The sequence below is a fragment of the Nicotiana tomentosiformis genome, chromosome 10 (assembly GCF_000390325.3).
Source record: "Nicotiana tomentosiformis chromosome 10, ASM39032v3, whole genome shotgun sequence".
In the NCBI taxonomy this organism is placed as follows: domain Eukaryota; kingdom Viridiplantae; phylum Streptophyta; class Magnoliopsida; order Solanales; family Solanaceae; genus Nicotiana; species Nicotiana tomentosiformis.
In genome coordinates this window covers 34,120,953-34,193,041 of record NC_090821.1, presented here as the reverse complement: position 1 = coordinate 34,193,041, position 72,089 = coordinate 34,120,953, and the positions used below count along the sequence as shown (strand labels likewise).

Genomic DNA, 72,089 nt, shown 5'->3' with positions numbered 1-72,089 from the left:
ATGCTATCATAAGAAAATACGAGAATCTTAATATCAACTCTGAATGACAAGTAGGATAAACACTCCATCAACTAGAAACATTTCACTTAACTCAATCTAGGAGAAAATCACAACACACAACAAACTTCTGATGCATGTAGAAGACATCAACCGCAAGTTGTGGTCCAAATCTATTACAACTCTTCGGAACCCATTTGTACATAACCAAATCATCAGAATTGATTCTCTCTTACTTAAGCGAGTCACGCTGGTTGCTAAACCCAAAAGTATTGCCATGAACACTTGTAAAGCTATATCGACCCGACCGGTCGTTTCGAGAGTTATAGCCTCGTTTCCCCCATTTCTACTTCTTTTTGTGTTATTAAGCTATATTATGTTGTATCGAGTTAGTTGGTTCGGGACCGGAGTGGTTTCAGAGTGAATTGAGACACTTAGTCTCTTAAGTAGAAACTTAAGTTGGAAAGTCAACTGGATGTTGACCTATGTATAAATGATCTCGGATTTAAATTCTGATGGTTCCGTTAGCTCTGTTAGGTGATTTTGGACTAAGGAGTGCATCTGAATGTGATTTAGAGGTCCGTGGTAGAATTAGGCTTGAATTGGCGAAATTGGAAATTTGGCAATTTCCGGTCGCCAGTGAAAAATTTGATATCGGGGTCGGAATGGAATTTTGGAAATTGGAGTAGGTTCGTAGTGTCATTTTTGATGTGTGTGCAAAATTTGAGGTCATTCGGACGTGGTTTGGTTGGTTTCGGCATCGGTTGCCGAATTTAGAAATTTAGAAGTTCTTAGGCTTGAATCCGAGGGTAATTTGATGATTTGATGTTGTTTTGAGTGATTCGAAGGTTTGACTAAGTTGGTATGTTGATATATGACTTGTTGGAATTTTTGGTTGAGGTCCTGAGGGCCTCGGGGTGATTCCGGGTGGTTAACGGATTTGTCGAAGTTGGAAAATGCGTCTAGAGCTGCTACTACTGCTATTTTCGCACCTGCGGAAGAAAGCCTCGTAGGTGCGAGGCCGCTGGTGCGCGTGGGGAGTGCGCTGGTGCGGGCAACACTGGGCTAGGCAAGATGCGCAGGTACGAGTTGAAGGTCGCATCTGCGAGCCCGCAGGTGCGAAACCTGGGGCGCATATGCGGAGAAGGGAAATACTGTAGGCTTCGTAGAAGCGGAGGAAACGCGCAGGTGCGCCTTCGCAGGTTTAATGGGTTTGCCGCAGATGCGGAGTCTGGGCGCATAAGTGAGTTGCACAGGTGCGGCTCCTTGGACCGCTGGTGCGGTCGCGCGGGTGCGAGAAAATGGCCGCAAGTGCGAGGAGCCTGGGAGAGGGTACATATTGTACACTTCGCGAATTTTGGTGCATTCTTCACCATTTCTATTTGGTTTTTGGAGCTTTTGGGAGAGATTTGAAGAGGGAATCAAGGGAATGTCATTGAGGTAAGTTACTTGAGCCCTAATACTTGTATATATGGTGATTTTCCGTTGTTTAATCATTATAATTAGTGAAAATGAGGGGTTAGGGCATGGAATATTTGAAGAGTAATTTAAGGATTTGAAGGATCAAACGATGTCGGATTTTGATGAATTTGGTATGGTTAGACTCGTGAGTGAATGAGCTTGCTAGTTTTGTAAATTTTGTCAGATTTCGAGACGTGGGCCCGGGGACCGGGTTTGAGCCAATTTCGGGTTTTGGTCTAATTTTGTAGCTTTTCTTGTGGAATTCATTCCATTAGCGCGTATTGATGGTATTGTACTGATTGTGAATAGATTCGGAGAATTTGGAGGCCGAGTCTAGAGGCAAGAGCATTGCGGGGTAGAGATTTGACCGGTTTGAGGTAAGTAACGATTGTAAATCGAGTCCTGAGGGTACGAAACCCCAGATTTTGTATCATTCTACTATTTTTAGTGACACACATACTAGGTGACGGGCGTGTGGGCGTGTACTGTTGGGGATTGTGACTTGGTCCATCCCGTAGCAACTGTAAAGTTGCATATTTTGTTGAAACTATATGATACTTATATGTTTTAGAAAAAGTTTCTGTAAATTGGGCTGAATGCCATGTTCGGGCCTTGCGCCAGTGCTGTTTGGACCCTTAGGGGCTTTTTCTTACCATCCTCTCATTGTTTTCGATTGAAATTCCATACTCAGTCATGTTCATACTTGTTTACCGCATAACTCAATTTTATGACTCTATTTTGATGCACATAAATATTTTGGGCCGAATGCCCTGTTTTACTGAAATGCCCGAGTGGCTTGAGAGGTTTATGACTGAGTGAGACCGAGGGCCTGATTTGTGAGGATGAGTGTGGATCGGGGCTGCCCGCTTGCAGCAGACTTTATTATTATAGCACGTGAGTTGTCCGTGCAGCACGTGAGTTATCAGTGCAGATTGTAGCGCTTGGGCTGAAGGAGTCCCTCCGGAGTCTGTACACACCCCCAGTGAGCGTAGGTACCTACTGAGTGCGAGTGCCGAGTGCTGAGTGACTGGGAGGCATAAGTGATTGTGAGGTATGCCCGAGTGGCAAGAGTGATTGTGAGGTATGTCCGAGTGGCATGAGTGACTGTGAGGTTTGCCCGAGGGGCTGTATATGAGTGATGTTTTGCCCGAGGGGCTGTTTATGATTTCACCATTTTGCTCACCTTTGCATTTTTCCTCTGTTTGAAACTATTGAAAAATATCTTTAAATGATTTTTACTGGAACTGGGTTTAAACGAGATGTTTTTATTCAAATCCTGAATTTAAAAGCATGTGGTATTTTTCTGAGTTTTCCTGATATGAATGTTGTATGCTTTATTGCTCGTCACTGCTGCTCAGTCTTTATTTATTGTTATTACTTACTGAGTTGGCGTACTCACGTTACTCCCTGCACCTTGTGTGCAGATTCAGGTGTAGCTGGACACGATAGCAGTTATTGATTGTTCTAGTTGTAGATTTTCTTGGAGACAACAAGGTAGCTGTATGGTGATCGCAGCCCCTGCTCTTCTCCCTCTTATCTTCCTCTAGTTGTATTTAGCTATTTTTCAGGCTGATTTAGCCTTGATATTGTTAGACAGATTGTAGTAGATGCTCATGACTAGTGACACCCCGATGTCGGGCTTTTCCTTCCGCACTTTTATTTTGAATTGAACTCCTTCACGAAGGTTTTTATGTTAAATAACATTGAAATTATCTTTGAAATGAAAACATCGATTTGTTTTGGAAATGAGTCGGCTTGCCTAGTTCCACGATAGGCGCCATCACGACAGGGGTTAGTTTGGGTCGTGACAAAAGCCCTATCACACCTAAAGGGACCGATCATTTCTATTACTATGTTGATCCAATCCACTGCTAAGTTGACCCAACTTCTTTAGATTCCTCATATCTTGCCTTCAAGATGACACTTCTCTTTCTCAACACACTATGGACTTCAATCAAAACTTATCCCAAGTGGTCTCAATATGAAGTCACGTCATCCCAAGACTGATAAACCACTTTATTCCCTCTCATGCACCCAATAGTACCTCAAATCGAAATGCCCGCTCTGAAGAGACCTTCTGTGAATTCAAAGCTGTTTATTTCATCTATCTAATACTGTAATGTAGAATCAATAATGATATAGAAACAATGCAAGTCTCTGCACCATCCAACGCAAATCTCAAGTCTTATCCATACACAAATCCGAGAATCCTTAGATACCGCATATGAATCTTGAACCCATTAGAACCTTCTCGAGAGTCATCCACTCTACTCTAATCTCTGATGTACAGCCAATACGCGCTGAATGGCTTGTGGTCCACTAGCACACAAATACTCTAAGAAGCAATCTCATCCTTAAGCAACCAAGTGAAACCTTTCTCCTTACACACTACATCCACAACGAGTATCAAACCTAAATCATTTCCTAGATCTCTATATACCCATAAAATATAGTACATCATGCATCAAGCAAATCCCTTGCTCGAATCATCCTCGAATTCAACCTCTTCAAGTCATAATTGATCCATAAGCATGCCTTAATCCAGAAAATTACAACAATATGTGCCTATACGACCCGATCATCATTTGTAGACTCCCCCATTTGGCTCGCAACCATAAAACACATAACCTGAAAATCCACAATACTCTTCCTTACTACTGCCATGGTCTTGCACTGTTATCCACCTGAATTCTTCATAAGCTCATATAACACTAGTCATAACACGCTCCAAATCATCTGCCAAGTGCATACTCATCCTCGTGGCAGTCGTGCCAACTTCCTTAAGAGATCTGAACTCTAATCGTATCGTATGCATTCCACTAGATAGAGAGAAAACTCTTCATAGAAACCTCATAAGAATCACACGACCTCAAACCTTCTTGCAAGAGATAACTCACCTGCCTAGCCTCCAACCGACATTCTTTTATGACCCTACAATGGTCACAACCACTATGTAATCAATTAATCTTCCCGAGTCTACACTCATCAACAAAATATAAGAATCTACTTCATTCCACAAATGAATAACTTTAAGATCCATCAACACACTCACAACTCAGTATTTCACATCTAGATGATAATCAAACATCCATAGCCCATCGCATCCCAAACAAACCCTTGTCATCACATCCACACAATCTAAGCATAGTCCTTAGCCACGTAATACTCACCATATAGCTATCTCACAACTCAATGACCAATAAATCCCAGTCCAAGGGACGCTACCAGACATAAGATGTCATGCCCCAAAATCGAGGAGCGCGACCGGCGCTCAACTGAGTGAACCCGACCGAGCAAGCCTGTTAGATTCCTTCTACCCAAACTCATTCATAAATAAAGAGAATATATGTTTTCCTTAATTAAACAATAAAGTGGTCATGTCTGCAATTACCAATTTCTTACCATAAGTTTCACCATTTTTAAAGTCTCAAATGGACAAGTAATACAATCACAACATAGCATAGTGTTTCTTTTCCAGCACCAATACACAACCCACACTATGTCTACAGAGTCTCTATAGATAAAGAAGAGTACGATGATAATACCGGCAACAAGGCCCCGGCTATATCTCAAACAGAATACACAAAGTACAAAAGATTCATGACCCCGGAATGAAGTGGGGCTCACCAAGTCAGTTGGGAAGAAGGTGCACTGCTATCACTGACCAATATCTCCTGCTGTGGAACCACCTGTATCCATTGAAAGATGCAGCACCCCCGGCAAAAGAGACGTTAGTATTGTCGAATAGAACTAGTATGTATAACTAAACACCCTCTCAATAGAATGACAAATAATACAAATATGTTTATCATAATATCAATGAAAGCCTTAATTAACATCAAACCTCAATTTAGGATCAAGACAGTGTTCAAATTAATTTCCCTATCTCCCATAGGGAGATTTTTAGTATCGATATACCATTGTCCACAATACCAGTACCATTATTCACCAAATATGAACACCCATTCACTCACGAGCCCGGTTATGTAATTTATATTGGGACCCGACCTCAATTTGAGGTCTAAATACCCATTTTACAAAAATCCCTAATTCTACCTAAAACCCCAATTTCCACCATGAAAACACTAGATTTTAGGTTGAAATCTTAGGAAATATAATGAATGATTGAAAGAAAATAGGTTAGAATCACTTACCAATGATTTAGGGAATAAGAGTTCTTTGAAAAATCGCCTCTAGGGTTTTCTTGTTTTGAAAATTTGAAGAATGGGAGAAAATCCCGTCTTTCAGCTATTAGACCAGTTGTAAGTGTCACAATTGCGACTGGGGGTTCGCGATTGTGAACCCCGCAAATGTGAGTTTTTCTTCGCAATTGCGAAGTCTTACAAGTCCTGCTATCATTGCAATTGCGATGACTTGTTCGCAAATGCGAACAGTGGCCTCCTCGCAATTGCGACCAAATGATCGCAAATGCGAACTCAGTGCTGACCCACCCCTCTTCGAAAATGCGAAGGATTTGTCACAAATGCGAACCTGACAGAGGTGGCAAATGCGAAGCCTGACCTCCCAAATGCGAGATCAGAGGCCTACACCAGAACTAAAACACACCAGCAATGTTTCTAAGTCCAATTTCACTCCGTAGCCTATCCGAAACTCACCCGAGCCCTCGTGGCTCTAAACCAAATATGCACTCGGGTCTAAAAATACCATACAAACTTGCTCGTGTGATTAAATCGCCAAAATAACACCTAGAATAATGAATTTCACACCAAATCAAATGAAATTTTCAAGAAAACTTTGAAACTTCTATTTTTACAACCGGACGTCCAAATTACGTCAAACAAACTCCGTTTCTCACCAAATTTGACAGACAAGTTATAAATATAGTATTGGACCTATACCGGGTTCTGTAACTAAAATACAGACCCGATATCAATAAAGTCAAATATTGGTCTAACTTTCAAAGTCATTAGGCTTTCAAACTTTCAAATTTAACCAAAGTCCGATAACTCGGGTTAGGGACCTCCGAATTCTATTCCAAGCATACACCCAAGTCCCAAATCACGATACGGACCCACCGGGACTGTCAAAATATGAATCCAGGTCCTTTTTCTCAAAATGTTGACCGAGGTCAACTCAAATAGATTTTAAGGTAAATATTTCATATTTTTTCAGTTTTTAACATAAAATCTCTCCGAAAAACATCCAGACCGCGCACGTAAATTTAGGAAAGCTAAAATGAGGTATTTAAGGCTTCAAAGAACAGAATTAGGTTATAAACATAAGATGACCTATCAGGTCATCACAGGTAGTGGGCTGGTCGCTCGTCGTTGCAATTTCAGGCTAATTGATAACTTGTTGATTGGGTGTGTTATGGTATATTTGGGGTTTTTGTTGTATTGAAGGTGCCGAATTGTAGTTGGGTTGTTTTTGAGTTGCTGATTGTATGGTGTTTGTATCTCGCCTATAGTAGGCTTGAGGGAGCAGTAAAATCAGGGGAAATTCTGTCCATTTTATTTATAATCGAGTTATCATTTGAGATACGTGATATACTAGTGCCATATAAGTTGTACATGTATTTCTTTGTTATAGGGATGGCGCGCTAGTTGTCATAAGCTTGTTGTTGAGTTGCATTGACGACTTGAGGTATATTAAGGCTATCCCTTCTTCCCTTTTGGCATGATCCATATGATACAAACGAAACGAGTAAACGCACAACGTTCATAAATGGCTCTATTCATAGAAGTACTAGGAGTGCCTATGTTCTTGATTCCCCATGTGTTCTATTATTATATTATCTGTTCATGGATCTTAGAAAAATACATAAGTTGATAAAGTTTATCCGAGAGATCTTATTGACTTACTTCATTATGCATTGCATTCATTTATACATGTACATTGACCCATGACCAGATGGCGTTATATATGCATATATTATATGTATATGGGATATGGAAAAAGGTTATGGCGTTAAATACGCACTACCACATGATCAGCTGGTATACGTTCATGATTTCGCCCACAGAGGCTGAGATGATATAATGGGATGCCCTCAAAGGCGTGATGATATTAGGTACCAATATACCTATGCATGATGTGACATTTATACGTATATGCATGACATTATAAATGTTTCATGATTCACAGAGCTATTCAGACTTACAGGTTAAGTTCTTTACTCCATGTTTCTTTCATGTCTTTTATATACTGTTTTCATGCCTTACATACTCGGTATTTTATTTGTACTGACATCCCTTTTGCCTGGGGACGCTGCGTTTCAAGCCCGCAGGTCCCGATAGATAGGTTGAGAGTCCTCCTAGTAGGCTATCAACTCAGCGGAAGGTGTTGGTGCGCTCCACTTGCTCCGGAGTTGCCTATTTGGTCAGTATGATTTGGACATGTATTGATTGGTATGGCGGGGCCCTATCCCGACCTTTATGATGTTTATGTACTCTTAGAGGCTTGTAGACAGATATGATGTATATGGATACTTGTATGGCCTTGTCAACCTATATTTTGAGTGTACAAATGATCATGTCGGCCTTATATCGAGTATCCCCTTATGTTTTATTCTGGTTATATCATGACGGCCCTTCTGGCCCATGACGGTATGATAAGAAAGATACGTTACGTTGGTGCTCGATTGGGTAAAGCATCGGGTACCCATAGCGGCCCATCGGTTTGGGTCGTGACTATAATGCTATCGTTAAGATACGAAAGATTGAACTATCGTACAACGAACGACAAGCTTATTTAATATTAAAACATGCAGCATCTCTCCTGTTTTTGTTACATTTCCCACGTTCTATTTTGCAGCAACAACCCAAACAACAACCAGTAGCTATATGGAATAGAACCAACACAATAACACGTCGAGCGGCAAGCTCGGTTCATGTCTAATAACACTTATTTTGAACCCTCTTCTTCTTATTTATATTCAGAAAAAATGTTGATAATAACAACATAATATACTCAGATTATTCCATAAATTTTCACGCCATAAAACGCTGCAAGAACACTTCCCAAACAATCCAACAATCGACAACATTACTAACAAGCCTTTCGATCGATATCTCACAAGTTCTACCTTCAACGACTTAGAAGTAACTTGGATAAACTCAAATACATGTAGAGTAAGAGGTTCCTTACCTTCAAACAGATGGAACAAGCCGAATTTGAGATTACATCACCACAAAGTATCCTTCCAATGCAGCCACAAGAACAAGGAAGAGAAACTAGCAAGCACTTCGGGTTTCTAGGCATTAGAATCGCTTTAAAATACTGAAATCACTTAGGGTTGATATGAAACCCCTAGGAGAGTATTTTCCAGAACATATAACACTTAAACCTCCCCCCCCCCCCCCCACACGAGCTGGAACCAGACCAAAATCAGCAACCACAAGAAGAACAAGAAAGACACTAGCACGACGGGATTTCTAGCATTTGATTCATGTTTTAATCTTTGATTTTCACTCTAGAATCATGGAGACTGCATTGAGAGTGTTTTGGGAGAGTATAGGGTCTGTTTGGGTCAAAAAATGAACCCAAATGAACCTTGCCCTGATCTTTAAAGGTTGGAGAATCGTCAACCGCCTAAGGTCCCATTGGGAGCTGCTTGCGCGGTTTCGCAAAAACACAAATCTCTCTCTATTCCAATGTTGTATTGACAAACGGTTTAATGCGTTAGAAACTAGACTCGTAGATCTTCAATTTTGGTTTGTGGATCATCCCATAATTCCAAGTATATTGGGAGAAAAGCTCAGATACCTTTAACCTAATCTTTAGCACATTACGAATATAACTTGTGATGACCTTTGCCAACTTTTGTTCCACAAGTCGCTTGACTTCAAAACATAACACACGACTATCATACGACTAAAATAATTCATAACATAACCTCCTTATCATGTTAAGCACCCTAGTCTCACCCCAAAAGTACATGTTATAACATTCCCAACTTGTCGACTTTTGACGAAACTTATTTTCTTCAAGTAGTTTAGCTTCTAAGCCTTCCAACCCTCTTTTTACTTGCGGTTCATGATCTTATATATTTGTAACTTCCAAGGTAACATGATTAACTTACTTTATGTACATTCGAATATGATCTCATTCTCGAGCTTACATCAATTGACTTACGATGTATTTATACGTACGAAAACATGGGGTGTAACAAAGGATTTGTTATTTAATAAACAGAAAAGGGTTAACAATGCCCCTAAACTATTAGAAAAGGTTTAAAAATACCCTTCATCCACCTATTGGGCTAAAAATATCCCTCCATCCACCTTTTTGATTCACTTATGCCCTTCGATCGTTAAGTCAATGGTGAATTAAAAATAATAATTTCTTATTGGTCGAAATTAAAACATCTAACCTATTAGAAAAACTCACCCGTATCTACCCGTTTTTCGGACTAACCCGTCCCAAACACTAACCCGACCCGAATAAAAAAGTTCAACTAAAAAAAGACGCCCCACTCAATATTGAAGCAAGAGACAATGCAGAAGGAGAAGAACAAATTTATAGATCTGATATATCACTCTTGTGCTCAAATTTCTACAGCTTTACATTCTCTGCACACTTGTTAGAGCTATCTGTTATCTCAAGGAGTAAAGGGTGAACAGGAGAGTGCTTGTGCTGTTGAAACGTTGGTGGTGAGTGTGTGAAAATATCACCATGGCTTTGCTGTTACTAAGAAAGAGATAAATCTGATCATTCATGGTGATCGAGAAAATCATGCATTCACAGTGACAAGTGCAAAAACCACAACATTTGAGCCGAACATATATAAATATATTGTGATGTTCTTTACATTTATCATTTTGCAACTTGTCTTGCTATTCACCCATTCCACGTACTCTCTCTTACAGTCATCTAACATGGAAGAGATTGGCAAGTAAGCTACTCAGCGACATGACAGTGATGGGTGCGCTGAAAGTCGCAATATCAAAGGAATCAATGGAGCGAACAAATGCTGCCTTTGCAGTTTCAGAGTCAAAAGGAGTTGATAATTTACACAAAATGGAACGATGGTATGTTCACTGATAAAAGAATATATGTCGAACATTTTCTATTAAACGAAGTGGAGAATCTGCAACGAGAAATGCAAAGTTCAACCATGTATTTGTGAAGAACTTTCCAAAGATAACCAGTAAGGAGGAAGTGGGCGTTTTTTTTTTTGTTGAACTTTTTTATTCGGGTTGGGTTAGTATTTAGGGCGGGTTAATTCGGAAAACGGGTAGATATGGGCGGGTATTTCTAATAGGTTAGATGTTTTAATTTCGACCAATAAGAAGTTGCCAAGTAGAGTTTAAATAATTATTATTTTTAATTCACCATTGACCTAACGGTCAAAGGGCATAAGTAAACCAAAAAGATGAATGGAGGGGTATTTTTAGCCCAATAGGTGAATAATGGCTATTTTTAAATCTTTTTCAATAGTTTAGGGGTATTTTTAACCCTTTTCCGTTTAATAAATTTCTTGGGAACCTTTATATGTTTCAGAATAATTTAAATCCTTCAAGATTGTCAGACCAAAACCTGAAATGACTGCATCCACTAGAGGAGAATATATCTCCATATAATCAATGCCAGGATATTTACAAATCTTCTTGTGCCACAAGTCGTCTTTATGTCTATCGACTTGATTTTTTATTTAACTTTTAGCACAAGAACATATTTATACCTCCACTGACTTTATACTTTCAGGTGTTGTAATTATCCGTCCAACTTTATATTTTTTAGGTGAAGTCAATTTTCATTGCGTATTTTTCATTTGGCCAATCATTTATTTGTCCAAATTTCATGACAGATTTGAGCTCAAGATCTTCGTCAATATTAATAATATTGAGCGGTACATTATATCAATAATATTGTTGACGATCATTTTATATCGGTTCCACCGTTGCCCAGTAAAGACATAACTTATTGAGACCTTTTTATCTCATTATTTTAGGTACCTGAGCCTCTACCATGAGGTTTTATGATGTGTTATGTCGTAGTGCTCTTCTAGAGAACTTGCCTCCTTATTATGACCATATTGATCATTTGCTCCTCTCCTTCTTCAAGGAGTTATCTTTGGAACCGATTAGTCTATTACGCTTTATGCATGCCATAGACTCTGTCCATCATAAACTTTATTCTATTTGGAGCATTAACAGGTGAAATATGACATTTAACTTTGGGCCAGCAAATGTGTCTGGCAATACTTTGCAATTGAATTATAACTTGAATTTCAAGTTCATATTTTTTTGTATGAGGATCTAGGTATACTCATAATAATTCATTCCATGTATTACTTTTTTAGCTGCCCATTTTTCCCTCTAATGCTGTGATGTAATGACTCGACCTGTCATTTTGAGCATTGCATTCCGTTCGATGGTTCGATGGCATGAGTAGCTTCTTATGATGTATTATGACTTGTGTGTACCATCGATTTTGTTTTTTGGGTGATTCAAAATTGATTTGGAAGAGTGATCCTCATTTTAGAAGCTTAAAGTTGTAAGAGTAGACTAAGTTTAATTTTTGTGTGTTTGACCCCGAATTAGAGTTTTGATGGTTCCGTTAGGTCTGCATAGTGATTTTGACTAATGTGTATATCCGGATTCGCATTTGAATATTTCTAGAAGATTTTTGCCATAATTGGCGAAAGTTGGCAATTTGAAGGTTTGAAAGTTCATAGGTTTGACTGGGAGTTGACTTCGATGTTATCAGGTTCAAATTTTTGTTCCGGGAGTTGAAATGGGTCCGTTATGTCATTTGGAACTTATGTGCAAAATTTGAGATCATTCCGGGTTGATTTGATATGGTTCGGCACGAGTTTCGGAAGTTGAAAGTCCAAAAGTTCATTAAGTTTGATTTGGGGTACGATTCATAGTTTTGATGTAATTATGTGTGATTTGAGGCCTCGAGTTGGTCCGTATTATATATTTGAACTTATTGGTATATTCGGACAGGGTCCCAAGGGGCTCGGGTGAATTGCGGGCATGGTTTAGATCATATTTCCTTCATGTATAGTTGCTGGTCTTTGCAAGATATGGTGTGGTCGCACTTGCGGAGTTGGGGCGCAGGTGCGGTGACTGCAGATGCGGGTTTGTTCTCGCAGAAGCGAAATGGGTATGATTTGGGGAGCATCGTAGATGCGGGTTTATTCTCGCAGAAGCAAAATGGATCTGAGTTGGGGAGCATCACAGATGCGAGGATTTTGGCCGCATCTGCACTAGCCAGAAGCGATGGCTGGGGCGCAGAAGCAGATTTTTGCGCAGATGCATGTTTTGCGTCGCACTTGCGATACTGTAGAAGCGGATGGTTTTCCCTTAGTGCGAGGGGTCGACTTTACAGTTGCTTCCGTAGAAGCGGATGTTTTGTCGCAGAAGTGACAACGCAGAAGCAGCTCATTGTTCGCAGGTGCGAACATGCTTGGTAGAGCTATTATTATATTCGAGGGTTGGTTCATTTGATCACATTTTGGGATTTAGAGCTCGAATTTGGGCGATTTTGGAGAGGATTTTCACTACATGGATTGGGGTAAGTATTTTTGACTCGGTTTTGATTATATTTCATGATTCCATCTTCGATTTTGGCATTTAATTTGATGAATCTAAAAGAGAAATTGGATTTTTGTCTAAACATCCCTAAAGTGAATAATTAGGTTTTGAACATCGATTTGGAGTCAAATTTGAGTGAAATTAGTATGGTTGGACTCGTAATTGAATGAGTTATCGGAATTTATGAGTTTTGTCGGGTTACAAGGTGCGGGCCCGAGTTGACTTTTTTGTTGACTTTGAGTTTTTGATTAAAGATTCGACCTTTATCATTTGGGTTTATTCCCTTTGGCATTATTTGATATTCTTGAGTTGCTTTTGGCTAGTTTCGAACCGTTCAGAGGTTGATACACGCGGGATGACACTTCTAGAATGTTGTTTGGCTTGCTCGGTACTTGTGTTGGCCTAATTGAGGTAAGTATCTTGCCTAACTTTGCGTGGAGGAAACTACCCCTTAGGTTTTGGGTTGATTGTGTTATTTGAATTATGTAAAACACGTGTACACGAGGTGACGAGTGTGTACACGAGCTTATGTGTGGTATTTAGACCATTTTAGACTCTTAGGTTTCTTTCATTCATTTAATTGAAGTTTTCATAACATGTTATATCTTCCATTGTTAAATTTACTCTCACATGCTCTTTTTGACGTTGCTAGCACATGTTCTATATTTTATTATCAAGTTTGCTCTTATATGCTTTATTAGTTGTTACCTCTCTTAGTATCTTTCTACCTCTTTTATTGTTTAATTATTCTTATTTGAAGTTGTTGATACATGATGTCTCTTTGTGTTGTTTATTTCTTATGCACTTATACGTAGTTGTTATTTCATACTATCTTATTCATCGTCAAGCTTATGCTATACATTTGAGGAATACCTTCATTTTGAGTTATTGAAGTTGAAGTTGTGAAAGTTATTGATACATTGAGGTTGAAGTTGTTGATTATTAAGATATCTTTCCTCGTTGAGCATTTCTCATTCATATTGTTATTATTGAGATTCTTGTGCATATTGTGCTTGAGCCGTGGGCTGTATGTTGTGGTTACATTGGTATTGTAATTTTGGCAATATTATGGTATTTGGGCACATATGGTGCGAGTTGATTATTGTGTTGTGATATTGATGTGCATGCGTTAGTATAAAGATAGGGGTTAATATGCGTGCGGTGACATACGATGGGATTTATGCACGTGTTGCTAGTAAGGGAATTACTTGAAGTCACGCGGCGACATAAAGGGGGGCTAAAGTGCGTGTAACTATTTCGGAAAAAATATTTAAAAAATTAATGCAAGGCTCACGCGGCGGTATAAGGAAGATTGTGATTGTGAATTGAGAAATATGAATATGAGGCGTGGTACCTCGATGTGATTCTTATTGTATATTCTTTGTTGGAAAGACTTGTTGACTTGAACGTTTATTGTTCTTCCTTCAATCATTCATTTGTATTTTGATTGTATTTGATTATTCGTTGTTATCTTTGTATTGGAACGATTGTGGCTTGTTGTGTGTGTCATGCATACTGCATAATTTGTTGTATTGTTTTAACATGTAAATCTGTACCTCCGTTATTACTTGGTAAATTGATTGTCAATGTGAATTTACTTGCGTTGAGTCATTATCTCGTATTTCGTTGAATTGTTGGTAACATAATCGTTTAAATAAAAGAATTATTAACATGCTTTATTCTAAGTGTCTCTTAGGATAGAACTCGTTATCTCACTCGGTGTTTTACTATTTTAAATAGTTACCATATTTTTACTTTAATTGGATTCTTAAATTATACTCAGCACCCTATTTGATGTTTACTTTACTAAAACATATTCTCACGTTTCACTTTAAGGAATTCTATACTTAACTCGTTAATTAATTAATGTTTTACTTTGTTTAAATACGATATTTTTACTTTATTTCGTTGATTTCTAAACTATACCCATCTGATACTCTATTTTGTATAACTTGTACTTTATTTTACTTTATTTGATTTCTAAAATAAACTCATTATCTCATTTGACGTCTTACTTTATTCAAGATTGTTATTATGCTTTATTGTGTTTAAATATATCTCTAGATCATTTTAATTGATATTTGACACGGATACAATGTGCATGGTAGCACGTGAGCTTTGTCGTGCGAAGGTGATGGTTATTGTGGGCACAAGGTGCCAGACGAGTAAGATTTAGAAATTGTGGTTCATGATTTGTGGTTACGAGGTGTGGTGCCTCGGGGTAATTCTTGTTGTAAGTCCATGCACTGGGAACAATATGATTAATTGAGTTGTCATCTGTTTTTTTCTTTCCTTAATTGAGTGCATTCATATCTCATATGTGTTCTGATTATGTCGCTGCTTTATTTTCTGTCTATTCTTGCTGCCATTTGTGCTTCTATTATTTTTATTGTTTGTTGTAAATCAATAATATTTCCGCTGTTAGTCTTACATTGATGTTCTTTCCATTATTAGCTATATGTTATATCTTGCACAGGTTTCTATGTCTAGTAGGTATCTTGACCTGTCCTCGTCACTACTCTACAGAGGTTATGCTTGATACTTCCTGGGTACCGCTGTGGTGTACTCATGCTATGCTTCTCCGAATTTTTGTGCAGATCCAATTACTTCTGATCATGTTATTGAGAGTTGTGTCTGCACGGCGGGAGATTCAAGGTATACCTGCTTGACGTTTGGAGGTCTCAGAATCACTTTCAGATATTATTTTTACTGCTGTTTATCTTCAATTCAGAATAGTATTGTATTTAGAGATTCTAGTGTATTTCAGTAGAGCTTGTGACTCTGTACCGGTTCTGGGGATTGTATAATTATTGTTCAGATTTAGTTACGTTATTTTATTGATTAGTTAAATTTTTATAAAGTTGAATTGATTATCTCTGTTAGATCTCTTCAAGTATCAGCCTTACCTAGTCTTAGAGACTAGGTGCCAGCACGACATCCTAAGGTGAAAATTTGGGGTCGTGACATGGAATTACCAATACATATTAAGGACCCATCTTTGTGCATTATGGTAAAATAATTAAATCATATAGCACATCCATATTTTTAGATAAAAATTATTTGGTTCCTGACCCTGAATCAGTTGTGATAGGGAAAATTTATCATAACTTATTGGCTAGATGCGTACAAGTGCTGCTGTATACTAAATAATATATCACATACCAAATTTCCTTTTTGGGAGTTTTGTTCTCACAAGCAATGGCTTAGCTATACTTGGAGGCATACGATTTCTGCTAAACCTACTTGGATTTAAACGAGCAATATCAAAATAAATCATCATAAGTTTATAATTTGGAACTGTGCTCTAATATTTTGAGCAAGCAACCTTGCAAAAGCCAAATTGCAAGTTGATAACAAATATACATGTGACCATAGATGCATCTATTAAAACTATATAATATATAACTGTTCCCCATGGCAGGTGACTGGGCCCATATATATATATATATATATATATATATATATATATATATATATATATATATATATATATATATATATATATATATACATCACCTTTTATTCATTCCAGAAATCAAGGGATTTAATCCTAACCTTAGCTGGTATACCATGAGAATAAGCATCACAAGAGAATTCTTGAAGAATCTTCTGTTTCTTCAATATATGCCAATGTGAATTCTTAATTAATTTTTCACACCATAATTGAACCGGGATGGCCAATTGGTCATGCCAATTGATATTTGTTTTAGTAGACCTCTAGTTTACTTGTGGCATATGATTCTATCATCATGCTTATACTTGTGTAGTACAAATACAAGAAAAGTCGGGTAACCTTTCATATTTCTCCGATATGATTATAGTAATTTGAAGATATTCAATCTTCTTTTCATTTATAGTCTCAATATGACAACCACTTTGGCTAATATATTTAAAACTCAAAAAGTTTCTTTTGATACTTACTACAATATTAATGTCATGAACAATTTCATTCATCCGGGTAGAAATAAATTAGTTCTCCAGAGCTCTTAATAAATTTTGTACATCAAGGTCTTTTGTCACATCATCCATATGATGAATATCTCCTTCACGGAGAAAATCATACCATAATAATTGTCATGGTAAAAATCATCATAAGCAAAATCTTATACTAAATTTGATGATGAAATAATTCTTGCCTTAATTTTGCCTTTAATAACCTTTAATAAGGCATGGCAAAATATTTTTGGCGTATCACATGTATGCGACCAATGACATATCCATGTAACCACACAGTAATATTCATTATCTTTCTTTCTCTCAAACCTCCCTTAGATGTGGGTTGTAGTATTTATTCAACCATGTATATGCACATTCTTATGCATAATTTGTATCACATATATATTTTCACATTCACTTTCAAGAATGAGTCTACATTTACTATGCATATCACAAGTCACATTTTTAAGAAATGAACCATAATCATCTGAACATGCCTCGTATATATATACCCCATTGATACACATTTCCTTCACCTTTGAAGGATTATTTTTACAACCCTTATTGTTCTCCTTTTTATAATTACTATAATGATGATTATTACTATTTTGGTCTTTGGCATACCCACGCTCAGTGGTCAATTACTTATCTTCATTTAGACTTATTATGCATCGCTACCATATTTACTTCAAGAATGGAGCGAATCAAGTGGGACAAGTTTCATGCTTTTTCATAAAAAATATATTATTTTTCTTTAGTCATCATTATATCATCAAAATGCTGTATTGGGACCCAATGCCTTACCTATATAAAGGCATGTTAGGCCATAAAGAGTTGGGATTGGAACCCAACTCTTATGATCATGATGCATCATGACTCGAACCCGATGCCTTACTCTCATAGTATGATAGGAATTGAACCCACCGTCTTAACCTCAACCAATGGCATAATACGCCAAACTGCACTGAGACTCGCCCTCGAGCCTTTCGGGCGTACTCTTAATATTGCTCATTGGATCTGATTTCAAAATATTTCTTCATCACCTCAATAAATTAATTGGTGCAAGTAAATCTGAAATTATAAATCATGCAAATAACGCCTGAAATTACCAATTTATAATTCTGGAAGACATGGTAGTATAAAATGATAAATAACATAGACAAGAGAGAATGGACCTTGTTACCTCAATTGTGATATATACTTCACTAATTAACCATTCCAGTGGAAGTCTTCTCGCAAGGCTTATTAGAAAACAATGGACCCATAGTAGTAACCTCTTAATGTAGGTAAAATAAGTGTTCGACTCAACAAGCAAGATTAAAAGAAAGATCCAAGACATTTTTTTAAACTACATTAACTCTATCATATGAGTGCTAAATAAGTCCATTTATGAAATTTGTGATGTTGCATGGACACAATAAAACTTATCTGATCCTCAACTAATGTGTTGAAAAAGTCTTAGTAGTACAAAGTTTATGGGGTAAAATTGATTTATAATAAATGGGCATGACACATGGAACCGAAAACAGGTAAAAGGCCAAGTAACAACCAGTATCGGGAATATTCGCATTCATAGCCTGCCATTCAATGAGAGAATATTCTTTCACATTAAATGGGAAGCCGTTGCAGAGAATATTCGTATTCATATCCTGCCATTACATATTCATCAATGACTCTTTTATTGTCATTTAAGTAGGGCTTGATCCTAGGATCTTGTTTCCCTACGTATAGCTATAAATAGAATGCTCAACAGCCATTGTAAGACGCGAAATTCTTGCAAAACATATGCTATATTTTATTTTTGCTCTCAATTAAACAACTTTATTTTCTCTTTTACATTGCTTTCATTGTTGCCTTCGGAGACATTGCGCTCGGAGCCATGCTTGTCATTTTCTTCAACTTCAATTGCTAAGTCTCATTTTTAATCTTATTTCTTTATCATTTTTGGATCAAATCGGTTAGCTTGTCTATAAACCACGTAACAAATTTAACTGTACCGTTTTATGGGTAAACTATTTGGGGCCCACAATGGGGCTTAGACAGTTGCGTAATTGCTTTCATCCTTACATTTATTACTAACTTGTTTGATTTAAACAAGAAATGGCAGCTAATAATGTCAACATTACACACAACATTGAGGGAAACAGAGATTTGCATCAACATGATGACTCAATCAGTGACACCCGCAACGAAGGGGATGAAGAAACCCCGATTCATAAAGGGCAGTATCCCCGGTATGTGGGAGCCAACTCCCGATGACGCGGAGATGTCATAGAAATAGTGAAAACATCTTAAGAGAACAGTAGAAAGCAATCACGAGTCACCTCTCAAAGTAGGATCAGGTAATGGCGGAGTTAAAACAAGCATTGTTAGGTACTTCAATAATGCAAATGGAAGGGGCCCTATTCCTGCAAATCAAACGACTCAAAGGGTCGATAATAACACCCCAAGGGGTGAGGTCGGTTTCGATGGTGCCGGAGGGACCGATAGCAGATCTGGTAATGACAACGGGAATGATCCCTTCAAAGCTAAGCTTATGAGGCTTATGAGGGAAGTGAACGAACAAATGGATCAAAATGCGATGGAGTTTCAATCTCGGACACATCAGATTCCGAGTGCACCACTAATACTAAAAGGCACAGATTCGAAAAAATATACACAATTGCCGTTTATACCGATCGCAGTGCCGGAGTTGATTCCGAAGAGGTTCAAAATGTCTGACATACCAAAATACGATGGGACTCGAATCAGCAGGAGCACATCATAACCTACACCACGGCTGTGAAAGGAAATGATTTGGCTTAACATGAGATCGAATCGGTCTTATTGAAGAAGTTTGGTGAAACCCTCACAAAGGAGGCTCTGACATGGTATTCACTCTTACCCGAGAATTCAATTGACTCTTTTGAAATGCTTGCAAATTCATTCAACTCATGCCGGGGCAAGGAAGGTCCAAGCCTAGAAGGTAGACATATTTAGGATTGCGCAAGGTGAGTTTGAATTACTGCGAGAATTCATGATCCAGTTCTAGAAAGAGAGGATGCTGCTACCGGGTGTACCAGACGAGTGGGCTATGGAGGCATTCACAAAGGGTTTGAATCCAAAAGGCTCCAACTCCACCTGAAAGTTGAAGGAAAGCCTGCTCGAATTCCAAGCAACCACATGGGCGGATGTCCATAATCGTTACGAGTCGAAAATAAGAATAAAAGACGATTAACTCAGGTTCCCGAGATTAACCAAGGGACAGGACCGAGACAGAAACCAGGGCAAGTTTAAAAGCGACTTCGATGCGGATCAGCGGTCTTTGAAAGGTCATTTCTTGCTATATGAAAGAATCAAAGGTCTCAACATCAAGGGGCTTCGGTCCTCGGATAGGTTCGCTCCCGATAGAAGAGCTGAACTTGGCTGGAACAACAGGTCATTACAAGAAAAAGTGGTGCTAGGGGCCCAGGACTCCACATATCCTAGGTTATCGGATTACAACTTCAACATTAGCTTAGTGGAGCTATTATCAGCGATGCGGAATATCAAAGAAGCACGATTCCCGAAGCCAATCAGATTCGATCTCAACTAGAGGGATCCCAACTTGTTGTGTGAATATCATGGGACTCACGATCATATAACTGGGGACTACCGACATCTATGTGAAGAGGTGGCAACATTGTTGAAAAATGGCCATCTCAGGGAATTATTGAGCAACCGAGCCAAGAACAATTACGACTGAAGCCGGGACAATGCAGAGCCTTTGAAGGCAGAAGAAGACTCCCCTCGGTGACTATCAACATAATTTTCGGAGGAAATGAAATTAATGGCGTAACCTTCTCGGCGTCCAAGAAAACAAAGATATCAGTGACTTATAACAAGAGACTCCGGGAAGTCGCAGAAGATGATATCACCTTCACGGAGGAAGACACCGACATACTTCTTGTGATGCATAATGACGCTCTGGTAATCTATCTTAATGTTTTAGATTTAAAAAATAAGCATGTTTTGGTTGACCCAGGAAGTTCAACCAACATCATTCAATGGAGAGTGCTGGTGCAAGCAAAGCTGACCGGAAGTATCATTCCGGCAACAAAACTCTTTGGTGGATTCAACTTGACAAGTGTGACAACCCGAGGATAGATCTTACTGCCCACGAATGCCGAAGGGGTAACCAAGACCACCTTATTCGAAGTGGTAGGCGGCGACACGGGCTACAACGTAATTCTCAGAAGGCCATGGATACACGAAATGAAGGCTGTGCCCTCAACATATCATCAATTATTGAAGTTCCCAACCCCGGAGGGAATCAAGAAGATAAGAAGAGATCAACCGGAGACAAGGGAGATGAACGCAGTGACAATTTCCAGCAGCAAGGGGAAGGAGCGCAACAAATAACAATGATAGGAACTGATGCCTTCTCTCTTGCCAAATGAAGATGACAAAGGCAAGGAGTCATCAGAATCCCACCAGGTGCCGAGATACTTTCTGGTACCGGAGGAGACGGATGCAACCAAGTCCACTACATAAGAACTCGAGCAAGTGGCTTTATTCGAAGAATTTTTGGAAAGGAAGTTTCACTTGGAATAGGATTCAATCCTGAGCTCAGGTTAGATTTTATAAATTTTCTTAAAGCTAACGCAGATTGCTTTGCATGGTCGCACTTGGATATGACAGGTATCCCATTGGAAGTGGCCGTGCACAAGCTAAGCCTGGATCCAAATTACTCGCCGGTAAGGCAGAAGAAATGCTCGATTGTCGAGGTCAGGAACATGCTTGTTAAAGAAGAGGTAACCCGATTACTCAATATCAGTTTAATTCGGGAGGTACAATATCCAAAATGGTTAGCCAATGTAGTTGTAGTACCAAAAAAGAATAAAAAGTTTAGAATGTGCGTAGATTATAAAGACTTAAAGAAGGCGTGCCGTAAAGATTCGTTCCCATTGCCAAACATTGATCAAATAATTAATGCCATGGCTGGGCACGAGTTAATGAGTTTCCTTGATGCTTAGTCCGGGTACAATCAAATCACGATAAACCCGTAGGATCAGAAAAAAACTTCATTCATAACGAACTTTGGCACATATTGTTATAATGTGATGCCATTTGGGCTCAAGAACGTCGAAGCCACTTATCAGAGGCTCGTTAAAAAAAATGTTTGAAAATCAGAAAGGCAAAATAATGGAAGTATACATTGATGACATGTTAGTCATTTCTTGGAACGCAGGAAATCACTTGAAATACCTCGAAGAAACCTTCGATATAATGAGGAAGCATAACATGAAACTCAACCCGGAAAAATGTGCGCTCGGGGTTGGTTCCAAAAAATTCTTGGGGTTCCTAGTCTCTCAAAGAGGGATCAAGGTAAATCCTAAAAAATCAAAGCTATCGAGGAAACTTTGGATCAATTGATAAATGTAAAGGAGGTACAAAGATTAACCGGAAGATTAGTAGTCTTAAGCAGGTTCATCTCAAGATCTTCTGAGAAATGCCATAATTTGTTTTCACTTCTGAGAAGAAGAACAATTTCGAATGGACTCCAGAATGTTAACAGGACTTGAAAGACCTAAAAAGGTACCTATCAAGCCTATCGAAACCGGGGGAAGGCGATCCGTTACTAATACATCTAGCGGTCTCGGAAGTGGTGGTGAGTGCCGTTTTAGTCCGAGAAGAAGAATGTACGTAATTTTCTATTTATTATGTTAGTAAAATATTATCAGGAGCAGAGATTCGCTATCCGCATCTCGAAAAGCTGGCCTTAGCTCTCGTAGTCGCCTCTCGACAGCTTAGGCCTTATTTTCAATGCCAGCCAATAGCCGTTGTGACAACCTTTCCCTTGAGGAATGTTCTTCACAAGCCTGAGTTGTCAGGCCATTTGGCTCAATGGGCAGTCGAAATTAGTGAGTTCGACATCGAGTACAAGTCTAGGACTGTGATCAAGTCATAAGTTTTGGCCGACTTTGTGGCCGATTTTAGTCCCAGATTAATGCCCTTGGCTCATCAGGAGTTAGGACCTTGTTTATGGATGGAGCTTCCAATGTAAAAGGGTCCGGTCTTGGGGTAGTTCTAGTTGTACACTCGATAGAAACCCTGAGGCAGGACAGTAAGACTGTTCTATTAACTAACAATGAAGCTGAGTATGAGGCTTTGGTTGCAAGGCTTGAACTGGCCCGGGGACTTGGCTCCGAGGTCATCTAGGTCAAATGTGATTCCCAGGTGGTAGTAAACCCTGTATACAAGATTTTTGGCACAAAGGAAGATAGCTATGTGAACAAGGTTCAAGCATTGCTGGCACGATTTAGGGAATGGTCGATCATACACATTCCGAGAGAAGAGAATGTGGAGGCAGATGCATTGGCTAATCTGGGGTCATCTACGGAGATGAAAGGATCTGACTTCAATACTGTCGTTCAACTTCTACATTCGGTATTAGATATGGATGGTTATTGTGAATTCAATTCAATCAAGCTAGCCCGGGACTGGAGGAACGAGTTAGTCAAATATCTTCGACATGGAAAACTACCCGAAGACCCGAAGGCGTCCTGGGAACTACGCACCAAAGCGGATCGTTACTTCCTCGTGGATAGGAAATTATATAGGAGATCATACCAAGGCCCGTTGGCCCGATGTCTGGGAGCCTCGGAGACGGACTACTTGATGGAGAAGTCCACGAAGGAATTTTCGAGAACCATTCCATTGCAGATTCGTTAGTTCAAAAACTGGTTAGGGCAGGTTACTATTGGCCCCGAATAGAGCAGGACGCAAAGGAATTCATTCTAATGTGCGACAAATGTCAATGCCATGCGCAATTGGTGCATCAACCGACATAAATCTTGCATTCGGTGTTGTCCCCATGGCCATTCATAAAATAGGAAATGGATATAGTCGGTCCTCTACCACCGGGCCCCAAAAAGGTTTCTTCTAGTTTTAACTGACTACTTCACTAAATGGGTTAAAGCAGGTCGTTACCAAAAAATTGGTGAGAGCGAAGTGATCGACTTATATGGGGCCACATAATCTGCAGATTCAGAATATCGAAGGAGATTTCCTGTGACAACGGACTACAGTTCATATGCTCAAAATCACAAAATTTTTGGAATATTTAAAAATCAAGGGGATTACATCCTCACCGTACAATCCAAGTGCTAATGGACACGCTGAATCAACCAATAAGGTGATTATCCAAAACCTTAAAAAGAAGATATAAGTTGCTAAAGGCAAATGGCCCGACAAGCTACCTGGTGTACTATGGGCATACCGAATAACGGTGAAATCAAGTATGGGAGAAACACCTTTCCTCTCATATATGGTACGAATGCTCTAATACCGGTAGAAGTGGGGGAGCCGACGTTACGGTTTTCTTGAGCAAACGAAGAAACAAATAATAAGGCGTTGTTGGTGAAGCTGGATTTGCTCGATGAACATAGGGACTTAGCGTACGTGAGGATGGTGGCCCAAAAGAAAAAGATAGAAAGATATTATAATCGGAGGGACAATCTGCGCTACTTCAAAGAAGGAGATTTGGTTCTAAGAAAAGTGACTTAGAGCACTTGGGAAGTCAACGCTGGGAAGCTGGGTCCAACATGGAAAGGTCCTTACCGGGTTTCATCTATCACCGGTAAAGGGTTGTACGAGTTGGAAAATCAAGATGGAATCAAATTACCCAGCAATTGGAACGTGAATCACCTCAAAGGTATTACTGCTGATGGATCCTATCAATACTGAGAGTATGTGCTCCACTCTTTTTCCTTCGACCAGTATTTTTCCCAATCAGATTTTTCTGGGAAGGTTTTAAACGAGGCAGCAACGGAAAGCATACTACAAAAGGAGCGTTATCAACAAGGATAAGACCTTTAAATTACAAGGCATTGAAGTCTTCACATGAATGATAAAACGCTAGGGGATGGTTAAATAATCTTAGGCTCGATGAAAAATCGCTGATGGGAAGCAAAGCTTGCCATTGAACCAAAGACTATTTAACCATTCATAAGTTATTTCCACCAACGAAGCAAGACTTCCAGTGTTCCAATTCGCATACTTCGCATTCAATCACCGGAGGGGGGGGGGGGGGATAGTATAAGATACAACAATATGAATGCCATAAAAATCGGGGACCGCGAGAACCGGGAATAATAATGTCTCATAGAGACCGGAAACTGCATGACCAACCTTGTAGAAATAAGTTATACTAGTTAGCCACATGTATTGGCAGTTTCTTTTTTCTTTAGCAAATGAATGCTTATGTACTTTTAAAGATAGAAGGAATAAAATGAAGTCCTTTTATTTTTATCTTATTTTTTGTCCAAATGATGAGTTGATTTTATCATTTGAAAGTTAACAAAAACTTCAAATGCTTTTGCCGGAATGAACAAGAGACGTCCTCTTCAAGAGTACCGTAAAAATAAGAGGGTCCTCTAATATGAAACCCTCATAGTAAAGGGTTGATTCCGGAAGAGTTTATGTCCGGAATCAAAAGCTATCAGATGAAAGTATACCCGAAGCTTTAACTAATTCAACGCAAAGGGAATGTATTTTGCACAACACTTAAGCAACAATGTTATTTATCTATCAAAAGCCAAACTCGATGAAACGTTTGGAATAATTACAAAGTAAAAAAAAAAGAAAAAAGAAAACAGAAAAAAGAAAAAAGAAGAAAGAATCTAAGCATTATCGCCGCCAGAGCCCAAAGGGGGAGAGGGTTCTCCCCCGGTGGAGGAAGGCGGATCAACTGCTGGTTTTTGGCCTTCATCCTCATCTTCTTCAATCTCCCTTACGATCTCCGAATACTCAAAACTAGTACTCGAAAAATCGACTGCAGCAGCGGGGAGGCGTTCTCGAGCAGACAACTCTAGTTCTGGAGCCTGGGCAATGCAATCATCTATATTTGCAATGCCCTCTTTGGCCTCTTCCAATGTCTTCTCAAATATTAGGGAATTCTCTTAGTCCTGGAGATTTACCTGAAGGTTTTTTATTTCGGCCTGGAGGCCGTCCCTCTCGGATCTTAGGTCACAGAGGCGAGCATCAAGCTCAATATTCGTAGCCAAATGGAGCCGATTTTGGTCCATCGACCTCTTTAGCCTCTCCTTCATTCGGGCCTGAACCTGAAGAGGCTAGGAGGGTGCTATAGAGTGCCCTTGCTCGAAATAGCGCCCGCGGATCTGCTTCCGGTGAAGGTGCTTCATCTCGGAGTCCCCAGCCAGAGAACAAGCAACCAAAAAGGCGATGTTTTTCCTATGATGAGGCTCAAAATAATAAAATAAATAAAACAATGACTGAGCTAGCCACAGTGGTTGTTGTAGAGGATGGGGAAGCTAGTGATAAAGTGGCTCCCCTTCAAAGGAGAAAAATATCTTCATCAGCACAACCTGATGCTCACCCGGGAGAGCTTCAAAACCTGACCGTAGAAGAGATCCAAACACATTGGGATGAGATAGATCTGGTAAATAATGCTGATTCTCGCTTTCCAGCCCCTGTCGATGTCTCCGGTCCAAGGAGTTCGGTCCCGGGCCTCTTCTGCCTTCGGCCACTAAGTAAGCAATAATTAGCACTGCACCTTTCACAACTATTTCTCATCCTTCCATGTGAACCACTTCACACCCCTCGATACAAGTTGCACCTTCACCACCAGCACCAGCTGCATCTCCTCGGTGCTTTTCCTCCCCGGTCTCCTGACAATGGGAATTTAGGGCACAATTATTCACCCCCTTCCCCAGATCCTTGAGGGAGGAGAAGTGTTACTCTTTTGGTTTGAAGGAGTGTCATCTGTTGTACAACCCAGTAGAGCTTGTGAACTATCTGAAGTCGCTGGTTTAAGAAAGAGATTGGAAGAAAATGCGCTCCCTTTCGAGAGAATGCTTGTTGACTAATGCCATGCGCTCCCTTTTGGGAGAATGCTTGTTGAATAATGCCATGCACAACGCGGCAGTAGTACCGTACTTATCTTCTTACAACTTCTTTCCCCTATACCTGTTGTAATGGGAATCCTAACCTCGATACTCTTTTTTACAGGCCAACTTTCTCGCTTCTGAAGTCCTGCAGAAATTGACCCTTGATAAGCAAGGACTCGCTTTCGAGTGAGATCAACTATTGGCCAAAAGGAACCAACTTGACGTGCGCCTCCCAGTGTTGGAGGCAAAGGTTTCTGAGATGGGCGAGCTTGAGGCCTGGTTGCAACAGAGTGAGCAAGATAAAATGGACCACAGCCAAGAATCCACTCAAGTGCATGATCAACATCAAGAGGCTAAGGTTAAGTGGGCTGAGCTCCACGACACTATGCTTGCTGCTGCCGAGTGTGAGTCTACCTTCGAGGAGCAAATAAATAATTTGAAGGCAGACATAAGCTCCAAAACCTAGGAGGCCAACTCATTACTTCAACATTCTTAGGAAAACATTTTACTGCATCTTTACTACCATGGCTTCTTCTACTGCATCCTTCAGAAGCTCTGGCCTTTTCTTCGGTGGAGGCCCAAAGAAAAATAAGGACGCTGATGTCGATTCTGAGCCTCCCACTGTAAACACCATCATACCAAAACACCTTAGTACTGGAACGACTTCCAAGAAAAGGCCCCTTCTGCATCTTCACGAATTTAGGTTGTTAGTAGGTATCCCTCCTCCATTCGCCCTTCTAATATCCCTGTTGTGAAGGAGGGCTACAACTGTCCTAACCTCGACATCCTCGCTCCGGATATGATAGAGCGGGTTACCGTCACCAAGAAAGGTTTTACATATGTCTATACATATCCCTTTACCTTGTGTCCATTTTTCCTGGGGACGAATGAAGGGCTCGACCACGTAATTTTGGAGTTTTGTCACCGGTACCAGGTCTCCTTAGCACAAGTAGGCCCATCTATATGGAGAACGATGGCTTGCCTTCGCCAACTGTGCATGGAGACCGAGGAAACCCTAACACTTGCACAAATGATGAATCTCCATTCCCCCAAAACGTTTTGTGGGGGAGTAATAAACTTTAGAAAATGTGGCCATCACGCTCTTCTCAACAGTGCGGACGTTGACAATGATCACTGGTGGATGGAGTGATTTGTCATCATCACTACCAGGGACATCATCCCAGCCACAACTCCGCCTTTTCTCGAGTCGTGGAACCGATTTCGTAAGTTTTCGATTTATTCATTTCCCTCGTGAAAAGATTATTTTTTGTTGTTGCTGATTTTCCTATTTCTATTGTTCCAACTATCTGATGGGAACCACCACGGGTATAAGGCCTGGACCAGTAGGTTCAGAAGATTCTGAAAAATTACAGTACCAGAATCCCGTCGGTGGAAGGAAATGGCCTTCAAATATGGGCGGAAGGCCAAAAATCATGGTAAACAGAGTCATTCTTCCATTTATATTTGCACGAACATAGGTAATTTTTACGGAAAAGTTGCTAACTCCATTTTTTTCTTGATTGGGGACTTCTGCAGGGCTCTATCACCTGCCCTGAGGTCGAGAAGTGAAGAAATAGACGGTAAAAATCGTGGTCATGATTACCTAAAAAACGGCAAAAATATTTGCTGAATTATGGGGCAACATGTATTCAGGGTATTAAATGCGAGAATACGTGCGTCCTTTCAAGCGTCAGAAACTTTCAGGAACTTTTCCTCCAAGGGATCTTCACCAACTTTCCGGTGACACACATATATGTCACTGGAAAGCAGGGGGACTATCTGTATAGGGTAAAATTGGTTTATAATAAATGATCAAATGATGGCAAGACACGTGGAACTGAAAATAGGTATAAGGCAAGTCAAGTAATAACCAGTACCGGGAATAATAACTACAATCAACATCGGGTAAATCTCGAAGCGAGCGCAGTCAACGGGAGCAGATCGAGTATTTGCCATCGGATAACATTCAATGAGAGAATATTCTTTCACATTAAATGGATAACTGATTCAGAGAATATTCACATTCATAGCCTGCCATTACATATTCATCAGTAACACTTTTATTGTCATTTAAGTAGGTCTTGATATTAGGATCTTGTTTTCCTAGGTATAGTTATAAATAGTAGGCTTAATAGCCATTGTAAGACACGAAATTCTTGGCAAAACATATGCGATATTTCATTTTTGCTATCAATTAAATAACAATATTTTCTTTTTGACATTGCTTTCATATTTGCCCTCGGAGAAATTGCGCTCGGAGCGAGGCTTATCATCTTCTTCAATTTCAATTCCTAAGTCTCATTTTTAATCTTATTTCTTTATCATTTTTGGATCAAATCGGTTCGCTTGTCTATAAATTACGTTACAAATTTAACTGTACTGTTTTACGGATAAATACATAGAGCATGACATCATATAAACCAAGGGCTGACATATCTTTTTTTTAAAAAAAAATAACACTTTCGTAACTGAACAAAGCCATCCCAATTGTATCAGAAAAGCAAATGTAACACTACTTTAGAAATCCTTGACAATTCAACCAGAAGCAAATAGAGGCCAAAGAATCATATCCCTGTGTAATGATTCCATTGCATCAGTTTCTCTAACGTTACTTCATGATTTATTGAATAAAAAATATGACTAATATTTAAATTAGCAAATAATGGTCATAGAACGTGCTTATTCATTCTAATGACATTAATGTATACTGACCGAATTAAAATAAAATAAGTAGGAATATACCTTTTTCATCTTGATGCATATAAGACTAAATTAATGACACGATAGTGTCATCTGCTTACCATTGAGATGTATTGAAAAGTTTCTTTGGCAAAGCAGCAAAAGCAGTTGTAGCTTCCGTGGAGGGTTTTCACTTCCTTTAGGAAGTATCAGAGGAAATAAAATAGCAATTCGTGCTGATAACGTATTAAGAAACTTAGCTCAAAATAACAATATAAAATAAGTAAATAGACAAAAGAGTAGAGAGAAAAGAGAGAACGTTCTTATTTCATTAAGTGTTTCCCAAGTGTTTACAAGTGTATAGTACATGATCCCCAATACCTCTATTTATAGGGTTACATAGAGGCTTACAATAAGGTTACTTTAAACATGATATTAAATATTTGAGATCATGGAATAAGATCATAGGAAAATTATGGAGGTGTGAGAGTTGCAGCTATAATGGTGAGAAGTAGTAAGGATTATCGACATAATGGAGAAGAGTAGTGAGAGTTATATTTGATTAGTGGACATCCATATAAATATGTATTTCATAACTGTTTACCCAAAAAATGGATAGAGTTAAATTTATACGTAGTTCTAAGGGTATGTGATATAACTTGACACAAATCATAATAGTAAATAAAAATATCGAATATTGACTGTAAAGGATGAAAATAAGCAAAGTTGAAAAGAGGATGATTTATGGATTAAGCAAAATGAATCAACATATGAAGCTAAAAAAGGATAATTCTTCAATATGGGAGTGTATGATATCTGAGTTACAATGTATGCCAAAAACTTGTTCTTTACAGAAATATAACCATCCCTCTTATAGTGGAGGGATTCTACTTTAGATATAATTAAAAATACATAGTGGGGAACTCATGATAAATCTACCTTTCCTTAATTCCCGCCGAGATTCTCTCCCTTAGTGCGGTTGTAACGGCTCTTGTCTATGAGCTCGATCCTGACCGGACTCGGTATCTGTCGGTTTCCAGGTTTAGAGCTCGATATGGGTTCAAGCTCGATGTTGACTCGGGCCCCAGTAATAGGCCGGTATTGGTTGGCCTTAGGCCCTTAAGCTCAATTCCACCGCTTCTCATCATAGTTCGATTTGGACCCGAGCTCGATAATGACTTCGAGCTCGGTATTTGACCTGTCCCTGAAACTCGAATCTCGTTTGTGCCTTCTTCGGATCCCATCTCGATATTATGAAGACTTTCTTCGGTCTATTATGTTCCCATCTCGATCAGTCGTATGAATGCCGAAATCAGTTTCGACTGTATACAGATAGTCCCCTCGTTTCTCGGGAAGGATATGGCGATAAACGATATGATTTCCCAACGTCTTGATTGGATGTACACTGACGTTTGCATCGAGCCTGGCCATGACGTACGTGATAGTTGTCCCGTCAGTTCAGTTTATCAAGGCATTTAATGTGTGTTAGACGGTGGTCGGCTACCGCTGATATTGAACCGTCATTGCTCAATCTATAAATAGCCCCTCCTTTTACCATTTATCACTTTTACATCTTCAATCTTCAATCTCCAAATTTTCCAAGTTCTTTCTCGCATCTTCTGAGTTCATCTGTAAGTATGTGATTTTTCTGCAAATATCTTTCTTCTGTGATTTTTACTGCAAAATCTTTCTTCAAAACACCATATCTTTGTCATCTCCTTCTATTTTCCATCTCTAAAGAAAAAATGGCGAAAACATCTAAAACCGTTCCACAAAAAGAAAAAGCTTCTTCTTCACAGCCTGTCGTCGACAAAACACCGGTGGAGCCACGGCCTGAGGAGTATGTTCTCGGGGCGTGTGTTCTTACCTCCGATTTTAAGGTCGATAAAGGCTCGTCAGTTCTCGGTCGATGCGAGCCAATATCGAGGTATATGTGCTCGATAAACCGATGGGAATCTCGAGCAGCTGAGGAAAGACTGTAACTGGGAGAAAATAGAAGTGATAATCCCGGCTCCCGAAGAAGATATCACCACTTATGTGAAAGGGGTTTTAAGTGTGTATACTTACCCTTTAACACTAGGCGCCCTCGAACCTATCGTCATTGATTTTTGCCGTCAACACCGAATAACCCTAGGCCAAATCCATCCTTCATTTTGGCTGATCATTATTCTGATCCGTTTCTTCGTGAACAAGATCGAGGGGACGCCTTTCACCCTCGACCACCTCATTCGATTGTACAGCCCCCGCCTCTTTCGAGGCGGGTTAATAAAACTTCAGTGTCGGGCCACCAAGGTTCTCTTCTCGAGTATAGATGAGGACAAGGATCGAGGTTGGATGGGTAGGTTCGTTCGAGTGAAGACTTCAGACCTAATACCGGCCGAGAAGATGCCATTTCCCGAGGAGTGGAACATGAAGCGTAAGTGTAACTCTGCTATTATCTCTTATTGTTTTGTTTTTGTTTCTTTCTCACTGATATCCCCTTTTGTGATGCAACGGTTCTTTGGATGCCCGGTGCAGTTCCTGACCTTAAGAACTGGGTACGGGACCTGGCTTCGACCTCTACATATGCCGAGCGCTCATGGCGTGATTTGTCAAAGGGCCGATGGGAGGCCAAAAATCATGTTAATCCTTTTTTCTCGTATCTTTGATAGTTTGAACGAAGTATTTCCGTATACTTAATCAATTTTCTTATGTGTAGGCCTGAGCAACGATGCAGTTTTGAGGCCCCCGTCCGACGAGAAAGAGGCTTCGGCCTTTGTTCAAACACCGGTGAAGGATAATAAGAGAAAAAGGCTTACTTCTGAAGATCCAAAACCGAAGACGAAGACGGCTCATAAGCCGAGGAAGAATACCATCCCTTTGACTGAAGAATCAGTTCGGCATCTAATGGATGAAGACGAGGAAGAAGAAGACGACGGGTCCGTATTGGTGGACCGAATGAAGAAAACCATCGATGCCTCAAAGGCAGCTGGATCGAGGATGGTATGCGTGTCTCCGCCTCGAACTGAGGTGGTATCGGAGAAATATTCGAGCAGAGTCCCCGAATTGTTAGAGATCGATGATGCTTCCCACCAAAGTCAACAAACGGTGGGTATATCTGAAGGGGCCCCAAGTGAGTCGCTTGGGGCAATAGTAATCGGAGACTCGCCCACTCTCCTTGCTTTTTCCTAAGGGGCTATTCGGGAAGCCCAAGCTTTGGGGGCCCTCGAGATAAACCGGTCCCATGAACGGGAGGACCCCTTCTGTGATTTGTTTACTAGTATCGAGGATGTTGCTGGCCCTAGTGATGTGTCGGGCCTTTTCTTTGAAGTGCAACAAGCTCTAAATTGGGTAAGCTCTAACTCCCTTCGTTGATATCACTTTTATGTTTGCTATTCTTCTCTAACTTCTTTTCTTCTTGCTTACGTAGGCCGCATCGGTTCATCGAGAAGCATGTTCTCGGTCTCGAGTTGAGCTGCGTCGGTATGAGGCCGACCTCCGACGGGTCACGGAGGAGAGGAACACCCTTAGACTTCTCTTCGGGCAAAAGGAAGAAGAAATCAAGGACATCCGGGCTGAGTTGGCCAAGGATCATCAAGACCAGACCGACCTGACCGAGCACGTAATAATAATCTTAAAAACCCATGGGCTCGATCCTGGAACGGTGGCTAATATTTTGATCTCACAGTTGCGGCAGAAGCTTGAGGTGATTGGGAAGCTTCGTGAGGAGGTCGATATGATAAGGGCAGAGTCTTTGGGATGGAAAGATGGTATGGACCGTCTTGCCACAGAAAAAGAAACTGCTCGAGCCCAATTATCATCGGCCAAAAACCAACTTCAAGTTATGAAGGAGAAGAGCTCGGTTCAAGCAAGAAAAATAGTGGAGCTCGAGGCTCGGTTGGCCTCCGAACTTGCCAAGGCCAAATCTGACGCCGAAAAAGCAAAGGCCAATGCAGATGCATTCGTGGCCGTCTATCAGGCCGATGCTAAAGCTGCTCTGGTACAAGCAAGAGAGGCAGTTGAGACCGCTAACACTAGAGCACATTGGGTTGCTGAACTTGCTAAATGCCATTCTCAGAGGGAGACCCTCGAGGAGATCCATGCTCGAGGTTTCGATCTCACCGAAGAGATAAAAAGGGCTAAAGCGCTTGAAGCCAATGCTGAAGCCTTGGTTTCCAATGATGATGATGATGGGAGCAAGAGTGGGTCCGAGAGTGGGGTGGAGCCCGATGGAGAAGAGACCGCCCCCGGAGATAACTAAGAAACTTAGCCCTTAGTTTCCATTTTGGTTTTTTGTGTAGGGTCATGTTCGGACGTTGTAAACACTCTTGTATATATATATATATAAAGATATTTTCTTTTCCCGACTGTCTCTATTTTATTCTCTGCCTTGTGAAGATTTTGTTTCATTCATGCCTTATGAAGGTTTTCATAAGGCTTTAGGCAATTTGATCGAATTCAGACCTTGTAGCCTTTATAACCGTGTGAGTGCTTGCTCAAACTAGAAATAAGGTAGCCCGTAGGCTTATTAGTCGAGTGAGTGATTGCTCGAACTCAAAGTAATATAGCCCGTAGGCTTAATAGTCGAGTGAGTGATTTGAACTAGAAGTAATGTAGACCGTAGGCTAAATGGTCGAGTGAATGATTGCTTGAACTCGAAATAAAAGTAGCCCGTAGGCTTAATGGTCGAGTGAGTGATTTCTTGAACTCGAAATAAGAGTAGCCCGTAGGCTTAGTAGTCAAGTGAGTGCTTGCTCGAACTCGATGTGATGTAGCCCGTAGGCTTATTAGTCGAGTGAGTGATTCGAACTCAAAGTAACGTAGCCCGTAGGACTAATGATCGAGTGAGTGCTTGCTCGAACTCGAAGTGATGTAGCCCGTAGGCTTATTAGTCGAGTGAGTGATTCAAACTCGAGGTAATGTAGCCCGTAGGCTTAATGGTCGAGTGAGTGATTATTCGAACTCGAAATAAGAGTAGCCCATAGGCTTTGTGGTCGAGTGAGTGCTTGCTCGAACTCAAAGTGATGTAGCCCGTAAGCTTATTAGTCGAGTGAGTGATTCGAACTCGAAGTAATGTAGCCCATAGGCTTAATGGTAGAGTGAGTGCTTGTTCAAACTCGAAGTTATGTAGCCCATAGGCTTATTAGTTGATTGAGTGATTCGAACATGAAGTAATATAGCCCGTAGGCTTAATGGTCAAGTGAGTGCTTGCTCAAACTCGAAGTGATGTAGCCCGTAGGTTTATTAGTCGAGTGAGTGATTCGAACTAGAAGTAGGGTAGACCTTGGGCTTCGTAGATAGTCCCCGAGTGATAATGGTTTCTCGAACTCGAGTTGGTGTAGCCCTTGGGCTTTATAGTCGAGTGAGTGTTGCTCAAACTCAAAATAGGGTAGCCCTTGGGCTTTGTAGATAGTCCCCGAGTGAGAATGGTTGCTCGAACTCGAGTCGGTGTAGCCTTTAAGCCTGTTTGCATAATAGATCTCGAAATAGAGGAATTGTTTCTTGTATATAAGATAATGGTAAAGAAGATATTTTTCTTTGTAAGTTATTATACATGTGTTCATGTTTTGTGCCAGGGCTCAGGCCAACTATATGGGCATGGATATGGGCATAGTTCGTTTGACCATTTGGCCCTTACAATCTTTCCTGTCGAGACTCTGTCGCCATGAAGTAATGAAGTAACTTACTTTGCACCGAACTTGATAATCATCGAATGGTATAGTTGATGACAATGCCCCCCGGTATTCGAGGTTGATTGTAAGGAGGCCTCGGATACTGTTGAATTGTTCCAAGTTAGTATGATCAATAGTTGCCTCATTAAAAAACCTTGCCGAAAAATCCATTTGGGACAAAAACCGGTCTAAGGGAAAAAGAGTGCAACGTGTGCTTTCTGGCCTAAAGGCTTCGAGTTGAATAATCCATCACTGTCTTTGGTTGAACACCTGCAAGGGTTAGTTTCGAAATATAATTGAACAGGGGAGGACCATACCTTAGTAGTAGTATCGTTTTAGGCATGACACGTTCCAATTTGCGTGGTAGTTGATTGCCGTTTATTACATCGAGTTTGTAGGATTTTCATTATACGGCCGGTATTGGTCTCTAATTGACCTCTGCTCTCGGTTGGTAGCCCTTTTAATAATGGACCCAGAACCCAACTGGTCGTTTTCGACTCTTATTTTGGATTGATATTAATTATGCACATCGGCCCAAGTAATAGCTGGGTACTCGATCAGGTTATGCTTCAGCCACCGTGAAGCCATCGAGCTTCGTTCGTTTAGACCTTGAGTGAAAGCTTGAACAACCCAATCGTCTTTTACTGGTGGTAGATCCATTCGTTCCATTTAGAAATGAGATACGAATTCTCTTAGCATCTCGTTATCCTTTCGTCTTACCTTGAATAAGTCTGACTTCCTGGTCTCGACCTTTATGGCCCCAGTATGTGCTTTTACAAAAGAATCTGTAAGCATAGCAAAAGAATTGATAGAGTTAGACGGTAAATTATGATACCATATCATTGCTTCCTTTGTCAGGGTTTCACCGACTATTTTCAATAATACAGATTCGATCTCATCGTCCTCTAGATCGTTCCCTTTGATGGCACATGTGTAAGAGGTGACATGTTCATTGGGATCGGTCGTTCCATTATATTTAGGAATCTCGGGCATACAAAACTTCTTGGGGATCGGTTTAGGAACCGCGCTTGGGGGGAAAGGCTTTTGTGTAATTTTTTTGGAATATAAGCCCTTCAATATCGGTGGTGCTCCCCAGGATCTGATCAACCCTGGAGTTACGTGTTTTCACCTTTTTGTTGTTTGCCTCGATCCTCCTTTCTCTCGATTCTATTCGTTTGGTCAGTTCTTCGAACATCTTAGCAATTTCGGGATTAGTCCCCGACTCTTGCTTATTTGACCTTACTATAGCTGGTTCCGTTCTGTGGGTGACTTCTCGGGGTGGACTAGGCTCTGGCCTGCTCGATACCTGGGTTTGACTCTGCAACTGAGCTATCGCTACCTGTTGAGTTTGCAACATTTCGAAAATCATACGCAAGCTGATTCCATTTTTCTCAACATTATGGGTTTCTCGAGTTGCAGATCGAGTACCACCATGAAAGCTATTTTCAGGTTCAGAACGTCGGTTTGTCTCAATGGCCTTATGCGAATTAACATCTAATGGCACTTCGACTCGAGCTCCAACGACGTCGATAAGTGGCCTTTCGGACCTGGGCGTTAAGTTGTTGTTCTCACCTTAAAGGCCAGCTTCGTTATCGATAGGTAAGGCTATTTAATTGAGAACTCGTCGTTGCTAATCTGAAATCAAAGATACTTCCGAAAACAAGCGTAAAATGGTGTGTTTTTGCAGATTCGTATCAAATAATGACTATTAACCTTAGCCCCACGGTAGGCACCAAACTATTAACCCAAAAAATAGATAGAGTTGAATTTGTACGTAGTTCTAAGGATATGTGATATAACTTGACATAAATCGTAATAGTAAATAGAAATATCGAATATTGACTATAAAGGATGAAAATAAGCAAAGTTGAAAAGAGGATGATTTATGGATTAAGCAAAACGAATCAATCTATGAAGCTAAAAAAGGATAATTCTTCAATATGAGAGTGTATGATATCTGAGTTACAATGTATGCCAAAAACTTGATCTTTACAGAAATATAACCATCCCTCTTATAGTGGAAGGATCTACTTTAGATATAATTAAAAATACATAGTGGAGAACCTATGATAAATCAGCTTTTTCTTAATTCCCGCCGAGATTCTCTCCCTTAGTGCGGTTGTAACGGCTCTTGTCTATGAGCTCGATCCTGACCGGACTCGATATCTGTCGTTTTCAGGTTTAGAGTTCGATGTGGGTTCGAGCTCGATGTTGACTCGGGGCCCAGTATTAGGCCGGTAGTAGTTGGCCTTTGGCCCTTAAGCTCGATTCCACCGCTTCTCATCATAGTTCGATTTGGACCCGAGTTCGATAATGACTTCGAGCTCGGTATTTGACCTGTCCCTGAAATTCGAAGCTCGTTTGTACCTTCTTCGGATCCCATATCGATATTATGAAGACTTTCTTCGATCCATTATGTTCCCATCTCGATTAGTCGTACGAAAGCCAAAATCAGTTTCTACCGTATACAATAACAAATTACAATTTTCAAGTTTGTATGAGGAGCAAAGAAGAGTAAGTTCAGACGAATCAGAATAAATATGTAATTTTTTAAACAAATGGAGACATTTACTGAGAACGCTACGAAAGAAATATGTAGAATAGACGGGTTTCGTTCCATCAAGTAAATATCAACATAATTTATAATCAAACTATTACTATAATTTAAAATAAAATTATTAACATAATTCTGAAGTTTTCATCATCATAACTTAAATCTAGTATATGAAATAAAGAAAATACTAATGCATTATTGTTTTTATAAAAGAAACTAAATATATTTCTTGGAGTAGCTATTGATGATAATTTATGTTACATCAAGGTTGATATATGGGGACAAGTGCTTTAATTATGTTCATACTTGCCAATATTTTTTTTAATATTGGCAAAAGTAATTTGGTTCTCCAAATGAAACTGAAATAGGAAAAAAACAGAACTACTTGTTTGTTTTTTTGCTTAATTTTGGATGAATGAAGTACTTGTTGGTGGATGAAGCAGCATTTTATGTACATATTTTGGATAATGATCTTCCATTTTCTGATTAGTTCTTTATGAGCAGTGACAATTTATAAAAGCAACCAGCACAGAGTAAGAGGTTATTCTCCAATATAAATACCGAATGTAAGTTGTAAGTGCTTTCTTCTATGATCCAACTGCATATCCATAAATAGAGTCCAAAACTTGATTATCCAGTTATTTGATAGATATAATAATCCATTTTTCTTGCTATATTAATGAACTAAAGGACATCAAGTCAAAAGCCCATAGCTACAAAATAGTTGGAAGATGGGTTCTCCTGGTGAGAGAATTCAATCATATATATCAATATGGGAAAAAGGCAGGAGTACCTATAAAAGTTAATATATTTACCCTGCTTTACCCATAAAAGAATTTTACCCATTAAATAACACGACCTAAAATCCAACTAGTCATGATAGCACCTAGACTAGTCCGCTAGGTAAGCTAATTGGCAACAATCCAATTCAAATGACATTTACTGAGAGAAATAATGATATACATCTGAACTTTTATATAAAGAATTCCCAAGGACTAGTGTTACAAATCATGAGCTTCTAAGATTTAGAGTTTACAAAGCTAGTATGAAATAAATACATAATCTGTTTGAAATATACATGAACAGATTAATAATTCTAAAGCCACCAAGAACAAAGGCAACTATGACTGGGATGCACGTATGTCTTCAATGCCAGCTCCGGCCATACACAACAACATCATCATCCAAAATTTGCACGCAAGGTGCAGAAGTGTAGTATGAGTACAACCGACCCCATGTACTCAATGAATAACAAACCTAACCTATGTTGAAAGCAATGACAAGCTTGGACAATGGTCAGAGTCCAACACCAATAGCCAACAACAACTCATAACAATATAATAAAAGTAGTACAAGAAATAACTCAAAGATATGATGCTCAGCTTGTTCACAGTTAGGAGAAATAAACATGATTTTCAAGAATAACAATAAAACCCAAATCTTTCATCGAAATCACCGAAATATGAGTAAGTCAGAAATCTTTGATTTCTCCTAAAAACTTTCAACAACAGGTAAGATGTTTAAATCTCAGATAGAATGAGGAAAGTACATCTCTATGCCTACATGATGCGCGTGTGAAGTCATGAATGTCACAATACCGTGTAGCATGAGGAAATGCTTCTCTATGCATGTATGTCAAGTATACATGTCAATGAAATGCATCACAGTGATGAAATCATGTACTCACACTCTCATAGTACTCAATCTCACTGTCTCGCACTCCCACTCATCATGCTCAATCCCTCAGCACACTCAGTCACTCAGCACTGTACGGTGCCTGCTGCGGCGCGCAGCCCGATCCACATATAGCCATAAGGCTTGTTACGGTGTGCAACCCGATCCACATATATCCATAAGGCATGTTGCGGCGTGCAACTCGATCCACATTGAAAGTACAAGAGGAGGTGAATTGTCGATTTTTAATTTCTATATTCTAAGTAGTTGACTAGTTTACCAATTAGTCGACTAGAGATAAGACCAGAATAGTAATAATGCAGAATTAAAGTGCAAGAAATAAAAACACCAGGATTTTTATACTGATTCAGATTTAATGTGAATCCTACGTCCAGTCCCCTTGGGTTGCAAGGGTGATCTCTTTCAGTTGAAGTTTCTCGATTACAAGATGGTTGATGTAGCTTTACACCAACAACTTAGTCTCTATGCCACTTTTTCCTTTTTGATACAATGCTTTACTAATGTTTATCTCTTTTCTTCTCTCACTAATTGCACATCAGAACTAAAAAGAATTACAATGCTTGTTTGGAGTAGAACAAAAAGATTGATAATGGTTCGTTCAAAGTATATCTGCTTTAGGCCTAGAACGGATGTATATATACTTCGTGAGACCTTCTTGACTCTTGATTGACATGAATCTTGAGAGATTACAAACCCAATGGAGTTGATCCTTGAAATGAATCGTAAATTGATTCTTTCCAAGAATAAGGTCAGGTTTCCGTTGATCTTCCTTAATTTGTGGCCTTGACAAGCTTTTCTTCCGCTGGGCAGATCCTCTTGTTACTTGAGTGATTGACGATGGATTCCCTGATTTCGGGCTTTAACGATCTCCAGTATAGAGCTTTGAAATCTTGTTTTCCTTTGATTTTGGGGCCTTCCTATAATAGCTTCCGTCAATTATATATCAAATCATTGATTGATTCTTCTTCCAAATCTCCTCTGCTTCTTCCTTTTTCATCTCTAATCATTGATACATTTCCTTTTCTTTCATTCTAGAGCTCCCGTTGATGGGTTGTTTCCTTAGTCCATACGTGAGTGATAGGTAATCTTGATTCCTTTGTTAAAATCTCTTGTGATCCAGCACCAAACGTGATATATTATTTCATCATTGAAACTCATATTTAATAATCTCCCCCTTTTTGATGATGACAAAAAATATATAAACAACAGTTTACCTCCCTGTTGGCTTGCTCTGCTGTAGTCGACTTCATATGCTTTAGTCGACTCCCCCTCAACAAGTGCTGAATACTAGTAGCATATTGCTTCATATGCTTCTGTCGACGCCCCCTCAACAAGTGCTAGTATTTGTCCTGCAATGTATAACTATCTATTCTCCCCCTTTTTGGCATCAACAAAAAGCGGATATTCATATATATAATTTAGAATAAGTTAAAATAGGCAAATATTTGCAGATTATAGGCATGCAAAGGTTAGCAGAAGTAAAGAAAATATCCATTGACTGGTTATCCAGTCCAAAATAGCAAAAAAAACAAAAGATTATCTGAAACATCCACAACTAACAACGCAAGAAGTAAGTGAGAGTGAAAATCGCCTCCTTTAGACGCTCAAAGCTGGCATTAGCAGAAACTGTCACCCCATCAATCCTGTCATGTACTTCCTTGAAGGCTTTGACTGCGTTTTCTGCAAGTTTGAGAATTTTTACCCTTATCTTTGAAACATCAGACCCAGTCTCTTTGGACAAGGCATAGATGTCCCCAATAGTTGATTGAGTTTCACCAAGAAGATCTTTGATGATGGTCAGCTTGTTGTCAATGGCCGTTAATTTGTCTACAAGATCAGGATCACTTACACTATGATGGGAAACAAATACTTTGATCTTTGAATCGGGATAAACATTCATGACTTCACCTTCCTGTTTCTTCACCCAAGAACCCTTAACACACACATACCCCATACTAGTAAAGGCTCTAGAGTTGTAGGATTTTGAAACAGAAAGAAAGGGGTATTCTGAGATAGAGACGTTGTGGGCTTCCAAGAGTTGGGTGATAACCATACTATAGGGTAGACTAGTGGGGTCATCAACACTTTCAATCATGAAGTTTATGACCCATGAGGACAGTTTAACATTACGTTTGGTCACTAGACAATAGACAAGAAAGGTGTCTCATTGAGAGAAGGTGGAGAACGAGCCAGTGCGAGGAAGAATGGTAGTTACAACAATATGGGCCAGAACTCGAGTTTCAAAACTAACATCACTGGGACCTAATTGGTTATGAAGAAAATTAGATGGACACTCAGCTATACAATATTTTTCTTGATTAAAAAAAAGTTTCAAAATTATCAGGCCATGTATTATTTTGAAGAGAATGGGAAAGCCAGAGTACTTACACTGAAATATTGAGTCAAACATGGCACAATCAAGGACAATGTGTTTTCCTAGAGCTAGAGATTCTAACTTATCAGATTTTATAGAACGAAGATTGGCATAAAACATCCTCACTAAAGGTTCATAAACTTTTGGAGGGGGTACAAAGAGAAATTTTGACCATCCTTGAAAAACAAATAAATCTTTTACCTTATAATTGAGGGCCTCCGTGTCATCAAGATCGATTATTCTCCTGTGAGCAATGGGCTTGTCTTTCAGAGCATCAAAGATATCTCTATTTGGGGTATCCCAGAAATTGAGGTCGAACTCTAGAGAACTTGAGAGGTCTACTTTAGATTTCTTGGGGGTCTTCCATGGGTCTTTTTCCAATATCGTTTTCTCCAAGAGAGTGGTCAGATGGTTCTGCCTGAGAAGAGGCAAACCCATCTGAGTGGTCAGACCCTAGGTCTACTTGTTCTGGAGGCTGAGAAGAGGTTTTTCCCTTAGAACGAGTACTTTTTCTTGTGGAGGCAGTGGGATTCTTGGAGTGTTTAGCCATTGGAGAATTTTTTGAAGAAGGGTTTCTTAGCGATAAGAACAATGAAGACAGGAGAAGATGGTTCAGAGGGTTAAAAAGAAAAGATTTTGACAGTTGAGTACAGGAAAGGAAAGGGTGTTAGTGAAAGGTCATGATGATTTATTTTCCTTTCTTGAAAGTTGTGACTGATGGGAAAAGAGAGGGAAATCGGAGGCACTTAATTAATGCGTACATACAGAGAAAAGAAAACTGAAAATATTAGACACATAAGAATTAAAATTAACACATAGGTCCTAATTTTTATGATCAAGCGAAATAATACCAAGTAGTTCTCTTAGGGAGAAAAATCTATCTTCAAGTAAATGCTTAGTAAAAATGTCTGCTAGTTGATTAGTGGTGCCAACAAATGATAACTCTATATCTCCCTTAACGACATGATCTCTAATGAAATGATATTTAATATCTATATGCTTTGCCCTAGAATGATGCACAAGATTCTTTGAGAGATATATACCACTAGAGTTATCACAAAATATTTGAATAGGTTTAAAAGATAGTTCATAGTTACCCACTTGGTGAGACATCCATAGTAACTGTGCACAACACTGTCCACTGGCAATATATTCTGCCTTAGTTGTGGATAATGCAGCTGAGCCTTGTTTTTTACTGTTCCATGATATTAACGCCTTTCCCAGTAATTGACATGTTCCACTGGTGCTCTTTCTATCTTCCTTATCACCTGCAAGATCAGCATCTGAAAAATCTTCAAGCTTAAAATTGTTAGAATGTGGGTACCATAATCCATAAGAAACAATTCCTATGAGATAACGAATTATTCTCTTTACTGCACTCAGATGTAATTCCTTAGGAGCTGACTGAAACCTGGCATATTTACACACACTGAACATAATATCTGGTCGACTGGCAGTAAAGTAAAGTAAAGAGTCAATCATTCCATGGTATTTAGTTTCATCAACTGGATTTTCTTTTTCGTCCTTGTCAAGATTTGTTGACGGGCTCATTGGTGTGCCAATTGCTTTAGCACTAATCACGCCAAACTTTTGAATTAATTCCTTTGTATATTTTGTCTAGCATATGAAAGTTCCTTCTTCAGATTGTTGAATTTGAAGTCCAAGAAAAAACGTAAGCTCTCCCATCATGCTCATTTCAAACTCACTTTGCATGAGATTAGCAAATTCCTTGCACAAAAGGGGGTTAGCACTTCCAAAGATAACATCATCAACATAGACTTGAATAATAAGATTACCTTCTGATGATCTTTTGATAAATAATGTAGTGTCTGCTTTACCTCTTGAGAAACCATTATCAAGTAGAAATGAGCAAGGCCTTTCGTACCAGGCTCAAGGAGCTTGTTTGAGTCCATACAGAGCTTTAGCCAACTTATACACATGGTAAGGAAATTTTGAGTCTTCAAAACCAGAAGGTTGTTTTACATACACCTCCTCATCAATAAATCCATTTAAAAAGGTGCTTTTGACATCCATTTGGAAAAGTCTAAATCTTTTGAAGGATGCATATACAAGAAGAATTCGTATAGACTCTAGTCGAGCTACTGGAGCAAAAGTTTTATCGTAGTCGACTCCTTCCTGCTGAGAGTAGCCTTGGAATGCTAATCTAGCTTTATTTCGCACAACCTTTCCATCTTCATTCAATTTGTTTCTAAAAACCCATTTGGTTCCAACTACGGCAGCATTTGCAGGTTTGGGTAGCAGTTCCCTGACTTGATTTTTATCAAATTGACCGAGTTCCTCCCGCATTGCTTGTACACAGCTAGAGTCTTTTAATGCTTCCTCAACCTTTTTTGGTTCGATCTGAGAGATGAGTGCTACATTTGCCTTTTTCTTGAGAGCTCCCCTGGTTTTCATTCCTTCACTTGGATCTCCTATGATATATTTTTGAGGATATTCCGGTTCACTTCTCCACTCATTTGGACGTGTTCAAATTGTAGGAGTAGTTGACTCCTTCTGTGATTCTGGTTGATTGCTGACTAGTTCATTAGTCGACTCTGTAACAGCGTCTCTGCTATCAGTCGACTTTTATGATTTGCTTGTCTGTGATATTTTTTGGTTGATATCTTCATCACCTGCAACAATTCCTTTCTCGGTCATAGTGTTATTTTCATCAAATATGACATGTACTGATTCTTCTACATATAAAGTACGCTTGTTATAAACTCTAAATGATCTACTATTTATGGAATAACCTAGAAAAATACCTTCAACACTTTTTGGATCAAATTTTCTAAGATTGTCCTTACCGTTATTGTGAATGAAACACTTGGTTCCAAATGGATGAAAATAGCCTACGTTGGGCCGCTTACCTTTCCATAATTTATATGGAGTTTTCTTCAAGATAGGTCTTATAAGACATCTGCTGAGAATATGGCAGGCTGAGCTTACTGCTTCTTCCCAAAAATAATTTGGCAGGGAATGTTCTAATATCATTATTTTAGCCATATCTTGTAGAGTTCGATTTTTTCTCTCAACTACTTCATTCTGTTGAGGTGACCTTGGAGCTGAAAAGTTGTGAGTATATCCTTGATCATTACAGAAATCTTCAAATGCTCTGCTTTCGAATTCTCCTCCATGGTCACTATGGATTGTTGTAATAATATACCCTTTTTGTCTTTCAACTCTTTTACAGAAAATCTCAAAGTTTTTCAAAGCTTCATATTTATGAGATAAGAAAATCATCCATGTAAAACGTGAGTAGTCATCAATAATAATAAAAGGATATCATTTTCCTCCAATGCTAGCAGTTCTAGTGGGTCCAAACAAATCTATTTCAAGCAATTGTAGGGGCTTGGTCGTAGACACAATGTCTTTGCTTTTGAAAGAGTTTCTGGTTTGTTTACCAATCTGACATGCATCACATACATGATTTCTAAAAATATTGAGTTTAGGAAGTCCAATAACTAAATCATGCTTGTAAAGTTTCTCAATTAGATGCATGCTTTCATGACCAGGTTTCTTATTCCACAACCATGGATCATCAGATATAGATGATAAGCAGATGTGACTATCTAAATTTTTAATGCCATCAAGAATGTAAACATTTCCATACCTTTTTTCTAGAAGTATTATTTTACTTGACTCAGCTTCAATAGCGCATCCTGTTTTCTTGAATTTGACTTTATACCCTGAGTTACATAGTTGACTTATACTCAGGAGATTATAGTTGAGTCCATCTACAAGATATACTTCAATAATATCATAGTTGTTATTGAATGGAACTGTGCCGGTTCCAACTATCTTTCCTCTTGAATCATCACAAAATTTGACACTTTCTCCATTTATCTTAGTAACTTCTTTGAACAGGTTTTTGTCACATGTCATGTGACTGGAACACGCACTGTCTAAGTACCATTTTCCTTTGCGGCTCTTTCTGTGAAGTTCCTGCAAAATAGAATTATCACCTTCTTTTAGGTACCCAAGCTTGCTTAGGTCCTTGCTGGTTAGTACTACTGGAATCAAGCTTGTTTTTTGGTTTCCAAATCCATCCTGATACATTAGACTTATGAAATCTACAAAAAGAGTATTAATGTCCAGCTTTGTTACAGTAATGACACACATTGATTGATCCAGTTTTTGATCTATCACTTGTGTTAGTACTTGTGGACTCAGTTATAGCCTACCCTTTTCCAGTTGACTTGTAAGTTGCCTGGTTGGACTTGACGGAACTGTGACTGGTGGATTTGTGCATGCCATTCAATTGCATTTGCAATTCCTGAACCTCATTTTGAAGTACATCCCTTTGGATTTCACATACTTCAAGTTTGAGTTCCCAGTCCTTCTTTTCCCTATTGAGTCTTTTCAATTCATTCAACATCTTTTGTTACTCCTTTAGGGTGAGATCAAGAATATCTTGCAATTCATTATATCTATCACAGTTATAAGATCTTACCTTGCTTGTTTCACCTCGTGCCATGAAACAATTTTAGTATTTCCTTTGCTTTCATCGTCTGATGTGTCTTCATCAGTCCAGCATCTAGAGTATTTGTTCATATCATTTTCTAAAATTGTCATGAAGCACAAATTTGCTATTTCTTCATGTTCTGAGCTTTCTTCATCACTCCAGCTTCCGAAAGATTTGTTTTTGTTGAATCCTCTAGAGGTTTTTCTCTTAAGTTGAGGACATTGAGCCTGAACATGCCCATACCTTTCGCATTTATAGCATTTCCCATCATTCTTGTCTTGTTCATTATATTGCCTGGTTCGCCTGGACGACATCCTTCCCTTTTTGTATTTCTATACCTTCTTATTAATCCATTCATATTCCTTGATACCATGGCAATTTCTTCTTCAAGAGCTTCTAGATCGTCATCAATATCATCTTCAGGTACTTTAGTTATAGCCTTGAAGGCAACTGTTTTCTTCTTCTCTTCCTGATTTATTTTCTTGAGATGGGTTTTCTCGAACACTATAAGATCTCCTCGTAATTCATCATATGAAAGTTTGTTTAGATCTTTGGATTCGAGGGCAACTACTTTTGTTTGCCATGTGGTAGGCAAACTCCTCAGAAACTTGATCACCACTTGAGTAGGGCTTTCCAAAGGCTTTCAGATCACCAAAGAATTTGCTAAATCTTGCAAACATTTCCTCAATGGATTCTCCTTCTTTCATCTGGAAGAGTTCATAGTCATGAACCAACATGTTTATCCTTGTTTCTTTCACTTTGCCGGTTCCTTCATAAGTAACTTCCAGTTTATCCCACATTTCTTTGGCAGTATCACAACTTGAAATCTTCTCGTAGTCTTCTCCACTTATAGCATTATAAACTAATTTTGATCCTTAGCATTAACATGAACAACAACTATTTGCTCATATGTGTATTTGTCTATATCCTCAGGATCAGCGGGAGGTTGAGCTGCTACAGGCAATGGGTTGTTTCCCTTTTTTAAGATACGCTATACCTTGACATCAGATTTTGCATAGATTTCCATGCATACTTTTCAGTGGGAGAAATGTTGTCCATTGAAGTATGGTGGCCTTACTTAAGATGTCCCTTTTTGAAATAGTTCTCCAATTGTTACTTGATTTTCCATGATCTTTTCTCACTAGCTGTTAAGCAAAAGATAAAAGTGTGAGACCGGCTCTGATACCAATTGAAAGTACAAGAAGGGAGTGAATTGTCTATTTTTAATTTCTGTATTCCAAGTAGTTGACTAGTTTACCAATTAGTCGACTAGAGATAAGACCAGAATAGTAATAACACAGAATTAAAGTGAAGGAAATAAAAACACCAGAATTTTATACTGGTTCGGATTTAATAGGAATCCTACGTTCAGTCCCCTTGGGTTGCAAGGGTGATCTCTTTCAGTATTTAAAGTTTCTCGATTACAAGATGGTTGATGTAGCTTTACACCAACAACTTAGTCTCTATGTCATTTTTACCTTTTTGATACAATGCCTCACCACTGTTTATCTCTTTTTCTTCTCTCACTAATTACACAGCAGAACTAAAAACAATTACAATGCTTGTTTGGAGTAGAACAAAAAGAGTGATAATGGTCCGTTCAAAGTATGTCTGCTTCAAGCCTGGAACAGATGTGTATATATATACTTCGTGAGACCTTCTTGACTCTTGATTGACGTGAATCTTGAGAGATTACAAACCCAAGGGAGTTGATCCTTGAAACAAATCGTAAATTGATTCTTTCCAAGAATAATGTCAGGTTTCCGTTGATCTTCCTTGATTTTTGGCCTTGACACGATTTTATTCCACTGGGCAGATCCTCTTGTTACTTGAGTGATTGACGATGGATCCCCTGATTTCGGGCTTTAACGATCTCCAGTGTAGAGCTTTGAAATCTTGTCTTCCTTTGATTTTGGGGCCTTCCTATAATAGCTTCCGTCAATCATCTATCTAATCATTGATTGATTCTTCTTCCAGATCTTCGTTGTTTCTTCCTTTTTCAGCTCTAATCATTGATACTTTTACTTTTCTTTCCTTTTAGAGCTCCCGTTGATGGGTTGTTTCCTTAGTCCATAAGTGAGTGATAGGGAATCCCCATTCCTTTGTTTTATCCCTTGTAATCCTGCACCAAACGTGATATATTATTTTGTCATAATTGAAACTCATGTTTAACACACATATCTCACTCACAACATGGCTATCAGGCCCCCAACTCAGTCATCAATCTCTCCAGTCTCTAGGGCTCACAAATCTCATGCCAATCAGCCCAAACAATGATAACATGTTGCGACGACAAACGATAACAGAAACTGAGATATGATATGCAAAATAATGAATATGACTGAGTATGTAACTGCAATTTAATCAAATAACTCAACAATAGAAATGACCTAAGTGGGTCCCAACAGAATAAGCATATAGCCTAAATATAGTTTCTAACAATGATAACATGTTGTGACGACAAACGATAATAGAAACTGAGATATGATATGCAAAAGAATGAATATGATTGAGTATGTAACTGCAATTTAAGAAAAATAACTCAACAATAGAAATGACCTAAGTGGGTCCCAATAGAACAAGCATATAGCCTAAACATAGTTTCTAACATGGATCTTAGCTAAATTACTCTAGTACATAGAATTTTCATGGATAAAGACAAGATTAGGTAACTAAATAGTACCACAGAATCAACCGAATCATAATTCACACGGTGCACGCCCACACGTCCGTCACCTAGCATGTGTGTCACTTCAACACCAAACACATAACACGTATATTCAGGGGTTCATACCCTCAATACCAAGTTTAGAAGTGTTACTTACCTCGAACAAGCGGAATTCAATACCGAGCTAGCCAAACAATACTCTAGAAATGCCATCCCTCGCGTACCGACCTCCGAACGGCCCAAACCTAGCCAAAAGCAACTCAAATACATCAAATAATGCCAAATGATAAAGGTCGAATCTTTAATCAAAAGCCCAAAGTCAACAAAAAAGTCAAACCCGAGCTCGCACCTCGGAACCCGACAAAACTCATAAAATCCGATAACCCATTCAATTAAGAGTCCCACCATACTAGTTTCACTCAAATGCGACTCTGAATCGATGTTCAAACCTCAAAAATTCACTTTATGAAATTTTAAAAAATAAACCCCAATTTCTCTTTTGCAATCATCAACCAAATGCCAAAAACGAGGATAGAGTCATGAAATATAATCAAAATCGAGTAGAGAACACTTACCCCAATCCATATGGTGAAATCGCCTCAATTCGAGCTCCATAAATCAAAATATGCTAAAATGAACTCAAAATACTGAAATTTGATGTTTTAATGCACTGCCAGGGGTCCCTCTTCGCGATCGCGGTCCCCAACGTCACGATCGCGATTCAAAAAATATTCCAGCTCAATTTTTACCCTTCGTGATCGTGAACATTCCCCCGCTATCGCGATGAACAAATTCCAATAAGCTTGCCCAACTGTTCCAGATAGCCTGTAGTATATCAGCCATAACATTTTGTATAAAACTGCAAATGACAAACGGTTTGACTTTCTGAAAACTAGACACAAAGGGCTACAACTTTCATTTTTGGATCATCTTCAATTCCTTATAGATTGCAAGATATAAACTTCCAAAGTCGGGTCACTGACATAAGAATTTTTTCTTCGCGAAAGTGAAGAATGCTCCGCGAACACTATTCACAGGTGCCCTTTTTCCATTTTACTCATCGTGAACATGACCCAAAGTCCGCGATCGCGATGCACACTGCTGTAGCCAAAAACCAGCAACTCAAACTGGCCTAGAAATGGTTCGAAATTACCCCGAAACTCACCTGAGCCCCCGTCCGAACATACCAACAAGTCTCAAAATATATTACGGACCTACTCGAGGCCTCAAATCACACATATTAACATCAAAACCATGAATCGTCGATCAAGATCAATCTCTTAAGTTCATAAACTTCTAACTTCGAACCAAGCGTCCGATTCAAGCCTAACCAATATAGAATGAATCCAAATTTTGCATACAAGTTCCAAATGACATAACGAACCTATTCCAACTCCCGAAACAACAATTAAAATCTGATATCATCAAAGTCAACTCCCGGTCAAACTTATGAACATTACAAACCTTCAAATTGCCAACTTTTGCCAAACAGTACCGAAACATTCTAGAAACATCCAAATGCGAATTCGGGCATACACCCAAGTCAAAAATTAACATCATGACCTTACAAAACCATCAAAACTTTAATCCGAGGTCAAATACTAAAAAGTCAAACTTGGTCAACTCTTCCTACTTAAAGCTTCAAACATGAAATTCATCCTTCCAAACTAAATTCGATTCACCCGAAAACCGAAACCGATGATACACAAAAGTCATAATACATCATATGGACCTACTCATTCCCTCAAACCACCAAGCGAAGTGCAAATGCTCAAAACGACCGGTCGGGTCGTTACACTATCCATTTAAGCTAAACGGACGAGTATGTCAAAATAACTACCCACGCTAATGCCCTACCTATAAAAATGAAAAAGCTGCCCAAATTTGGCAGAATTTCACAAATATTAGCGCACAAAAACTGAGATTCCACCAGCATCACAAAATCGTTGTTGAAGATTTAAAGATCGCAAGCTTGAAAAAACAGCGAAGATGCTGATTTGAGTAAAAATATTAAAATTTGACTTTTTCTCCTTAAATTTTGTAGAACTAAAAATATTTTCAATCTGTCCGAATCATAACAGTTGATTTGACTTTTGAAGATGTTGAAACCTTTGCTGCTCAAATTCGCATCGTGTTATTTAGATTTTGATTTTGCAGATTACAGAAGTTTAGCGCTCAAACTTCTGAATTTTTAATTGAAAATGTTGTTCTCAATTTGGAGATCTGAAGATCTGGAGGTTTGAATCATAACAGCTGATTTGAGTTCGAAAAATCTTCTGTTGAAATTCAGTATTTGACATTAACATAATTAAAATTTGCACAGTCGAGATTTGAATTTGGACATAAAAGTAGTTATAAGTTCAGAATCTGTATAACCATGGAAAATATACCAATTTTTCTACATCATAGTGGAGAATGGAATGATAACCATAATTTCATAAACTTTCGCGTTGATGCAATTCTAATAAAGACCTGTTGGAAATTTGAACAACTTCTTAGAGAGATTGCAAAGCAGCTGCAAAACAATAGTAACACAATAGTTATTCAATATGCTATTGCTCAAGGATCCGCCAATTATAATTTGCAGTGATATGAGTGTTAGTGTTTACATGGAATTGAAAAAGATTAAGTGCAGGGATGACAACACTCCCACTATGTATGTCGTTTTCTAAAAATACAATAGCTGCAAGCACCTCCAATTTTGATGTTGCTACAATTTCATAAAAAATTGCACAATTTGAAAGCAGTCATATGATCAACACTTTTGATGTGCAAGAAGGAAATAATACCAATGTAGAACTTGATGATGCAAACATCATAACTAATCAATGTCACGACCCCAATTCCCCTCCATAGGACGTCATGACGACACCTAGTGTCTAAGACTAGGTAAGCCTAACAACATGCAGAATAATTGAAATAACAATAGATATAAGTATCAAACTCAACAGTTGTATAAAAATAACATTACAACTCAGCATACACCAATCTTAAGTATCAAACTCAACAGTTATAAGTATGAATACTAGATAATCTTATACATCATGTCTATATATAAAGAATAATGAAATAAGGCATCTAGAGAGAGGGAGACTGCGAGGCCTGCGGACGCCGGCAGGTATACCTTGAAGTCACCACAGTAGAATCCCAAGTACTGCCTAGGCTGGTAAGAAGTACCTGGATCTGTACAAAACGATGTACAGAAGAGTAGCATGAGTACACCACAACGGTACCCAGTAAGTGACAAGCCTAACCTCGGTAGAGTAGTGACGAGGTCAGATCAGAGCCCTACTGGAAATAATAAAAGACTTAACAAATGTAGGCAGTGTAATAAAGACAGTAATGAAATTAAAACAATGAATAGAATAACAAGATTAGCTACACAGAACTAAGCAAATAGTGTAGCACGAGGAAAGATAATAAATAGTATGCTAAGGAAACAACGATCAAAGATAAGTACAAAGAATGGGGAAATGTCAACAAGAGTCACTACCGAGGTACCGCCTTGTAGTCTCAAATCACAAAAAATAAGTCACAACCTTTCCTTATATTACCGCGGGAGCCGAAAATCATTTTTCTCGAAATAGCATCCCGCGTTTTAGCCCACCTTATCATACCGCATGGCTTCTAGTAGTTTCCCTACTAGCCACGCGTATCAAGCCCACCTTATCTCACCGCATGCGTTTCAACACCTACACCTTATACCACCGCATGCATATCAATATCACAACGTATCACAAATCGCACCTCAAGTGCCCAATATCACAATTTTCAAGAGAAACCAAACAATAACAAAATTTCACAATAAGGAGCCCATAGCTCAACCACAATATACACAAAGTCTCAAAAATAATAACCGAAAGAATAACTCAATGGAATGATATTTCACAACTTAGCAGTTTGCCTCAATAGGAATCACAATACAAATTTCCACAATGAGATATTCCAAGAAATAGCAATTTCAAGTAAGAATTCAACAGTTAAATAATGAATACGAAATAAAGAAACAAGAATTTTAACTAAACATGTAGAGCAATTAGAAAGTAAGAGATAAGACAAGTAGATAGGTGAAATTAGACTAAACATGATAACAATAACATATTAAAGTAACTCAATTAAAGCATGAAAGGATTCTACATAGCTAAAAGCCGGCAATTTCCACATTTAGCCCATGTACACACTCGTCACCTTGAGTACACGGCTCTTACACATCACAGTTATAACAAGCAACACCAATCCCAAGGGAAAATTCCCCCACACAAAGTTAGGCAAGCAACTTACCTCAAACCACGCTAAATCAATCCACTAGAAGGCCTTTCCCTCGATTTTCCAACTTCGAACGACTCGAATCTAGCCAAAAATAATTTCATACTATAAATATAACTATAGGAAACTAATTCAAACAATGAAATTACAATCTTTGCAAAGAATTGAAAAACATCTACCCAAAAAGTCAACCCGAGCCCGCGTCTCGGAACCCGACCAAAATTATAAAATCCGAACACCCATTCGATATCTAGTCCACCCATACAAGAATTACCCAAATCTAACCTCAATTCGCCTTTCAAAACTCAAAAAATTAGCCTAAGGAGTTTCTATCATTTTCCCCCAATTTCCAACTCTAAAGCACTAATTAAATGAAGAAATTATCAATAGATTTATGTGAATTAATCAAAAACGAGTTATAATTCCTTACCCCAAAGTTATCTATGAAAAACCCTCGAGAAATCTTCTCCCACTGAGCTCCCTATGTCGAAAAATGAATTATGAATCAAAACCCTCGAATTTCGTATTTTTGCCCAGCGATCCTCGCATCTGCGGCCTTTGTGCCATTTTTGCAATGCCGCACCTGCGGAAAAACCATCGCAGGTATGGATTCCACTTAAGTCCAGGGGTTTCGCTTTTGCGGAGAAAAGGGTCACGCCTGCGGAAGCGCATCTGTGCCCAGGCATCCGCACCTGTGAACCCAGGCCTGGGTGGGGCTCCTCCGCTTCTGCGATGACCATGGCACACCAGTGTGTCCGCACCTGCGGCCAAACCATCTGCAAGTGCGATAACACCATAACAACAACACCTCAACAAAACACTAAGTCCAACAATGATCCGATTTCAATCCTATTCACAGTCTGGGACCTCATCTGAATATACCAAATAGTTCCAAAACACATAACGGACCTACTCGAGGCCAAAAATCACATCAAACAATATATATTCTACGAACCGCAACCCAATTTCATTCCTATGAACTATGAACTTCCACATTTTGAAACTGATGCTGATTCATACCAAATCCACTTTGATTGACTTCAAAATTCGCACACAAGTCATAATTGACATTGCGGACCTATTCCAACTTCCAGAATCAGGATCCAACCCCAATATCAATAAGGTCAACTCCTGGTCAAACTTTCCAAAATTCCCCATTTTCTAACTTTCGCCAAATCACGTCGAAATGACCTACGGACCTCCAAATCAACATCCGAACACACTCCTAAGACCAAAATCACTATACGGAGCTATCAGAATCATTAGAACTTCATTCCGGAGTCATCTTTACACTAGTCAAACTACGGTTAGCTCCTATGACTTAAATCTCAAACTTAAGGACTATGTGTCCTATTTCACTCCAAAACTCAACCAAAACCAAAAACCATCACCCCGGCAACTTACATAACCATAATATAACATAGAGGAAGCATAAAATATAGGATCAGGGCTAAAATACTCAAAATGACCGGCCTGGTCTTACATCCTCTCCCTCTTAAGACAAACATTCATCCTCGAACGAGAATAGAGACATACCTGAAGTGGTAAAAAGATGAGGATAATGACTACACATATCATGCTCGGTCTCCCAAGTCACCTCCTCCACAAGTTGACCCCTCCACTGGACCTTCACTGAAGCAATGTTCTTCAACCTTAACTTTCAAACTTGCCTGTCCAAAATGGCCACCGGCTCCTCAACATAAGACATAACCTTATCCAACTGGATTGAGCTGAAGTCTAACACATGAGACGGATCACCGGAAAAACTTCTAGAGCATAGAAACACGGAATACTGGAAGAACTACAACTAGACTAGGTGATAGTGCAAGCGTGTAGGCCACCTCTCCAATCCTCTCAAGTATCTCAAATGGCCCGATATACCTAGGGCTTAGCTGGCCCTTCTTCCCGAACCTCATAACACCCTTCATGGGCGAAACTCGGAGCAAGACCCGCTCCCCAACCATTAATGCAATTCGCATAACTCTTCTATCTAGATTGGGCTGTACGAAGTCGATCCTGAATCAATTTAACCTTTTTCAAAGTATCCTAAACCAAGTATATACCCAATAGCCTAGCCTCACCCTGTTCAAACCAACCCACCGAAGATCGACACTGTCTACCATACAAAGCCTCATATGGAGCCATCTGAATGCTCAACTGGTAGCTGTTGTTGTAGGAAAACTCTGCAAGTGGCAAGAACTGATCCCTAGAACCCCCAAACTCCATCACACATGCACCAAGCATATCCTTTAATATCTGAATAGTGCACTCGGACTGTCTGTGCGTCTGAGGGTGAAATGTTGTACTCAACTCCACCCCATGCCTAACTCATGCTGTATGGCCCTTCAGATCCACAATGTAAACTGCGTATCCTGGTCAAAGATGATAGATACCGGCATAACATGAAGCCTGACAATATCACGAATATAGACTTGAGCCAGCTGCTATGAAGAATAAGTAGTGAAATGAGCTGACTTGGTCAATCTATCCACAATTACCCATACTTCATCAAACTTCCTCCGAGTCTGTGGGAGCCTAACAACAAAGCTACATATTCTACTATGTTTTTCTTTATCCGCTCCCATTTCCACTCTGGAATCTCTAGCCTCTGAAGCAATCCACTTGGCCACTGATGCTCATACTTTACATGTTGACACTTTAGGCACCGAGCTACATATTCCACTATGTCTTTCTTCATCCGCCTCCACCAATAGTGCTGCCTCAAGTCCTGATACATCTCGGTAGCACCCGGATGAATGGAGTCCTGTGAGCCTCCTGGAGAATTAACTCACGCAAGCCATCTACATTGGGCACACATAGCCTGCCCTGCAACTGTAACACACCTTCATCCTCAATAGTGACCTCATTGGCATCACCGTGCTGAACCGTGTCCTTGAGGACAAGTAGATGGGGGTTGTCATATTGACGTTCTATGATGCGATCATAAAGAGAAGACCGGGAAACCACACAAGCCAATACTCGACTCGGCTAAAAAATATCCAATCTAACAAACTGCTTGGCCAAGGCCTGAACATCCAAGGCTAATGGCCTCTCTGCTACCGGTAGAAATGCTAAACCGCCCAAGCTCTCCTCCTTGCGACTCAAGGCATCGGCCACCATATTGGCCTTCCCGGGATGATATAGAATGGTGATATCATAATCCTTAAGAAACTCTAATGTCACGACCCCAAATTCCCTCCGTAGGATGTCGTGATGGCACTTAGTCTCTAAGACTAGGTAAGCCTATCAATGCGGAATAACAATAGAAATCTAAAATAAATAAATCTGCAAATTTACATAATTACAACTCCTATAACTCGATAGAGATAAGTCACAAGCTTCTAAGGATTTATCCTTAATATCTCTATATATCAGAGTCTTAGAGATGTTCTTGAGAGAGTTCGTACCTCAGACCCTTCGAGATGTATGGCGCGCGGAGTTTGAGTAGCTGCGCCAGGGCACTATGTCAGTGTCAGAGTATGTTGTTAGATTCAATGATTTGGACAGACATGCACCTACTTTGGTCGCTATAATTAGAGAGCGTGTCCGTAGATACATTGAGGGATTCAGGCATGATTTTCAGTTTAGCATGGCTTGGGAGTTAGAGTCGGATATTTCATGTCAGCAGGTGGTAGGGATCAATCTCAATATAGATGGCGTATGGGATCAGGAGAGAGACGACAGGCAGGGCCATGAGAGAGAGTACATGCGAGATTAGGAGAGAGAGGATAGAGAGGCAAGGAGGCCTCGTAGACTGGAGAGATCTACTGGTCCTTATTTTAGAGGCAGGGTACGACATGGTAGAGGTTTTGTGGGTCAGCCAGTTTAGTTTGCACTTCAGTCTTCGCACAATGTTTCTGGTGCTCAAGGGTCTCAGAGTACCCGTACCACACAGTTCCCATAACTACATTAGCAGAGAGGTTGCTTCGAGTGCGGAAATACCAACCACAGGGTGAGAGATTGTCCTAGATTCCGGACAAGTGTGTTACAACGGAGTATTCAGCCGAGTAGGGGGCGCCCAAGAGGGGAAGGCCCGGCGCGCTGATGTGTTTCATATAGTAGGCTTGAGGCCGTTGCGCCAGATGATTCCATACATATATGCTTTTGATTTTTTTAAAGAGGGGCACCATTTGTATTTTGTTTCAGTTCTGCTTATCGGGGTGAGTCCCCTATTTGTTGCTCCACCTATGGGTGAGTTCATGACTTAGTATTCTGTATATGTGTTTGCCCCTATTGGGAGACTCTATGGGTGGTAACCCGTGTGTATCGTTTGTTTCTATTCATGATTGAGAGTTTCGAGACTAGAAGTGAATTCCTATTGTCCATCATGGTAGGTTTGATGTGATTCCTGAATAATTTGGTTACGATTTATGATTTGATACTCTACCAGGGTGAGAGTTTAGTAAGTGTTGTAATTTTATTGGCAGAATTGAGTTAGTGGAAGATTTCCATTGGTATGATGTGTATTCGACTTGTGATTCAGAGTTGAGGGTGATTCGTAGTATGGTACTATTAGAGAGCTGTGCCTATCGGGGTTGTTTGATATTTCCCTGATGTGTTTCTCTTTACATATTCAGTCATTTTTGTTCTGTGCTTCTTGAGTTTTAGCTTTCGGGGTGTGTGCACGGTGGTGTTAGTTGTGACTTGTTGATTCGGGTGTGTAATGAAGGTGTCTTCATGTTTCTTGCATCATTGTCAGTGTTGTGGAGGTTTGAATTGGGTTCCTATTGGATATGAGGCTAATTACTGGAGGTGGTTTTGATTTCGTTCAGCTATTGTGATCAGAATTGTTATTATGGGCCTATATATGGTGTGTCATGTTGAGTGGTTATACCTTGTGGGTGTAGGCATGAGTTGTTACAGATGGTTGAGACTAATACCGGTTATGGATTTAGAATCGGGTCTTTTGAAGATAAATGGGAGGTGAGAATTTTGACTCTAAGGCTTAGCGGTGTTGGTAGAAAGGGTGAATTACAGTTGGGATAGTGTCGTCAGGCTTATGCGGATTGTGGTGACGTGGGGTCACCCGCGAGTGTATGTTTGATATGTACTTTCAATGATTTGAAGACTTCAAGGCAATTCTTAGCACGTTCGAGGACGAACGTTTGTTTAAGAGGGGAAGTATGTAACGACCCGACCGGTCGTTTTGAGAATTTAAGTCCCTTCTGGTGGCATAAGGCCCTGAGCAGCTTCGTATTATGTGTATTGACTTGCGTGCATGGTTGAATTCAGTTACCGAATGATTCAGAGTGATTTGGTACAATTGGTCCTTAAAACGGAAGCTTAAGTCTTAGGATTTTGACCGTAGTCGGAACTGTGTGAAGACGACTCCGGAATGGAGTTCCGTCGGTTTCGTTAGCCCTGTTGGGTGAGTTTTGACTTAGAGGCGTGTCCGAATTGTGTTTTGGAGGTCTGTAGCTCATTTAGGTTTGAAATGGCGAAAGTCAAATTTTTAGAGATTTGGACTGGAAGTGGACCTTTTGATTTCGGGGTCGGAATACAATTCCGAGAGTTGGAACAGCTCTATTATGTTATTTGGGACTTGCCTACAAAATTTGACTTCATTCCGGGTTGGTTTGATAGGTTTCGGCATGAGTTTTAGAAATTGAAAGTTTTGGAAGTTCATAAGTTTGATTCGTGGTGCAATTTGTATTTTCGGCATTGTTTGATGTGATTTGAGACCTTGAGCGAGTCCGTGTTAGGTTATGGAACTTGTTAGTATGTTTGGACGGGGTCCCAGGGGCCTCGGGTGTATTTCGGATGGGCTATGGGTCATTTCCTTCTATTTTTTAACTGCTGGTTCTGGTGTCTGATGTCCTTCTTCGCGATCGCGAAGCCCATTTTGCATTCGCAAAGCTCCTTTCTCGTTCGCGAAGCTCCTTTCGCGTTCGCGAAGTGTCTCTGCTGACCACCTCAATTTCCTTCTTCGCGTTCGCATAGTACGCCTCGCGATCGCATAGCTCTGCACATTTCCTTCATCGCGTTCACGTCCTCTATTCCGCGTTCGCATAGTAGAAACCAGGCCTTGGGCACTGGAGGTCGTTACTCTTCGTGTTTGCATGTTTCCCAAGGCGTTCGCGTAGGTTTCCGTCTCTTCTTATCCGCGTTCGTGAGCGCGTCTTCGCGTTCGCGAAGCACTTCCTGACAACCTTAATTTTTCTTTTTTACGAACGCGTCCCTTTCTCCGCGTTCGCGATGCACAAACACCTGGGCAGAATATAAAGTCCTCTATTCTGAGGGTTTGCCATTTTCACCATTTTTGGAGTTCTAGAGCTCGGTTTTGAGCGATTCTTTGTGGGATTTTCAAGCAAATTGATTGGGTAAGTGTTCTTCACCTAGAATTTAATATATTCCATGATTTTATCTTTATTTTTATCATTTAATTTGTGTTTTGAGTTGAGAAAAATGGTGGTTTTTGAAGAAAAGTTTCAAAATGAAAAATCATGATTTGAGGGACGAAATGGTATCAGAATTTGATGATTTTAGTATGGTTGGACTCATATCGGAATGGGTGTTCGGGTTTTGTGAAATTTGTCGGGTTTCGAGGTGAGGGCCTGGGGGTCGACCTTTGGACCGATTTTTAGATTTTGATAAAGATTGAGGCTTTATGATCCGTAATAGTCTCTTATGAGTTTTATTGATCTGGAATTTGAGGTTGGTGATTGGGTTTTCCTGAAGATCTCGCCGATGAAGGGTGTTATGCGTTTTGGGAAGAAGGGTAAGTTGAGTCCGCGGTATATTGGGCCGTACAAAATTCTTCGACGAATTGGACAGGTTGCTTACGAGTTAGAATTGCCATCTGAATTGGAATTTGTCCACCCGGTATTCCATGTATCTATGTTGAGGAAATGTATTGGAGACCCTTCTCGGGTCATCCCTATCAAAGATGTACAAGTTACAAAGGATCTATCATATGATGAAGTGCCAGTGGCTATATTAGATCGACAAGTCCGCAAGCTGAGAACAAAGGATGTAGCTTCCGTGAAAGTATTATGGAGGAACAAGAATATAGAAGAAATGACATGGGAAGCAGAAGAGGAGATGAAGTCTAAATACCCTTACCTATTCCAGAGTGAAGATAACGAGGATGCCGGGGGAAAGAAGGACGCATTATAAGGTGAAACGGCTCTATGAGGTAAGCAATAGCTTGTGAATACTCTTTTTTTTAATACAAAATGGTGATATGCAGATAATGTACATATCCATAATGCTTTGTATAGTCTTGTAAGGCCATAGGTTGGGTTTAACTGCTTGCAAGTTTGGCTAGTGTCCATTTTATGGGGGAAACTCAGCCGGAAATCTCCGTCGGAATCCACGATGAGTTAGACACCCCATAAACCCTTACATTCGAGGACGAATGTTCCTAAGGGGGAGAGGGTGTTACAACCCAAATTCGCATACCATAGATCACGTCGTAAGTTAGTCGATGTAAATCCAAGAAGAGATTATCTTTGAGATGATAAGAAGTTAATCCTATTGGTCTTAAACGATACAAGGGTGTATAAGAGTGGTTAACAAATATTAGAAGTTAAACGAATCAAGGATGTTGTAACCCGTATTTTCGGGTAACACTAGAGGTGATTAACTGTCCCAAGAGGTCTTGTTTTAATGTATTTGAATCATATAATATCCGCATCATAAGTCTTGAAGTCAAGCGAGTTATGAAACAAAAGTCGATAAAAGTTGTCGCAACTTAGGTTTATAATTTTACTTAAACTTTAGGTCAAATGTTACTGCATTTTTCTCCCAATGTGCTTGGAATTATGGGGTGATCTACCTATCAAATTGAATATCTATGAGTCTAGTTTCCAACGCATTAAACCGTTTGTCGATACGATCTCGGAAGAGAGAGATATTTGCATTTTCGCAAGAGTGCGCCAAGCTGCTCTCTATGGGGCCCACAAAGGCGGTTTAAGACATATGGACATATATAAGATACCTCAACCCCGTTTTAAGTCATTATTTTTCAGTATATTCAGACCTTATAACCCTAAAAACAGTCTCTCAAGGTTCTCTCATGATCCAAGACCCAAACAAAGGGCAAACAACACAAATCAAATGTCAGGAATCCCGTGGCGCTAGTAAGTTTCTTGTTCTTCTTGTTGTTGCTGATTTTTGTGTTGTTCCAGCTCGTGTGGGAGGTTGTTTTAAGTGTTTTATGTTCTGTAAATACACCTTCAAGTTTTTAATATCAACCCTAGATGATTTCAAGTCTTCTAAAGTAATTCTAGTGCCGAAAAACTCGAATTAATTGCTAGTTTCACTTCCTTGTTCTTGTGGCAGAATTGAAGGGATATTTCGTGGAAAATTAAGGTCAAATTGGAGTTGTTCTTTATGTTTAAAGGTAAGAAACCTCTTACTCTATATATATATATATATATATATATATATATATATATATATATATATATATATATATATATAAGATTATCCAAGTTGCAGCTAAGTCGTTGAAGCTAGAACTTGTGAAATATATATCAAAAGGCTTGGTAGTAATGTTGTTGGTTGGTGGACTATTTTGGAGGCTCAGTATGATTATTAATGATGTTGTTTGGGCTGTTTGGTGATTGTATTGACTTGTGGGAAGTCATATAAATAGGGGAGGTACTGTCCGTTTCATCGTAAAATAGGTTGCGGTCGATACATAATAGTTACGACGCTTAAACGATAATGATAGTGTCATTTGTCTTATTGTAGACTAAGGAGTCGTGACATTTGCATAGCTTTAGGTTGGGCAGTATATACAAGGTATGTGAGGCTATCCCCTTCATTCTTTTGCATGACTCTGATTGTACATAATTTAATGAACGAGCTCCCAAAGATACTCTACTCTTAGAAGCTAGCAGTACTTACATTGCTGCGCTTCTTATGAAACGATTGATATTGATGTTACTTCTCTTATTCTTATATTATCAATGTTGTTGGTAGTTCCTGATTCTTATAAGATTCTTGATGAAGAGTTAATCCTAATAACATGTACGAAGGATACGACCTTACGTCACTCCGAAAGGTTCAAAATATGATTCCAATGAGTCCAGCATGCATCATATATATGTATCTATTTTACTCTACCGAGCCACGCTATAGTCGGCCGGGTATGGCACCTACTGTGCAACCACTGATCAGTTGGGTTTTACCGAGCTCCACGTGGCCGGGTTTGATTCTACCGAGCCCTATGATGGCTGGGTACGTTTTATCGAGCCTATTACGGCCGGGTACGATATGATGATGGTGATGCCCACAAAGGCGTATGTTTTAAAAGTTTATGTATATATATGTATGTATCATGTATTTCATGTCAGTAGCCCTCAGAGGTACCCAGATGTCACAGGTTGTATATTCTCTATCCCTGTTTACATTACTGTTCTTACTTATGCTTTCTTGCCTCACATACTCAGTACTTTATTCGTACTGACGTCCTTTTTATTTGTGGACGCTGCATGTCGTGCTGCAGGTCCTGATAGACAGGTAGACGTAGCTCCCCCACCACAGTAGGCTGTCCAGTTCAGCGGTTATTGGCGAGATCCCTTCTCCGGACTTGCCGTGGTCTTGGTATGCATTTTTGTTATAGACATTATAGGTATGTCGGGGCCCTGTTCCGGCATTGTTGTAGCACTTATGTTCCTTTAGAGGCTCATAGACAGGTGTTGACTCATGTATGGTTTAGAATGCCTTGTCGGCTGATTTTTGTTGTATAGTCTTTCATGGCAGCATGGTAGCTCGTACCTTATATATAGTTTCTTGACAGTTTTGTCGTCCCATGTTATGTATGTTCATGATATTATCTTTCATTGTTGGATGTTCATGATCCATGTCTACTATTTATATTGATCTTGTCGGCCCTTAAAGATAATAAGGAAGGTTAGATAAAATGTACGTTGGTGCTCGGCAAGTATGGCCCGGGTGCTAGTCATGACCCTCCAGTTGGGTCGTGACAAACTTGGTATCAGAGCAAGTCTATCCTAGGGGTTGTCTATGAGCCGTGTCTAGTAGAGTTTTGATTATGGATGTGTAGCGCACCACATTTATAATCAGGAGGTTACGTGGCATCTAGGGTTGTTACCTTCTTCCTGAATCTAGATCGTGCATAGAGTTGAGTAGTAAGTGTTCATATCTAAAATTCACCTTGTTTTCTTTCAGCGATGCCTTCGACTAGGAAGCAAGCGATTAGTAAATGGCTTGATACAGCTGTGGGAGAGGGTAACATTCAGGTGCCTCCAGCCAGAGCAGGCCAAAGTGAGGCTCAGAGTGAGATGCCGTCTCATACCTCTCCGTCTCCTCTAGAGGATATTAGGAGGCACCCAGTACATCCAGTTCCTCCGTCTAGCACTACAGACCACGATATGCGCAGTGCGGTGTAATTGTTGACTAGCTTGGTAGCTGCTCAGGCTCAGAAGCAAAATACCGATGCTGCTGATAAATCGGTTAGTGCGAGAGTTCGTGATTTTATTAATCTAGACCCTCCAGTGTTTACCGGATCAGACCCCAAGGAGGACCCACAATCATTTATTGATCAGGTTCATCGTACATTGCGGGTTATGCATGCTAGTGATACAGAGGCAGTAGAGTTGGCTTCTTATCGGTTACGGGATTTAGCGATTTTCTGGTATGATAGTTGGGAGAGATCTAGGGGTCCGAACGCTCCTCCAGCCGTGTGGAAGGAATTTTCTGAGGCCTTTCTTCATCACTACTTGCCAGTTGAGATACGACGAGCTAGAGCTGATAAGTTCTTGAACCTTCGACAGGGTAATATGAGTGTACGAGAGTATAGTATACAGTTTGATTCTTTAGCAAGGTATGCTCCCCATATGGTGTCCGAGATGAGTGATAGGGTGCATCTGTTCGTGAACGGGTTGGGACCACATCTGATAAATGAGTGCACAACAGCCTCCTTGGTAGAGGGCATGGATATTTCCCGTATTCAGGCTTATGCCCAGACCCTAGAGGATCGTAAGCGCCAGCAAAGGGCAGATAGGGAGCAGGATAGGGGCCAGCATAAGAGGGCGAGATTTTCAGGGTATTCTGATGAGTTCAGAGGCAGTATCACGCCCCAATCTTCGAGGAGTTTGGCGCCACCTGTAGCTAGTGCTCCTCCACAGTTTCAGAGGCCTCGGTATGATCGGTTTACCTATTCTGGTTCAGGTCAGAGTTCGAGGGCATCAGGCTCACAATTTCATAGAGATACTAGTCAGACGAGACCCCCAACACCTCATTGTGATCAGTGTGGCAAGGCCCACTTTGGACTGTGCCGTCGAGGTTCCGATGCGTGCTATTCTTGCGGACAACCTGGCCATATGATGCGGGATTTTCCTAACAGAGGAGGTGGTGGTATGGCTCAGCTGACTGGATCTGTGTCTAGTTCTTTCTCATCAGTTCAACCTCCAGCACAAGGTTTTCAACAGTCGACAGGTCGTGGTAGAGGTAGAGGTTCAGTGCCGAGTTCGAGTGGTGCTCAAAATCGAACCTATGCTCTAGTAGGTCGACAAGATCTCGAGTCGTCTCCGGATGTTGTTACAGGTATATTGTCTGTGTTTTCTTATGATGTATATGCGCTAATTGATCCAGGATCTACCTTATCATATGTTACACCCTTTGTGGCTAATAAGTTTGGCATTGAACCTGAATTGATAAGTAAACCACTTGCGGTATCCACTCCGATAGGAGATTCTGTGATTGCTAGAAGGGTATATAAAGGTTGCACTGTGATGATTTGTAGTCGTCAAACCTCGGCAAATTTATTTGAGTTAGAAATGGTTGATTTCGATGTGATAATGGGAATGGACTGGTTGGCCTCATGCTATGCAAATGTTGACTGTCGTACGAAGATGGTTAGGTTTCAGTTTCCTTGTGAACCCGCCATTGAATGGAAGGGGAACATTGCTACGCCGAAAGGTAGGTTTATTTCCTATCTTAAGGCAAGGAAGATGATCTCAAAAGGTTACATTTATCATCTTGTTCGCGTTAGGGATGCGGAGGCGAAGCCGCCTACTCTACAATTAATCCCCGTGGTCAATGAATTTCCAGATATTTTCCCAGATGAACTCCCAGGCCTTCCTCCTGAAAGGGAGATTGAGTTTAGCATTGATGCATTGCCTGACACTCAATCGATCTCTATCTCTCCATACAGGATGGCCCCGACAGAGTTGCGAGAGTTGAAGGCGCAGTTGAAGGACTTGCTGGATAAGGGTTTCATTAGGCCTAGCACTTCACCTTGGGGTGCGCCAGTCTTGTTCGTGCGGAAGAAAGATGGGTCGTTAAGGATGTGTATTGATTATTGACAGTTGAATAAGTTTACAATAAAGAACAAGTATCCACTTCCAAGAATTGATGACCTGTTTGACCAACTCCAGGGTGCCAAGTATTTCTCCAAGATTGACTTGCGTTCAGGGTATCATCAGGTGAGGGTTAAGGAGAAGGATATTCCAAAGACGGCCTTCCGGACAAGATATGGGCATTTTGAGTTCTTGGTGATGTCGTTCGGGCTAACAAATGCCCCAGCAGCTTTTATGGATCTCATGAATAGTGTATTCAGGCCCTATCTTGATGTGTTCGTGATCGTATTCATTGATGACATTCTGGTGTATTCTCGTTCGGAGGCGGAACATGCGGGCCACTTGCGGATAGTATTACAGACCCTTCAGGATCATAAGTTATATGCTAAGCTCTCTAAATGTGAATTCTGGCTGAACTCAGTAGCATTCCTTGGCCATGTGATATCTGATGAGGGTATTAGTGTCGACACTCAGAAGATCGATGCAGTGAAGAATTGGCCGAGACCTACAACACCGTCAGAAGTCCGCAGCTTCCTGGGGCTAGCAGGATATTATAGGCGGTTTGTAGAAGGGTTTTCCTCTATATCAGCACCATTGACTAAGTTAACACAGAAAGCTACCAAGTTCCAGTGGTCTGATGCTTGTGAACATAGTTTTCAGGAGCTAAAGAATCGATTGACATCCGCGCCAGTGCTCACTCTCCCAGAAGGAACAGAAGGTTATGTGGTATATTGTGATGCCTCAGGTATAGGTTTGGGGTGCGTATTGATGCAACGTGGGAAGGTGATTTCTTATACATCAAGACAATTGAAGAAGCATGAAAAGAATTACCCGACTCATGATTTGGAATTGGCTGCAGTAATATATGCTTTGAAGATATGGCGGCACTACTTATACGGCGTCCATGTTGACATCTACATAGATCACAAGAGTTTACAATACATCTTCAAGCAGAAGGAGTTGAATTTGAGGCAGCGTAGGTGGCTTGAATTACTAAAAGACTACGATGTCGAGATATTGTACCATCCTGGTAAAGCCAATGTTGTGGCAGACGCTCTCAGCCGTAAGTCAATAGGAAGCTTAATACATATTGAGGCAGGTAGACAAGGGTTCACCAAAGAGCTTCACCAGCAGGCCAATATGAGAATCAGATTGTTGGACTCTGATGACGGAGGTGTTACTGTACAGAATACAGCAGAATCATCTTTGGTAGCCGAGGTAAAAGCATGGCAATATGAAGATCCTACCTTAGTAAGATTGAGAGAGGGAATTCAGCAGTGTAAGATTACAGCTTTCAAGATCGGAGGAGATGGGACACTGAGATACTAGGGCCGATTATGTGTGCCTAGTGTGGCAGGGTTGCAAGAGAAGATTATGATTGAGATTCATCAGTCCCGATATTCTATCCATCCTGGCTCGACAAAGATGTATCATGACGTTAAGGAGCAGTATTGGTGGGATAACATGAAGAAGTCTATTGCAGAATTTGTAGCCCAGTGTCCTAATTGTCAACAAGTAAAGATCGAGCATCAGAAACCTAGTGGATTGATTCAGAATATAGAGATTCCGACCTGGAAATGGGAGGTGATTAATATGGACTTCATTATTGGATTACCTCGCTCTTATCATAAGTTTGACTCCATCTGGGTGATAGTTGATCGACTTACAAAATCTGCCCATTTTCTGCCAGTTAAGACAACTTACACGGCTGAAGATTATGCGAAGTTGTATATCAAGGAGATTGTTAGGCTTCATGGTGTGCCGGTATCTATTATATCAGACCGAGGAGCTCAATTTACGGCTAACTTTTGGAGGTCTTTTCAGAAGGGTTTAGGCACACAAGTAAATCTCAGCACTGCATTCCATCCGCAGACTGACGGACAGGCTGAACGTACCATCCAGACGCTTGAAGATATGCTACGAGCATGTGTTCTAGATTTCAAGGGGAATTGGGATGACCATCTGGCACTTATAGAATTTGCCTACAATAATAGCTACCATTCCAGTATTAAAATGGCCCCGTATGAGGCACTGTACGGGAGGAGATGTAGATCACCAGTTGGATGGTTCGAAGTCGGTGAGACAGAATTATATGGGCCAGATTTGATTCACCAAGCCATTGAGAAGGTGAAAGTGATACAAGAGCGACTGAGGACGGCACAAAGCAGGCAAAAGTCTTATTCCGATGTCCGGCGTCGTGATCTGGAATTTGAGGTTGGTGATTGGGTTTTCCTGAAGATCTCGCCGATGAAGGGTGTTATGCATTTTGGGAAGAAGGGTAAGTTGAGTCCGCGGTATATTGGGCCGTACAAAATTCTTCGACGAATTGGACAGGTTGCTTACGAGTTAGAATTGCCATCTGAATTGGAATTTGTCCACCCGGTATTCCATGTATCTATGTTGAGGAAATGTATTGGAGACCCTTCTCGGGTCGTCCCTATCAAAGATGTACAAGTTACAAAGGATCTATCATATGATGAAGTGCCAGTGGCTATATTAGATCGACAAGTCCGCAAGCTGAGAACAAAGGATGTAGCTTCCGTGAAAGTATTATGGAGGAACAAGAATATAGAAGAAATAACATGGGAAGCAGAAGAGGAGATGAAGTCTAAATACCCTTACCTATTCCAGAGTGAAGATAACGAGGATGCCGGGGGAAAGAAGGACGCATTATAAGGTGAAATGGCTCTATGAGGAAAGCAATAGCTTGTGAATACTCTTTTTTTTAATACAAAATGGTGATATGCAGATAATGTACATATCCATAATGCTTTGTATAGTCTTGTAAGGCCATAGGTTGGGTTTAACTGCTTGCAAGTTTGGCTAGTGTCCATTTTATGGGGAAAACTCAGCCGGAAATCTCCGTCGGAATCCACGATGAGTTAGAAACCCCATAAACCCTTACATTCGAGGACGAATGTTCCTAAGGGGGAGAGGGTGTTACAACACAAATTCGCATACCATAGATCACGCCGTAAGTTAGTCGATGTAAATCCAAGAAGAGATTATCTTTGAGATGATAAGAAGTTAATCCTATTGGTCTTAAACGATACAAGGGTGTATAAGAGTGGTTAACAAGTATTAGAAGTTAAACGAATCAAGGATGTTGTAACCCGTATTTTCGGGTAACACTAGAGGTGATTAACTGTCCCAAGAGGTCTTGTTTTAATGTATTTGAATCATATAATATCCGCATCATAAGTCTTGAAGTCAAGCCAGTTATGAAACAAAAGTCGATAAAAGTTGTTGCAACTTAGGTTTATAATTTTACTTAAACTTTAGGTCAAATGTTACTACATTTTTCTCCCAATGTACTTGGAATTATGAGGTGATCTACCTATCAAATTGAAGATCTATGAGTCTAGTTTCCAACGTATTAAACCGTTCATCGATACGATCTCGGAATAGAGAGATATTTGCATTTTTGCAAGAGTGCGCCAAGCTGCTCTCTATGGGGCCCACAAAGGCGGTTTAAGACATATGGACATATATAAGATAACTCAACCCCGTTTCAAGTCATTATTTTTCAGTATATTCAGACCTTATAACCCTAAAAACAGTCTCTCAAGGTTCTCTCATGATCCAAGATCCAAACAAAGGGCAAACAACACAAATCAAATGTCAGGAATCCCGTGGCGCTAGTAAGTTTCTTGTTCTTCTTGTTGTTGCTGATTTTTGTGTTGTTCCAGCTCGTGTGGGAGGTTGTTTTAAGTGTTTTATGTTCTGTAAATACACCTTCAAGTTTTTAATATCAACCCTAGGTGATTTCAAGTCTTCTAAAGTAATTCTAGTGCCGAAAAACCCGAATTAATTGCTAGTTTCGCTTCCTTGTTCTTGTGGCAGAATTGAAGGGATATTTCGTGGAAAATTAAGGTCAAATTGGAGTTGTTCTTTCTGTTTAAAGGTAAGGAACCTCTTACTCTATATATATTTAAGATTATCCAAGTTGCAGCTAAGTCGTTGAAGCTAGAACTTGTGAAATATATATCGAAAGGCTTGGTAGTAATGTTGTTGGTTGGTGGACTGTTTTGGAGGCTCAATATGATTATTAATGATGTTGTTTGGGCTGTTTGGTGATTGTATTGACTTGTGGGAAGTCATATAAATAGGGGAGGTGCTGTCCGTTTCATCATAAAATAGGTTGTGGTCGATACATAATAGTTACGACGCTTAAACAATAATGATAGTGTCATTTTTCTTATTGTAGACTAAGGAGTCGTGACATTTTCATAGCTTGAGGTTGGGCAGTATATACAAGGTATGTGAGGCTATCCCCTTCATTCTTTTGCATGACTCCGATTGTACATAATTTAATGAACGAGCTCCCAAAGATACTCTACTCTTAGAAGCTAGCAGTACTTACATTGCTGCCCTTCTTATGAAACGATTGATATTGATGTTACTTCTCTTATTCTTATATTATCAATGTTGTTGGTAGTTCCTGATTCTTATAAGATTCTTGATGAAGAGTTAATCCTAATAACGTGTACGAAGGATACCGACCTTACGTCACTCCGAAAGGTTCAAAATGTGATTCCAATGAGTCCAGCATGCATCATATATATGTATCTATTTTACTCTACCGAGCCGCGCTATAGTCGGCCGGGTATGGCACCTATTGTGCAACCACTGATCAGTTGGGTTTTACCGAGCTCCACGTGGCCGGGTACGATTCTACCGAGCCCTATGATGGCCGGGTACGTTTTACCGAGCCTATTATGGCCGGGTACGATATGATGATGGTGATGCCCACAAAGGCGTATGTTTTAAAAGTTTATGTATATATATGTATGTATCATGTATTTCATGTCAGTAGCCCTTAGAGGTACCCAGACGTCACAGGTTGTATATTCTCTATCCCTGTTTACATTACTGTTCTCACTTAGGCTTTCCTGCCTCACATACTCAGTACTTTATTCGTACTGACGTCCTTTTTATTTGTGGACGCTGCATGTCATGCTGCAGGTCCTGATAGGCAGGTAGACGCAGCTCCCCCACCACAGTAGGCTGTCCAATTCAGCGGTTATTGGCGAGATCCCTTCTCCGGATTTGCCATGGTCTTGGTATGCATTTTTGTTATAGACATTATAGGTATGTCGGGGCCCTGTTCCGGCAATGATGTAGCACTTATGTTCCTTTAGAGGCTCATAGACAGGTGTCGACTCATGTATGGTTTAGAATGCCTTGTCGGCTGATTTTTGTTGTATAGTCTTTCATGGCAGCATGGTAGCTCGTACCTTATATATAGTTTCTTGACAGTCTTGTCGTCCCATGTTATGTATGTTCATGATATTATCTTTCATTGTTGGATGTTCATGATCCATGTCTACTATTTATATTGATCTTGTCGGCCCTTAAAGATAATAAGGAAGGTTAGATAAAATGTACGTTGGTGCTCGGTAAGTATGGCCCGGGTGCTAGTCATGACCCTCCAGTTGGGTCGTGACAAGGTTTCTGCCGTGCGGTTGTTGTTATGGGGTTGCACGAAGTTTCTACCGTGCTATTATTACTACTGATATTTGCACATGCGGCGTGATAAGGCAAGATATATATATATATATATATATATATATATATATATATGTGTGTGTGTGTGTATGTGTGTGTGTGGGGTGGGGGGGTTGCACATGTGGCGAGACAAGGTGGGAACATTATTATGCACGTGTGGTGAGACAAGGCGGGCATTTATTTTACTATTGCACACATGGCGAGACAAGTTGGGCTGTGTCAGGGATTGATTTGTGATGGCCTGGGGGCATTCTTGTTGTTGATATTGTGTAGTGGTACACTTACCTGTGTGAGCTTTATCTTGTGAAAGCTGTGAGAAAATATTCTACGTGTTGTCCGTTCTTTTTCTTTATGCTTATTTGCTGGTATGGGCTATGTTAGGACACTTGCACAAACATACACGTAGTTAAGCACTCTTATCGGATAAGAGGTGTTCTTGATATTGTGGAGCATAGATGCTCACCCTTGTTTACTTGCCTTCTATGTGAGAATGGCTCTATTGGCACGTGAGTCGTCAGTGCGGTTATGAGGTGTTATGAGGGCACAGGATGCCAAGTGTTAGGGTTTAGGTATTGAGACCCGTGACTTGTGATTTGTCCGAGGTTCGGTACCTCGTGGAGTTTGATGACTAAAACTTGATGTAAAAGCGGGTGTAGTTGCTGAGTTATTACTTGTCCTTGCCGTATTTGTGATTCCGGATTTAGGTTGTGTTCCATTCACTTTTCTGTGTCATTTTTATGGTATTCCGCTGATACGTGTTTTTTCCTTTCTTATTGCCATTACTGTATTGTAAGAGATATTGCATAGTCTTTATGTATATATCATATTTCTGTTGTTCCCATACTCATACTTGTTCAGTTTATTAGACAAGTGGGTGTCTTGACTGTTCCTCGTCACTACTCCACCGAGGTTAGTCTTGATACTTACTGGGTACCACTGTGGCATGCTCATTCTACACTTCTGCACATTTTTGTGCAGATCTAGGTATTTATTCGTTAGTAGTTGTGTGGGTCATTGCTGTGGAGACTCAAGGTAAACCTGCTGCTGCGTTTGTAGGCTTCAGAGTCACCTTCAAGTTTTCATTTAGCACTGTTTATTCTTATTTCTGGACAGTTGTATTTAGAAATTTTCTAGCAAACACTCTGTAGAGCTTATGACTTGTACTACCGGTTTTGGGAATTGTAAATTTT

General features: G+C 39.9%; 2 protein-coding genes across 2 annotated transcripts; one reads left to right on the top strand and one right to left on the bottom strand.

The window, feature by feature from the left end:
- Positions 1–27,026: 27,026 nt before the first annotated feature.
- On the top strand, positions 27,027–33,686 carry LOC138899982 (uncharacterized). Its single transcript, XM_070186683.1, has 3 exons — positions 27,027–27,171; positions 32,145–32,428; positions 32,856–33,686. The coding sequence occupies exons 1-3, from the start codon at positions 27,027–27,029 to the stop codon at positions 33,684–33,686; spliced, it is 1,260 nt and encodes a 419-aa protein (XP_070042784.1).
- Positions 33,687–42,542: 8,856 nt separating this feature from the next.
- LOC138899981 (secreted RxLR effector protein 161-like) lies at positions 42,543–43,271 on the bottom strand. The gene has a single exon (XM_070186682.1). It carries the CDS (start codon positions 43,269–43,271, stop codon positions 42,543–42,545), a length of 729 nt encoding a protein of 242 aa, XP_070042783.1.
- Between the last annotated feature and the right edge of the window lie 28,818 nt (positions 43,272–72,089).

Bases quoted from the DNA above. Each gene is read 5' to 3' on its own strand.
- LOC138899981 (XM_070186682.1), bottom strand. From the start codon at position 43,271: ATGAGCCCGTCAACAAATCTTGACAAGGACGAAAAAGAAAATCCAGTT.
- LOC138899982 (XM_070186683.1), top strand. From the start codon at position 27,027: ATGGGCGAGCTTGAGGCCTGGTTGCAACAGAGTGAGCAAGATAAAATG. The intron at 27,172-32,144 runs GTGAGTCTACCT...TCTTATGTGTAG, and splicing joins TATGCTTGCTGCTGCCGAGT to GCCTGAGCAACGATGCAGTT. The intron at 32,429-32,855 runs GTATGCGTGTCT...TTGCTTACGTAG, and splicing joins AGGCAGCTGGATCGAGGATG to GCCGCATCGGTTCATCGAGA.